This window comes from Pipra filicauda, unplaced genomic scaffold, assembly GCF_003945595.2.
Source record: "Pipra filicauda isolate LSUMZ 115617 unplaced genomic scaffold, ASM394559v2 scaffold250_size1122263_pilon, whole genome shotgun sequence".
Taxonomy (NCBI): Eukaryota; Metazoa; Chordata; class Aves; order Passeriformes; family Pipridae; genus Pipra; species Pipra filicauda.
The window spans coordinates 1,054,263-1,122,190 of record NW_024104366.1 but is presented as its reverse complement, the minus strand read 5'-3'; the positions used below and the strand labels follow the sequence as shown (position 1 = coordinate 1,122,190).

At 48.9% G+C, this 67,928-nt stretch overlaps 1 protein-coding gene across 1 annotated transcript; it reads left to right on the top strand.

The window, feature by feature from the left end:
* The first annotated feature begins 30,972 nt into the window (after positions 1 to 30,972).
* On the top strand, positions 30,973 to 54,708 carry TOX2 (TOX high mobility group box family member 2). Its single transcript, XM_027729045.2, has 6 exons — positions 30,973 to 31,218; positions 35,543 to 35,770; positions 45,256 to 45,336; positions 47,080 to 47,487; positions 48,655 to 48,785; positions 54,488 to 54,708. The coding sequence occupies exons 1-6, from the start codon at positions 30,988 to 30,990 to the stop codon at positions 54,522 to 54,524; spliced, it is 1,116 nt and encodes a 371-aa protein (XP_027584846.1). The 5' UTR covers positions 30,973 to 30,987; the 3' UTR covers positions 54,525 to 54,708.
* The last annotated feature ends 13,220 nt before the right edge of the window (positions 54,709 to 67,928 follow it).

The window sequence follows — 67,928 nt, the reverse complement described above, 5'->3', positions numbered from 1 at the left end:
GCCACGTGGCAATCCTCGCATTCCCCCTCTTAACTGCTCCATAGAAATTCATCCTCTTAATCTTTCCTTTCCTCTCCTTGAGTTGGTCACTATCTCCCTGATAAGCCGCTGCCTCCGGGGCAGCCCCACTGGTTCAAGAGCCGCCTTATCAGCCGTAAAATACCCGGGGAGGGAGCGCAGGAGTTGTCCCCGGAGCAGATGTCAGATGAGACCGTGCCTCTTGTTTGCTCTGCGCCTCACCTGCCATTAAGCGCCGGGGGCAGGGTTTGGTTTGCCTTTCCCGGCAATTCCAAACATCGCCCGTTGCGTTTCAGTTTGGGTTTGTGCAAACTCGTCCGGGGCAATGACGGGCGCTGGGAAGGCGCGGTTTGCGTGAGGCCGAGGAGGAGCAGCGCGCGCGGTATCAGCGCTGTAATTAAAATATCAATTACGCCGTGTTGACAGTTTGCCAAATAACCGGGCGCTTTCGTGTGCAGCAGATTTAATCACTCCAAAGTCTACTCACAAGACCCGATGCAATCTCGGGGCCGAGCTAGTACAACGCAAACCCGGCGTTTGCGAAAACACGGCCTCGATATTGCTCTGCGCGGTGGTGGTGCCGCGCTCCGTAGCTGGTACCATGTTCTGAAAATTATCTTTTAATGTACAATTTGTACTGCTGAGAAATGTCACTTTACTTCGCAGAACGTCTCGCCGGCGTAAAACCCAAGATTTATTCCTGTCATTTTTTTGTCTCCTCTTGCCACGTTGATAATAAGAAGTCTACTTTATGTGCGTAACGCTCGTGTCAGTTTTGAAATTTGGGGTTTCACGAAAGACAGTGGTATAAATAAAACATGATATAAATTAAAAATATAGTGGAAAATAAAATCTGTGAATTACAGTAGCAGATGAGATGAATGCGGCATGAAGGAGGTTTTCAGAACAATATCAAATAACTGGAGTAAATATGTTCAAGGAATGGGATGGATCTTTTTTAAGACCTGATTCTGATCTTCAGATGTGTTTGTCTCTAGTGTACAGACTTGCAGAGGGATACCTCTTACTTAACCCTGTTTCAACCCTTCAGATTTTGGTTCTGTCCTGCAGGGTGGCATTTTTTCCCCTTCTTAGCAAACAGTTCCACTTCAACAGTTTTCCTGGGCGAGGTTAAAAACACATTATGCCCACATAGAAAAAATTCTGCAAATGAGAACGTGCTTTGAAAAATGAACTAGAGATTTGGAAGACAGTTTCTTTGGAATCTGGCTTTGGGGAAAGAGTGCCCCAGCACGGATGATTCCTCATCTGTTCATGGAGTATTTGTTGCCTTGGCCCCAGGAGCCAGGGTTGGTACCTCAATGGGTTTTCCTCAGCTCCTTGGGCTCTGATGTCCTGTGGTACCATCTCTACCATCTTCTTCCTTCCTGTCACAATTTGTAAAAATGTAGGCAATTATGTCAAAAGTTAGCATTAGGAAAAATAAAAAGATGGAACAGACAGATAATGGTCAGAAAGGGCTGAGATTACCCTCGTCCATGCTGACTAATTTGGGGCATTGTGAAATGTGTTGCCTTTAATTGCAGTATGAGATAAATGATGCCAGACCATCTCTGCTTAAAGGCTGGTTGGTTTTGGCACAGTGGTTTTAGGTCTGTTTGGACCTCAGAGATCCCAACTCCTTTGGAAACAGTAGGTAAAGTTAACAGGAATATGGTTTGTGCAAAAGCTGCAGTATCTTCCTCCTTCCTGGAAATGTCCAAGGCCAGGTTGGACAGGGCTTGGAGCAACCTGGGCTGGTGGAAGGTGTCCTGCCCACGGCAGGGGGTGGGAATGACCTGAGCTTTAAGGTTCCTTCCAACTCAAACCATTCTATGATTCCTTTGCCTCTTGCTGAATATACTCAGCCCTCTTGCAGCTGATTAGCCAGAAACTGCTTCCACCCTCCCCAGAATGCTGTCTTTGTGCCTTACTTTGTGCATGTGACTCAATGGGGCAGGTTATCCGAGGACTTGTTTTTGTTTGGGTCACACACAGGAGAGCAGAGTCATTTCCAGGCAGGAATAATCCCCAAGGCACGTGTCTCTGCACCTTCTCCTGCATCCCATTCCTGCTCCCTGCCTGTTGTAGTGGGAGTGCAAAGAAAGCTGAGCTTTCATTGCCACCTCTAGACTGACAGGAAGGGTCTAATGTAGGGAAGGTGGTTTTTCCAAAGAGATGGAGCTCCCTCCATCCCGCTGGTCCATCCCTTACACCATATATCCACCTTATTTGCTGTCCCTTCTGCCCTGTGCTTCTTCCCTCTTTGCTCATTTCTGTGGGAATAACGAGGAGATGTGGTGGCTGCAGGTCTGTGCCATGCAAAGAACCTCCAAAAGGCGAGTGAAGGGTTTTAATTTGCAACATAACCTCTGCCACACCGTCGTGCTCCCGTGCATGTTCACACCCCATGTCATAGTGCAGCATAAAGTCTCCTTTGAAGTGCATCAAGTAGCTGTAAATAGAATATTTTTTGCCAGTTTTTAACCAGCAGCACCTCTGATACAGGAAAAACCCATATGGCACATCTGGCAACTCTTTGCCATCCATCTTGCATGTTTTGGTCGATGTTGCAGCCCATCTTTAATTGCCCTTATCCCTCAGATCAATCACGTTTATCTCGTAGCTGTCACTTCCCTCCTCCTCTCACGTTCCCAGGTTGCATTAACCTGCTCCAGCAACCCCTCATCCCCCCGGATTTTCCTTAAGGACAGGGAGGGTCACTGTAACTTCGAGGATCGTTTCCAATCACACACGTGCCGTGTCACACCTTTCGCCTTCAGTTGCCTTTCCAGAAGTTCCAGCCCCGGAAGGGCCTTGTGGTTTCTGTCCTCATTGCAGTTCCCAAATCCCGCCCCGGGGCAGGAGAGCACAAAAAGCATGGAAATTTCCACGGCTTTTGTTTCTGCTGTAGAAGTTATGATGACTGTTCACCGCTGTAGGTGTGTGTGTGCGCGTCGAGCGAGTCTTTTTGTGTTATTTAAATGGGAGCCATTTTTAGAGGCAAATAACAGAAAGTGCTGACAATAAAAATAATGGGGCTGTAACAGGCTTTGTTGTGCAATGAGGGGATCAAAGGGTGGCATCAGCCACTCAGCTGAGTGACAGGAGGAATGGTTCCTAATTGGTGGGTAAGATTTCCTCAGCTGGTAAACAGAAATTGGAATCCCAGCCCTTTCAGAGGAGTTTTCTCCTGCCGGTGGGCTCAGCGGGGTTTGCTCTCTCCCTGAGAGCAAGGGAGAACACCAACGGGAATCCTGAGTCAGATTTCCTTTCTGCAGTGAACACCTCCATCCTCTACCTGCATTTTGAGGGCGAATATTGGAATATCCAGATGTCAGATTCAGACACACACACCCCCTCCCTGGAAGGTTTCACCTGGGAAGCACAGCCTGCAAACACAGCTCCAGCAGCCCTCCCTTCCACCCGAGTGGTACAGGCTGAACCACTTCACATCCCCGTAGCCCCGAGAAATCAAAGTTACCATTTAAATGAAGAGTGCTACTTGAGTCCTGCCTCTGTGAAGAGGTGTGGGATGCAATGTCAAGAGAAATTATAGTGATTGCTACAGATGCAGCTTGTCACAGAAAGAGAAAAACGTTTCTGCATCTGATGCTTGGGCAGCGAGCCAGTTGATAACGTTATATGTCCGAGTGTTTCACTCGGGCTCTGCTGGATGGAAAGCATTCCTTAATGCTCTGCCTGGCTGTTACATTTGTCTCCCAGCTCTGCAGAATCCCATTAGGAACCGTCCGTTTCCACCATGGAAATGGTGTGGTCTCTGCGGAGGAGGGAGCAGGGTATTGCTGCAATCCTTCAACATCCCTGGGAACTGCCAGTGTTGTACTTCTCACTTACCTCTCCTGCCACGGGCATTCCTCACCGTGGATCGAGGTGTCCTGGAACCTGCAGCAGGCTGCTGTTGGACACCACGGTGCTGTTAGAGGGAGCAGGATCTGCTCCCTTCCTCCAGCCACCCAGGGCAGGCACCCAGTGGAGAGGCACCGATGTCCGTCTGTCTGAAGCCTGGCTGTCAGTTTGGAGTTAAAAGAGTCCAAAGTGCAATGACCAACACGGGCAGCCCATGATGGGCATCGTGCCTGTGCCCCCAGGGCTGTGTTAGACAAGGTGCCCCCAAAAGATTCCCATCTGGTCCCTTTGGAAATGGGCAGCAGAGCGAGTGGAGGTGATGGGCTGACCAACAAACTGGGAGGAACATGCCTTCTCCTTGTGCTGACAGAGGCAGAGGTGGATGAAATGGGGGCAAATTGGAGGTGCTGCCACAAGAAAGGGACTAACAAAGAACAAAGTCAGTCAGGGAGTGTCTGTCCTGACCCAGGACAAGCACTTTTTGCCAGTCTCTCGCATCCTTTATTATGTTATTTGGCTAACACTAGAAAAAGCAATGATTAAAAACTCACGCACCGTATGATTTGGGGAGGTATCTCAAGGTTGTGTTGTTGCCCTGGCTGCTCTGTTGTTTATGCTTGTTTGTTAACAATGCTGAGGGTAGGCAGAGAGGAATAAAATTTGAGGGTGACACAAAGAAATTGGACATATTTGGGGCAGGAGAAAGGAAATTTGGAGAGATGTAAACATAGGAGGGAAATGGACTGCAAGATTGCAAAGGCAGTTTGTTCAGTGTTGATAAATGTGAAATTAATGCATGTTGAGGAGAAAAATATTCACTAGTCATAAAGCTTGCAGTGCTCTGAATTGACTGCCAGAAAGCACCTCAAAAAACCTAGTGCAGGGATATGAGGTTAGAGAACAGGAGAAACTCATGGATGGAGGTGGTTTGGAGAGTTATATACTCTGTACAGTGCTGGTCATCCCGTCTCAGGCAAGGGGAAGATAAAAAAGAGGCTCAAAGACTACAAACAGAAATTATCATGGGTCTGAAAAGATCCTCTGCAATGGCAGGTGCTAAGTTTAAGAAGGAGGCAAATAAAATAATTGGAATTATAACAGTGCACGCGACACACAAGTGAGAACAGCTACATCAGGAATGTCCCTTAGCTGGGGAACTCCATGGGAATTGAGATTTGGGATCTCAGAGCAATAAAAGGGAATAATTTTATCCATACAGGCCAAGATCAACACTGGGACTTGCTGAGAGGAAAATGAAAACACCAAAAAGATATTTTTTAAAATGTTTCTGGATCTACCAAAAACACGGGGAGCTGCTGTAGTAGATGTTAAAATGCGTGTTGGTGGAGAGGAGGAGGTGGTTGTTACATGTAATAATTCCAAAGCTGATTTCTGACTGGAATTAATCTGAAGCTGGGGAGCATCAGGTCCAGTCTCTCTTGTATTGTGTCTCATCCTGGGGAAGGTGTGGTGGAATCGGATCATCTCTGCTTTGGGCTCCTGGCAGCACTTCACACCTACTGATTTTGCAGTAAACCATTGTTAAAAACCAATGACTGAATCAATCCTGGCTCTGCTGTCCTTGCTCAGTGTGAGCCAGATCTGTGTCGTTTCCCTCTGCACTCAGAGCCTGGATCCTCTTTTCTTCGTCAGAGACATGGAGATTTGGGCACATTCCCAAATTAAACCTCACAGCATTAATAACCTCTTACTTGAAACATTTTTAGTGTCCCTCATCAACGTCACCTTCTCTAACGCAAAGAGAAGGTCTGTCCCAGTGCTCTTTTCCAGCTCCTGCTGATGCCAGCCCGTTGGGACAGACCAGCCTTTGCAAACCATCTCCTTGGAGGTGCATTTTTCACGTGTTTCTGGGTCTGCATGTGCAGAACTGGGCTCTGGAAGACCCAGTCTCCAGTTGTTAGCACAGCACAGCACAGGTTTCATGTTCTTGGTGCAAAACATCCAACAGCCATTGCCAACCCACCTGCTCCATCCCAGGAGGTTTGTGCAGACAATCCCACACACAGTTCCAAGTTTCATGCTGGTTGGGCTTTTTCATGGCTCGTTTCCAGTTCTGTATCAGTTCTCTGTGTCTGTCCTAGAGACTCTCTGATTATTTCAGCCTGTCTTTTTAGCAGCAGTCCACAGGCAGTTGGCCATCTGGTTAACATTAATCTAGAGGAGGAGGTGGCACTTTTACCTGCAGGAAAATCACTTCCCTTTCCAAATGAGTCCTGTCAACTTTCATGTTCATGTTCAGCTGAACTGAGAACACCCAGTTCTGGCAAGAGAAGAAACTGGGATGGCTAGGACACATCCCCTGCCCAGCTGTCCACTGCAAAGCCCAAAGTTGGTATCAGCAACTGAAGCTGAGTTTTTGCTTTGATTTCTGTGTCTTGGCAGGCATGATGAGGTGGAAGGTACCTGCCTTCTCACACAGCATGATGAGGCAGGTCACTGCTCAGCCTCCACAGCCAGCTGGTTTTGGTTTGCTTGGCATTGTGCTGGATAAGTTCTCTCTTTGGGAAATCCCATTCCTTCTTAAGCTTACATTTCATGATGGCACATCACCTTGGGGTTGTCCTGTGCGGGGCCAGGAGTTGGACTTTGGTGATCCTTGCGGGTCCCTTCCAGGTAAGGATATTCTGTGATAGGATTTGTGGTTACCACAGCCTTGCTCCCCTGCAACTGCCTGGGAAGAAAATACATTTGGGTTTGTTTTTCCTATAACAGAGCTGAGGGTGCAATCAGAGCTCTCTGTGGGATGTGGGAGGTCTGGAGAAAGGTCCAGAAATGAACCACACTGTGGAGCTCGGAGCTTCTGTGGACATTGAGCAGATATTTGCTGGCCACAGAATTGTCTTCATGTCCCTAGAAGTCACTACAGGGCTCTCTCTGGGGTGTCTTAGGTGTCAGGCAGCTGTAACTAAAGGAGCAGTTTAATTTTAATGCCTCCACACAGGAGATTAAAGGACAGAAATATTTGTACTTATGAGTTCTCCTGTTACCTCCGTCCCATCAGCTTGCTGAGAAAACTCAGCACTTCTTGCTCAGCTTTATCCTCCTGGTGGGGGTCATTCCTTCTTCATCATCTGCCTGTTCCAGCAGAATTTCATCCCTGCCATGGTGCCCAGTAGATGCTCTGTGGCATCTGCAGAGCATCTAAGAAAGAGTTGTCCTAAGAATTAAAAAAAAAAAAGAAAAAAAAAATGAATTGCCCTGAGAATTGAATCCAAACAGTGGAGTCAAAGACAGAAGGAAAAGGGGGTTTTTATCCTTCCACAAAAGCAAAGACTGAACTGGTGGAGCCCTGGCTGTGGTAGGAACCCCTACAAACTGTGTCAGGGAATTTGCAGGGCGGATTAGCCATTCCTGTCCCACCTGGGGGACGGCTGATTTTGAAAGTCCTCCTTTTGTAATCGAGCATATGTAGCTCTGCCATGGCCATGCTGTTTCACAAGGCAGAAATCCAATTGCTGAAGGGCTGGAAGCCAAAGTTCAGCACGGAGTATTATGCCCTGATGAGGGGACCATACTGATGCCAAGTGGAAGAGTAATTCCACTGCTGATTTACGGGATGTGTGTGTTTGTAGCTGAGCAGCGTGAGGTTGTGAATATTTCCCCTGCTAGCCCAGTGGCTGCTGGTTTTGCAGGGAATATCCGTAACATTAAGCTGGTTGTGGAAAGGCTCCTATGTGGAATTCTGCAAATCCAGCATGTGAGACTTCTTTTAGAAGTGGTTTTTCTCTGGCTTCTCCCGGTCGCAGAGTATTGGTGAAATGTGACCCAACAGAGCCTCCCTGGTGTGAATTTCCAAAGAATTTGATGGGATAGAGCCTGAATCCTCTAGGATCACCCAGAGCTGCATTCCAAGGCCTGTTTTGTGTGTGTGTGTACACGTGGCCATTGTGCACTGACTTCGGGTCTGCACAGGAGAACTCTTGTCTGTGGCAATTCTGCCTTTGGATTTTATGCTTTGGGTCTTAACGCCTCAAAAATCCAGGACTAAATTGAGGCCCCTTTGACAATTTGGGTTTCCTGATCCATGATGGTTGATTGGAGCTGGAATTCTCCTGAGTGACAGTTTGCTTCATTCCCTTTTGCTTTGCTTTCTCACTGAAGTAGAAAAGTCATATACAGTACAATGACTTTAGTGCAGTCAGCAACAATTCAGCCATGCTGATTTATTGGAGCCATTCACTGAGAAGTTCTGGACTGCTCTGCAAGTGCTGGTGCACATGAATTTCGTGTTGATTTTTACTGTTGCCCGTGAACGGTCAAAGGTTTTAGTTATTACAACCGGATTTTTTGCTCCTGTGTCCTCTGGGTGCTGCTGAGCTCCGTTATCCAGCTGTCCTTGGAGGATGCATGGGTGCAGGTGGAGCTGGCTGGAAGTTGCTGCGAGGAGCTGGGAACAGGCTTCTTCCAATAATTTTAAATCATGTGCCATTGTATTTACATTTTTGCAGTCTCTGTGTTGTTGTTGCCATATGATCACTATAAATAAGTGTGAGGAAGTGACCAGTAGCGTTTTTAACACCCAGTCGATCACTGGACACACTTGGATGCCATGTGCACCAGGAATAATAATAACTAGACCTCAGTTAGAGCTCACATTGAAGATTCACTAGGGAAAAATTAGAGGGATAACTACAATTATGGCTGTAGCAAGGTGGCTCCTCTGTAGTCCATTATCTACAGTAATTTAAAAACATGGATCATTAAAATCAATACATATTGCAACCAGACCTTATGAGCTTGATTTCCCCTTACACAGACGTGTCAGTCTTGTCAAGAGCTGAAAGCCAAAGTTATGGGAAACAGCATTAGCTAAAGGAAGGTTGGGCTTCCTATTTCCTCTAAGAAACATTCCCCTAGTTCACTTCTTTCCTGTGTTTATCACTGAATAGAAATGCAAGAATTTCATAGAATCATAGAATCATTTAGGTTGGAAAAGACTCCTCAGATCATCGAGCCCAACCATTAACCTGACACTGCCAGGCCCACCACTAACCCCTGTCCCTAAGCACCACAGCTACATGGTTTTTGGACACTTCCAGGCATGGGGATTCCATCATTTCCTTGAACAGCCTGTTCCAATGCTTGCTTCACCACCCTTTCAGTGAAGAAACTTTTCCTAGTATCCAGCCTGAACCTCCCCTGATGCAACTTGAGGACATTTCCTCTTGCCCTAAACATGAGCAGAGTGGATTTCTCAGCCACTTTGAATTCAGCATGAAATTAGTGCAGCCAACATTGCTGACAAAGTAGACAAGGCTTGAGCTTGCCTCTGATTTTCTGAGGTTTGTGAGGGGGATTTTTAAGTTTGGCCATGGGATTGTAAGACCTGGATCCATGAGCCCTTTCCTTTGGGATGAGTGCTGTGGGGTTACCTGTTTGGGAGGAATGGGAAGCTGGTCCTGCTGGATGGTGCTTTGATCAGCAATCAAACATGATGTGACATCAAGACAGCTATCATGGGGCACCATGGAGCAAGCAAGTCTTTTTGAGTTGGACAGAGTTGGTTTTATTGAGAAAGGACACTGAGCTGGGTGCTCAGAGCCTGCAGACTGCAACATCTGACTGCCCACCATGGGCAAACTGAGGGCACCTGGTCATAGCACAAACAGACATTTAGGTGATTCTTCAATGTCAGAAAGGCTAAGAACATGGAGATATAAGAAAGAAGGAGAAACTCCCTGCCCTGATGGAGATTGGGCCAGAGACAGAGTACAGACAGAGCTCTTCTTGAGTTAGGGGAGGTCTTTAAGAGACAACAGCTTGCAGAGCCCTTGGAAAAAAAAATCTCTTCATGAAAAAACAAGTTTTCCAGCCAAAATCAAGAGCAGGATTCCCAAGTACAGTGCACTGTTGAGTAAAGAGTGTTAAAAAACTAAGCCTTGAGCCTGGCTTTGTTAGAAATGTTGCAGTGGTGGAAAATGCCACCTCAATACGCCAACTTAGTGGAGTGATACCCAGGGTGGGCCTTAATGAGTCACCCAGCTGTCTTTCACAGTAAGAAGCTCTTCTGGAGTGTGATTCATTGGGTCTGTCTGAAATACCTTCCCTGGGATGAAGGGAATGTCTCTGCAGGGATTCTAGGAGGAGTAGACCCCCAACTCAGACGTGTTAGCCCACACTTTAGGTGCCTGTGTTTGCACAGATGTTAATTTTCCCAGCTGTTCAGCAGAAAAGAACAGTTTCATGTTGGAAGTGAAGGTGTTCTGTCTTTTACTGAAGAGACATGAGCAGACTGGAACATGGGATGGAGCAGCTGAAGCTGGGAGTGAAATGCTGCTGTGGGCAACCAGTGTTGGTCCTCAGTGGACAGGCAGTCAGGGTGTGGGATAAGCAGTGGCTGAGATGCAGGAGGGAAGGGGTTGGAGGGATAGAGGTTGACTGATGTGTGCAACCTCTTCACCTGATACACAAGAAAGGTACTTCATAGAAACATAGAAAATTGGGACAACATTTGTCAGCTCCCAGCCAGCCAGGACCTCTCTGGATTCCCAAGACCACTCAGAAATCATCGAGAGAGGTTTTGAGATGGCATCCATAGCTCTTTGAGGATTCTTGGATGCATCTCATCAGACCCCATAGATTTGTAGGGATCCAGCTGGAGCAGCAGATCCCACACAAGTTCAGGGTCCACTGGGAGTTGATCGCTCTCGCAGTCACGGTGCTCCAGCTCAGGGGTGTGAGACCCCCTTGGTCCATCATCTGTGTTGAAGACAGAGGCAGAGAAAGCATTAAATACCTCTACCTTGTCTCTCTCCCTGTTTGGGAGGTGACCATCCTCATCCTGGAACATCCAGTGTTATTTCTACACTGCCTTTTTGCCATTAATACCCTTGAAAAAACTTGGCAGCATTCCTGCTGGCGCCGTAGGAAGGGACATTCCTTGGTCCATCAGCCCCCTGCAACATTGGCTGCGGAGGCAAAGCAGCAGGACGTGACCCTGCAGTTGTGCTTCTAGGGAGGTTTCCTGTCTTCACCTTGTGTTTCTGAAGGGTTGAGGCAGCCAAGAGCCTCGTCTGTACCAGGGGGCTGCAGCTCAGCCCTGCATGGGTGTCGTGGTTTAGCAGTGGGGGAGCCACATGGAACTGTGTGTTCAGGAGTGAGGTGACCTCTGGTGACATACAAACCAGAGCTGTGAATATACACAGAGTGTATCTTGCTCTCTGGGACAGTCAGTGCAGGCACAGAGCTTAGAGGAGCAGCAGAACATCCTGGGAGATGTTATCACCCATGGGAGCAGGTCCAGTCATGTGCAACCCTGGAAGCACTAAGGGGTGCCTTGAACTTTGCATCAATCCCATCCAGTTGAGGGAGAATTTTAAAAGGTAACATTGGCAGTGGCCCACAAAACCTGGTCTCTGCTAAAATGGCAAGAACTAAATTCTTCCATAGATCAGGAGTTTGCTTTCCACTTTCTCCTACGTTTAAAACCTACCAAATTTTACTTTCAATGGGCTGTCTGTCCTGCCTCTGCAGATTCTGATTCTGGGGTGGAGGCAGCCATGGGAGCCATGAGTCTCACTTGGTCCATGAGATGAGGAGGTCCAAAGGGGACCCATCCCATTTAGGTTGCTGGATACAAGGATCTACCCAAAACCCATTCCTCAGGGCTTCAGGGAGAAGGTGCTTCCAGCCAAACCCAGTGAAGTGGCATTTTCCAGTGTATGTGAGTGCAGATTGCAGTGCTGGGTGAATTATGGCAGAGTCTGTAGGAGCTGAACCAGCTCCCCCCTTCTCAGGGAAGCAGAACGAGCCCTGGATCTGGGAGCATAAAGCAAAGCATGTCTGAATCATGCATTGACATCATCGGGAGCGCTGCAGCTCTCCGGCTCACGTCAGAGCTGAATTGATATGGTTACAGGAGACTGTGTGGTTTTTAGTATTCTGGGAGAGCTGCTACAGTGGCAAAGAAAATTATTCATGGATCAAAAAAAAGAAAGGCATTAGCAGTACAAAGTGTCGTGATTGTCTGTGTTCTGCTGCAAGGTTGAAACGAGGTGCCAGCTGTGGTACATGAGAAAGAGCTTGAAGAAACACCAACGAAAATGCACAGATTAGTCCTGAAAGACCCTTGCAATTCAAGCCAAGGTATCAGTTACTAATTTATGGGGAAGTACAAGGGGTGCACAACCCTCTGCTGACTCACAGGCGGGTGATCTGGAACAAGAGGTGTCGCAACAGAGGAGCGGAACAGTCGGATGCTTTATGTCCCTGGAAATAAAGGTTGAGGTGAACAGATGAACTGCCAGCAACAAAGCCATAATTAAGAGGTGCCAAACCAGCTTTTTGTCCTACAGGGGGGAAAAATAGGAATGCAAAGATCACAGAGGAGACGGTGGTTCATGCCGTGCACACGGGGGAGTAGAGGAGGGAATAATCTTCCCCACAAGGAATCAAATTCATATTCCCACAAGCAAATGCTACACTGAACGTTGAGTGCTGTGGTGGAAGCATATCATGGCAAAAAGTGCATGGCTGCAAAATTACCTTAATGTGTAAAATCTTTTACAAGGATCAATGGCTGAGTGTTAAGTTTGGCAGGGTGAGTATTGCCAGTGCAGCTGCGGGTGGTGAGCAATAGTCCACTGTCTTCACTGGTGGAAGTAAAACTGTGTCTAAAGTACTTGTAGGTGTCTGCTGGAGGTATAATGAATTTCAGGCTTATGAATATCTGAATACAAGAAGAGCACATGTGGATGTTACTTTCCTTGAAACTGGGTCTAAAATCCTTCGAATGCTCCCAAACCAACAAAAATGTGTCAACACGGTAATAACTTTATAAAAATATTTTTGGTAAACTTCTGCATATTTGAAGTTGTTCACTCAGCTGATCCATCTGGAATTAGCTTTTGAACCCTTTGTAAATATCCATTAGCTTTGCCACCCCTCTCGCAGAGGAAAATTGGTCTTGGTACCCAGGAGGGGTTGGTGGGGATGTCTGAGCTGATGAGAACCCTCCACCAGCTCTCCCTGCAGTGCTGGGCTCACCTTGGGACACAGAGCAGCTCCTGGTCACATCAGCAATCAGCAAAATCTCCTGCTGGGATAAACTGCTTGGCCTTTTTACTCATCCACTGGTTAACAAGATTACCCCACGTGGCAGAGGGACAGCACTATTATCCCCTGAGCAAGCCGGTGGGGTTTGTTGTGTCCCTGAGAAAGTCCTGGCTGGGTGTTTGCTCCAAAAAAAAAAAAAAAAAATCCTGATTTTTCTGGGAATAAAGCAGGGGTTGCAGAAGCTGTTATTTCCTACCTGGCAGCTCCAATCAGTACAGGTGAAAGTCAGCACACAAGAGGGTACGTTTGAGTCCGAGGGGTTTTCCTGCACCTCTCCACCCTCCACAGCCCCAGGGGGGAAGCTGAACCTCCACCACTGAGTCTGATACCTGCAGTATCATATCACCAGCTCTGTTTGCAAAGGATGGCAGTTGGCAAGGGAGAAATATTTTAATTTCTGAACTAACCCATGTTATGCAGTGCTGCTGAAAAGCCGCAAACATTGAGTCCCAGGGTGTCGTTTTTACAGTCTCTGGTCAGAGGGGGACCTCGCTTTTAAATGAAGGAATTCAGGCTAAAAATAGAAACCCACACCAAATTATACAGCCACTTGAGAATTATTTTTTAGGGCTGCTACTAAAAATGCCCCATTAAAAGACTATAAGGTGTTGCAGAGTGTCATCAGGCTGCCACACACAGGGATTTTATTGCCAGCTGCATTTTATTTCCTAATTTTGGCAGGCCAGAGAGCAAATACTCACAGTATCTCTAGTTATCTCTGTATTTCTATGTTCTGTGCAGTGGGAGCAGGGCAAGCAGGGGGGCTGGGATGCCAACTCAGCCAGAGTCCCCAGGGGCTGTGGGGTACCAGGTGGAGCATCACTCGGGGCCAGCCCGAGGGGTCACCCTGGAATTCAGCCGGGGCAGTTGGAAAGGCTGTGGTGCCAAAGCCGTGACGTGGTTGGATGTGCCAGGCTTTGAAAGCGTGCCAGTCCACGTGCTCAAGGCAAACAGGAGGGAAAGGAGATCCACCCAATATTAATTATGACTTTTGAAGCTTTGCCTAATTACATCGTCTCTCTTAAGACGACGACACAAATATTTATGAGTGGGACTTTTTATTCTCATTGTAATCAGTGACATAAATAGGTAACACCTTTATAAAGAGTTAATAAAAATGTGTCAACACAAGCTCGAGCACAAACTATCGAGCAGTGTGCAGTAAAACATTCCAGTGTTTATTGTAGTAATTGAATATTCATGAGATGCCAATTTAAATTACAGTTCACAACTGTTGCTGTGTCTAATGAATAATTTAAACGAGTGTGGCCAAAGAGATTTCAACGCTGCATTAGCAAACTGCAAGGGATTAAGCAACAGAGAATTTATAATTAGCTTTGTATATCCTATAATAAATTCATTGGAAAGATGGTTTTAATTATCCCACATGTTAATTCAGAATTCAGTGCATTAATTTTCAATTGAAAAGTAACCCTTTCTTCCCAGATAGTATATTTAGCTCTTCTTCATCTTCTGCATCTCAAGAACAGGGAATTGCAAGTGTGGACGGGGCTGATTCTTGCAAATCTCATCCATCGTGACTCAGCATTTGTACCTGCCCATCTCAGGTCTGGAGTAATTCCTTTTTTACCATTTCCAACTGGGGAAGCTGAGACCAATGAGGTCAAATCCTTTCCTGCAAGTCAGGATTCCAGAATCCTGCTGGAGCTTCTCCCAAGTCAATCTGCTGTGGCATATCCTCTTTGATGCACTTGTGGCTACTTGGGAAATATTGTCTGTTCCTCGAAAACAAGCCTGTGAAGGTGATAAAAGTTTTTGGCAGTCATGTCCTATAAGCAGCTTTAAGGTTTTGTTTAACAAGCGAGGATGTGTGTAGATAAAAGCCTAGAGCCAGGGTTCAAGCTGAGGTTGCTGCTTTCTTTGGAGCAGAACAGGGAGAGTTTTGTCTCTATTTGGTAAGTTTATCAAGGGCTTTTTCTGTGGGAGAAGGACCCTTTTGCCCATGGCAAGAGGGGCTGCAGAGTCCTGACCACTTGCCCCTCTGTGGGGCAGAGAGGGCACCAGCCCTGTGCCTGTGAGGGTTGGGATCTGTGGTGTCAGCATTGCTTTGACCTCAGGTAGCAAGGGGACAGCAATGTCTCCAACAGCTGAGGTCCTCATCAGTTGTGAGCCCCCATGTTGATGCTCAACCCTTAGAAATGGTGAGTATTCTCTGTACTTTCCCCTCCACCCATCACCCATTCTCCCCCTAACCCATCCCTTCACCATGCTGGCCATCTCCAAAGCCTGTTCATATGTGCAGAGGCAGATGAAGCTCTTGCAGAACCTGAGCACTTGTGGTGAAACTCACTGGACAGAAAAAAAAACCTGGGAAGCATTCCAAGGCACGTAAATCCTTACACCTCCACGAAGCCGCCCATGCTCAAAGCTTGTCTGGGAAACTCAGAAGGTGTCGGGGAGGAAAGCTGCTTCCTTTCCAGGTGGTTCTGTGTAATTCCAGGGCAGCAGGTTAATGAGATCTCTGGGATATGTGATTTGATCTGGAATGTAAACACACGCTTGGCATGTGTCCTTGATGTCTGATCAGATGGAAATGCAAATGCGGCGCCGAGCGTGGCACGCCATCCAAAATGTTTTGGTGGCACAATGTGCAAGACAAAATAGTGATCACTTTTTTAAGAGCCTAATTGAAATGTTTTCTGCTGCGTTTGAGCCCTGCCATATCTATCAAATCAACAGCCTGGCACCGAGGGGGATGTGCCTGCTCCTGAGGTGGTTGTGTTGGGAGCACCGAACACCCAGGGCTGTCCTGGGTCTTCCCCTAAGACCTTAATTGCTGTTTTAGTGCCTCTTGTCTTTTGGGTGACTGGAGTTATTTAAGTTGATGAATGGAGAGCATCGCTGGAATGCAGGATGTTGTCGTTGGCACTTATTGATTGAACCTCAAGACTCAATTGATCACACTCCCCAGTGCCGGCATGTAATCCCAGGGGAAAAAATCAAGCCTTTAATGGGGTTATTCATTACTCTTGGTTTACCACTTGGGGTTATATGTTTTTGGAGGGAAGGAAGTGTTTTTGATGGCCTGGATCCCCGTCGTTACCTGGATTAAACGAAGACTGGCAGTAGAAACACTTGTTATTGTGGCAATCCAGTCCTGGGCAGACCCAAGCCTCATTTAATAGGGCATATTTCACCTTCAGGAGCTGAGTGCCTTGCTGCTGAAAGGAAATAAATGAATCTCTGAGGTGTTTGTTATCCATCATGAAGATGCCCAGGAGGACAGAGATGCTGCTGGACTGAATATTCTTCCCCTGCCCCCCCCCTGAATACACCACAGCTAATCTAATAAACTGTATTGCACAGTGCAGGCAGCACAGCACCTCAGGTTAACGCTGCTGCTGGAACCTCAGTGAGCACTTCCTTCATCTGCATGGCTTCAGCTCTGCATTTAGGTGGGGTTTTGCCTGTCTGTAACTCGTGCTGGAATAAGAGCTGCAGTTACATTGGCTGGTTAAGGGGTGAGAAGGGTTTGCCATCGTCGGGAGTCAGAACAGAAGTTACGGCATCTGGCTCTCGTGTAGGGAGTCGGCGCTCGAGTTTCTCTTCTCTGTTCCCTCCTGCAATTAATTTTGAACACACAGAGTCATTTGGGCTTTTCACACCTATTTTAAAAGTGTTCAGCATTTGCTATAATTAGAGACAGGCAGATAACAGACTGTGCCTTCTGTTAACAGTTTATGTGACACAGCAGGGTCGTGGCATATCCCGCAGCTCTCGGAGGTTCCCCTCTGCAGAGCAGGGAAGTGCCATGATCACTATTAAGCTGGTGGGGAACTGGTGTGCTGAAGATCTGGTTCCATCTCAGACTGCTCTGGCAGAGCTGGGGGTTGAAAAACCTATGGTTTCCCAAAGTATATTCAGCCACAAAACCATCCTCCTTCCCTGGATGCTTGTATTCCTGGTAATAGGAGACTCATGAAACACTTACTCCAGACTAACACAATAATCCCAACAATATCTGGCCACGGAGGGAAACAGAGTGGGGGCAAAAAGGGGGCAGCTCATTTCAGATGTGTAGGAGAAGTGCTGTGGTTTGTGTGCAGATGTGGGATCAGCACTGGGACCTAAATCTTTCTAACACCACAGCTTGAAAAGTGGGCTGTTAGACTTTGCAATAAAAAAAAGAAAAAACTATTAAAATTCATTCAGAGAGTTTAATCCCACTGGGGTGAGTTTTCTATCTAGTCTTCCCAGTTTCCTGTTGTGTTCTAAAATTACTTCTTTTTTCGTTCTTCTCCTTCTTCTCCTTTAATGCTCCATGCAATAAAACGTGGAGGTCTGTCATTACCTGCGAGTCTATTGCTTTATGTGAATGCAATATCTAAAATGTGTGAGAAGAGCCAGGAGAGACATAAAGCAAAGGGAAATTGGCTGGGCAGAAAGGCTTCAATAAGCTGCACGAGCACAGGGAGGGGGCAAGAACTGCTGTGGGAGATGAGGGGGCCAAGGTGGCTGCAGGTGGGGTGGGGGAGTGTGGAGTACAGCCATGGGGGAGCTGGTTGTGGGAAGTCCCCTGGGAGCTGGAGAGGCTCTTGCCAGCGATAATTTTTATCCCCCTGAGAAGCAAACACCATGTTGCTGTCCCATTGGGCAGGCAGGGTAACAAAAACTAAATCATTGGCCTCCAGTCCACCTGGAACAGGACTTTTGTCCATCCCAGCAATTCAAAGTCTTGCCAAAAGGAAGGCTGAGCTGTAACACAGGATGTTAAACATCTAATGATGTCAAGGACCTGCTAACCCACCCCCTGCCCCCCTAAAAAAAACCAAATTCCTCTGTAAAGCTGGACATGTGAAGTGAAAAACTTTCTGTCTCTAGTATTTTCCTGCTTTCCCTTTTTTTTTATGCCTAAGGTTATTTGCATTAAAGCAGGTCTCTGCTCCCCAGGAATCTATTTGTGTCTCAAATCCTGTCTTTGACCTGTGGGATGGCTTTGCTGGGCAGGTGATGGTCTCATGGAGTGACCAGCTTAGGAACTGCAGTCAGCAGGATCCTGACTTTCCATTCATGACAAAAGGGGACCTTGGACGTGTGGCCAGGGACCACCTGTAGCCCCACACAACATGTGGTGTCTCAGCCCAGGCCTGGAAAGCAGCAAGTCCCATTTATAGAGCTATTTATCATAGAATGTTTAAACACTGGCTTCTGAATTCATATCCCTGCCAGTATCTTCAGGATTAGAAAGAGAAAGCCAGAAATGAAAGAAAATCTGATGTATAAACAGCTCTGGTACTGAAAGAGATTTTCCCCTTGCTTGGGATGGCTTTGTCTCACCGTTGCATCCACATAAAGCAACAAAAATACTCCATGAGATAATTTGTCTGCTCCTCCATCACCTCGAGTATGGAGACAGAAATCTGAACTAGGGAATGGTTCTGAACGGGCTCCAGGGCTGGTGCAAACCCTTCCCTGCTCCCAGCACCATCCCAGCCCCCTCAGTCCCTCACCTGCACCCCTGAATTTTTTATCATCTGACCCCTTTGCTTCTTTTCCCCTCTGTAGCTGCTTCTCCTTGTCTTTCCTCCTTTTGCCAACACAGGAAGGGGATGTAACAACTTGAATAAATTTTATATCCCCAGTGGGTGGGAGAAGGGCTGAGGGTCTGGTGCTGTTTAATTACCTCCCACTGCCCGTCCCAGGGGAATTCTGGCCCCAGCTTTTGGGCTGTGGTGATGTTGTGCCTGGATGAGCAGCAATTCCCTTCCTCTGCAAATGGTTTTTACAAAACCTCTAAATAATGTATTCAGAAAACATGCTGGAAATTAATGGGATAGATTATTTGCAAACATGTTCACTGAATTATCAGGCTTGTTCTTTATCCGTAAAATAATGTACTTTAAAAAAAAAAAAGGAAGTTGATTGAAGACTTTATTTACAGACAGTTCTCCAGCTGAGAGCTGTGAGAACACCAGTGGAGCTTTCCAGTGCCACAGCATTCTGCTCCTCCAGACAGACCACAGAATCCTGGAATGGTTGGGGGTCCCTCAGAGACCAGTTCCACCCCCCTGCCATGGGCAGGAACTTCTTTAACTAAACCAGGAACTTTTTCACGAGAACCAGAACTTCGTTCACATTTTACTGGACTGTTTTGCTCATCCTTGACCTCGGAAGAGTGAGTTTGGCAAGGGACACATGCTGTCCCTCCCTCACTCCCCGTGGGAATAGTCACAATGGTTCCTTTCCTTCCCCTAAGACTCAATGGTGAAGAGGCAAAACACCTGGAAAAAAAGTCAGTGGAAGGGTCGGAGCAACCTGCTCTAGTGGGAGGTGCTCTAGTGCAAGGGATGGTCTTTCAGGTCCTTCCAGCCCAAACCATTCTGTGATTCTGAGATTAGGCTATTTTGTGTGGCGTTATCATGTTGTGGTGCCCAGCTCTGGGAAGCAGTGAAGGATCATTTGGGAATGGGTGGTTTAGATCCCAGGGATGGTGTGCCCCCAGGGCAGCGCACTGCCCTGACTGAAAGGGATTGGGATGGGTGGGAACCCTCGACCTCAGAACCACATCTTAGGGTAGGGCAGAAGTCTGAGCTCCTCATGCCCAGGAGCAGTCCTGCCACCAGCCTTGGTTGCTCGTGCAGTTCTCCTGCAGAATCCATCCCATCGAGTTGTTCCCAAGCACCTCCAATGCAAGCAGCAGGGTTTAACCCTCCCTCTTGTCAAAGGTGATTTGACACTGGTGTACAGGGACAGTGTCACCTCTGTGCTGGTGATGGGGCAGCTCAGGAGCATGAAGGAAGCCCCAGGTCAGCTCTGGGGTCTCCATGGTGCGGGTGAGGTGGGGTTCCAGGGCTACAGGAGCTCAGCTATGGGAAACATCCCATGTGCTCAGCTATGTGAAATGGCCTCAAGTTGCACCAGGGAAGGTTCAGGTTGGATATTTCAAAAAATTTCTTCACTGGAAGGGTGGTCAAGCCCTGGAACAGGCTGCCCAGGGCAGTGGTGGAGTCACCATCCCTGGAAGTCTTCAAAAAAACATGCAGATGTGACACTTAGGGACACAGTTTAGTGGTGGACCTGGCAGTGCTGGGTTAATGGTTGGGCTCGATGATCTTGGAGGTCTTTTCCAGCCTTAATAATTCTGTGGTTCTGTGCAGTTCAGGTTCCCACTTCACCTGTGTGGTTTATCCATCCTCACATGATGGTGGGATCTGTGTCTCAGGATGGGCCAAGATCTTACAGTGCTTTGGTCACCTGCTCCAGAAGCAGCATCCCAGCTGGGGCTGCAGGGCTGCAGCAGGGCTGAGGTGGAGGGCAGGGCTGGAGCTCCAGCTTGCCCAGGGTTGTCATTGCCATCTTGACTTCCTTTAAAACCACGACCTCTTGCAATCTGTGTAATAACTCCACTGGCTGAGAGAGAGGGAGGCACACACTGGAGCAGGACTCCAACATCCCTGGCACTCCCTGGGGGTGGGGATAGTTGGATTTGGGACCCTTGTGGGCATCTCTGGTTTGCAAATCTCCAATAATGTTCTTGTTGGCAGAGGGGGTTGTATCACAGGAGAATAACAAAATTCAGCTCCTGCTGTACCCATTGGTCTGTTCCTTCTGGCCGTGCCCTTCCAGCACCGGGAGCGATGACAATATGAATGAGAAATCTTCCCCCTTTGCCAGGCGGTCTCTATCCTGTTTAACACCCCTGTTCTCCCTCAGAAGTTACGGTGCTTTATCTCCTGATGAAGTGTTAATTGTGTTTGGAGGGTTCTTTCCCCCATAACAGCAGGATGTGGTAGCACAGGATCACAGCCTGCCAAGGCACCGAGCTCAGCCTGTCAGGCTGGTGCTTCCCAACACCAGCCCTGGGTCCTGCCCACCCCTGCCAGCACCCAAGGGCTGCTGCTGCAGGGAACTTCTCTCTGGGGGAAGAAAACTCCCAGCATGCAGAGATTGGTCGAGGCTGGAAAAGACGTGGAGCAATTTCTGCAGTAACAGAAGCAGATCCCAAAAAATCCCCACAGAGAGGAGACAGAATTATATATAACCATAGAATGGTTTGGGTTGGAAGGGAACTTAAAGACCATCTTGTTCCACCCTCCCTGTCTTTGGCAGGGACACCTTCCACTAGCCCAGGTTGCTCCAAGCCCTGTCCAACCTGGCCTTGGACACTTCCAGGGATGGGGCAGCCACAGCTTCTCTGGGCAACCTGTGCCAGGGCCTCCCCACCCTCCCAGGGAACAATTTCTTCCCAATATCCCATCTAACCCTGCCCTCTGGCAGTCAGAAGCCATTCCCCCCGTCCTGTCCTCTCCAGCTCTCCTGGAGCCCCTTTAGGCACTGGAAGGGGCTCTCAGGTCTCCCTGGAGCCTTCTCTCCTCCAGGTGAACACCCCCAGCTCTCCCAGCCTGGCTCCAGAGCAGAGGGGCTCCAGCCCTTGGAGCATCTTCACGACCTCCTCTGGAGTCGCTCCAGCAGCTCCACGTCCTTCTCACTTTGGGGGTCCCAGAGCTGGAGGCAGCTCTGCAGGTGGGGTCTCACTAGAGCAGAGTAGAGGACAGAATTCCCCCCTCACAGTGCTGGGGATGCAGCCCAGGGTACAGTTGGATTTCTGGGCTTCCAGTGCACATGGCTGGGTCATGTTCAGCTTTTCATCCACCCAAGTGCTTCTCCTCAGTCCATTCACACATAAACACAACTGGGAGAAGCCCTGGGAGCCTTGTCTGGGGACACTGTGTGGCTTCAGGGTGAAGCTTCACGTTTGAAAGCATTGCATTTGGAACTGCCAACATTAATTAGAAAGGTCAGGGTTTCATTTAAAGCATTTAAAGCCAACCATAAAAGTTTCTTCCCTCATATATGTCTGCTCAGGTTCCCTCTAAGCCATCAGGCTGAGCCAGCTTGTCTGCACATGACTTCAGATAACTGACTGAGGAGCTCTTGGTGCTGCTAATGCTGGTATTTAGTAATTCTTGGAACATTGGGGAAGCTCTGGAGGACTAGAAAAGAACTAATGTGCAAATATTTAAAAAGGGAAACAGAACAGCCTGGGTAATTACAGACCTGTCAGTGTGTCATCAATCCTCAGCAAAATAATGGAGTGGCAGATCCAGGCCTCAATTAATAAAGAATTAAAGGAAGGTAATATAATTAATGCCAATCAACATGGGCTGATGGAAAACAAATCTTGTCAAACTAACTTGATATCTTTTTTGATGAGATTACAGGTTTGGGTGATAGAGGTAACAGTGTTAACATAACACACTTAGACATCTGCAAGACATTTGACTTGGAAGCACAAAGTCTGCTGAGAAAGTTGAACAATACAAACCCAATGATACACAGTTTTGGTGGGCTGGATTGTCACTCTGTCTTCCTGGAGTTTGTCATATTTCTGCCAGAGGAAGAAATTAAACAATTGCCAGTGGAGTTGGTAGATGATGCAGTGAGCAGGGAAGCAGCAGAACACAGAAATGCAGAGCTGTTGGCATGACCTGAAAACCTGATCCCCAGTAATGAATTTGTGTTGGAAAACCAGTATTGTCCCACCTGCAGGAGCAAAAAAAGGTCTTTCAAGATGAGGACACCTCTCTTTAGAGATGGTGGCTCTGGAAAAGAGATGTGAGATTCTTCATGGTGGGTGCTGCAGATGAAGGAGTCCAAAAAGCATCCATAGCAAGGAGCAGGGTGGGGAACATGGAGAGGGTGCAGAGGATCACTCCTGCACCTTTGGCCAAAGTGGGAGGGGGTTGATGGTGATCTTCAAGTGCTTTGGTGCAGGACAGACTGGTGAGAGCCTGGCAAGCACTGGACTGTGAGCTCTGGGTGGTGGTGGCTCAGGGTGAGCACGCAGGCTGCACTCAGGGCTTGCTCCAGGGATCACCCACGAGGTGATTTGACAAGTGAATCCGCCCTCCTGGGCAGCTTCTGAACCCCCTCTGTCAGGGAGGGTCTGGGCAGTGGGCAGCACCTCCTTGCAGCCACCCCCTCTCCATCCCCTCCACCTGCAGTGCCCGAGTCGTGCCCCGCGGGCTCACAGAGGTGCTTTAGATCCTCTGTGTCACAGCCACCCAGGGCTGGGGAAAGCTGTGCCTTCAAATCTGCCCCAGGGCATTTCTGTGCCTCAGAAACACTTTTTTTAAATGATGAATGTGGATTCTTTCTCTTTGCTGCCTGGCTCTGAGTTCAGAGATGCTCCTTCGGGTCATGTTTGCAAACCTGAGTCTGTGAAACCTTTATTTTTTTTTCCCACCGTGTTCAATGAAGAGAAACAGCAATTTCAATATGGTTCCAAAAAATTTCCATGTGCCTGAACTCTCACCAGTTCCCATGGGCTCCTGTGCTTTGCTGCCAGCAAAGCCACCCCACAGCAGCCCAGAGGGGGTACAGATCCCTGGGAGAGGCAGGGGGGTGCCTGGTCCCCTGGGATCTGGGAGGGAGGCTCATCCCAGGAAATGACAAACACAGCTGGGAACCCCACTGCATACAGAAAACCCCTGCCATATGATAAATGCCCCCCCCCCCCATCTCTACAAAAATAAATTACTTCCTTTTTTTAAATCCTTTCCAACTGTTCCCCTCGTACTCGTAATAGGATGATCGGTGGAACCAAAGATGTGGCTGTTACTTTAAAGGATAAATTAGTTTGACTCTTAACTCAATAATTAAAACTGTTATGGCTATGAGCCTGCAGGGATAATGTACTATTATTATAGTCATTTGTTTCAATTAAATGCTTACTGATTTTACAACAGCAGCTGGGCACCTGTGTGAGATAGCTATTACTCTGAACAAGACATCTCAAATTCCAGCAGAAATTTGTCACTGCACTAAAGCATTTTACATAGACCATGAAAGTTTATTAGGAGCAGTTACAAATCGGGAAGAGGAGGGGTGGTAATTGGGGATATATTTTCTTATCAGCTTCTCTCTCTCCTGCTCTCTCTCTTTTTTAAGTAAATCATCTTTAAGCATTTCAGCCATGGTGATGCGTTTACATTTAAACTTCAATGCGAGAAAAAGCCTGCTGGGAAAACTTTGCTTCAAAGCTGTTCAGCAGATAATTTCTCTCCCTGGTTGATTGTGATTGTAATGACTTGTTCTTGGGAACAAACCCAAGGAGAGGTGAGCTGTGCTGCCAGTGAGCCTGCTGGCTGCCCCTGGAGCAGCTACTTGCCTTGTCTGGGGAGGAAGACCCCGGTCAGGGAAGGCTCTGGCAGTTCTGCTCAGCCCACCTGTGTTAACTCACCCTGGGAAGGGTGAGAGTCATAGAATCACAGAATGGTTTGGGTGGGAAGGGGCTGTTAAAGACCATCTCGTTCCACCCCCTGCCATGGGCAGGGACACCTTCCACTGTCCCAGGTTGCTCCAAGCCCCGTCCAACCTGGCCTTGGACACTTCCAGGGATGGGGCAGCCACAGCTTCTCTGGGCAACCTGTACCAGGGCCTCACCACCCTCATCCTAAAAAAGTTCTTCCTTGTATCTAGTCTAAATCATCTCTCTTTTAGTTTAAAACCATTACCCTTTGTCCTGCTGAAAAGTCTGTCCTCATCTTTCCTATAAGCCCCTTCAGGCACTGGAAGGGGCTCTCAGGTCTCCCTGGAGCCTTCTCTTCTCCAGGTGAACCCCCCCCAGCTCTCCCAGCCTGGCTCCAGAGCAGAGGGGCTCCAGCCCTTGGAGCATCTCTGTGACCTCCTCTGGGCTCGCTGCATCAGGTTCACATCCTTCTGATGCTGGGGACCCCAGGGCTGGAGGCAGCACAGCAGGTGGAGTCTCACCTGAGCAGAGCAGAGGGGCAGAATCCCCCCCTGACCTGTGGGATGAGCCCAGGACACAGCTGGTTTCTGTGCTGTCAGCACAATCCCCAGGGCATGTCCAGCCTTTCATCCACCAGCACCCCCAAGTCCTTCTCTGCATGGAAGCCTGGTGGTCCCCATGCGCTGGTCTCCCTGGAACATGGAGCAATGCCCCTCAGTGGGGTTGCACCACCTGCCCACTCCTGCTCATCTTGGCCATTGTCTTTTGCACATCCCAATTTGCACAGCTTTGCCTCAGCTCGGGGGGATGCAGTGCAGTGGGGTCAGACAGTGTTATGTGGCAAACTCCAGCCAAGTTTCTTCTTTTCCTGCTGGGTAACCATCTGCAAGTGGTTTGGCTTGGATCCCACCCAGGATTGCAGCCCAGCCAAGCAGCTGGTGGGGTTGGAGCAGCTTGGAGCATCCCTGCTCCACCTGTGCAGCAAGGGCAGAGCACACCATGGGGGAATAACACAGAAACTCTGAATTTGTACTTCTGCCACCAAAACATGCCTTCAAGATGTGTCTGAGACCAAGGGAGATGAGAGGAGGAGCAGAAAAATTCCGTGGAAAGCAAAGGCAGAATGTGGTTATAGGGGTGGGACCTGCCTCAAGGCTTCAGTTGGGAATTAGGATTTTGCAGGAGAGGACATTCCATGAGAGCAACCATTCCTGGAGCCTGGGACCTGAGCCCCAGGTCTGCTGGCTGGTGCTGCATCCTGTATTGCTGGAAAGAGCTGCTTTTTGCATAGGAATTTGGGGGGGCAGTTAAGTTGAAGTTTGGTTTGAGACGTTTCAAACATAATCTGCGTCAGAAGAGCTCCCTGTTCCTGGCCAGGCTCTTCCTTATGGCATTTATCACTCACTCTGGGTTCCCCTTTTCCCCATAAACAAGGAGTGCAGAACATGTGCCGTTTGTCAACCTGTTTTTCTCTCCTTCTTAGGATTAACTGGAGCATTTATGGGCTTGATATGCATATTCATTAAAAGAATTGAAATATTGTGGAAAAAAAGAAGCTGTCTTTGAGTTAGCACAGCCTTTGGGAATCTGCTAAGTAAGATGCACTTAATTACTTTAGCTATGACTACATCACATTTCACTCGTGTTTCCTCTGAGATGCAAAACATCTTTCCAGCAGAGGCTGGCAAAGCCATCCCAAACCTTTTGCAGCACCTCGTGGTGAGCCTGCTGTGCTGAATGCCTGGGATGGAGACGGGATCTGACCTGGCTGTCGCAGCCTCTCCTGCTGGTGACGGAGCTGATCACTTTTGGAGGGCAGTTATTTAATTACGCACGTGCTTCTCTTGGGCTCTTTGGGGATCCTGAGTGCTTTGGGGAGGGGAAAGGCGTGAGGCAGCCTCAGTGAGCCCAGGGCTGGAGCTGCATCCCACAGGACTGGGGGGTTGTTTGCTCTCACAGGGGGAACGTTGCATTTTTTTACCTTCTTTCACTTCAATTTGCCATCATCCCAGTTTCATTCATCATTTACTTGCCTAATTAGCCCCTTTGCTGCAGGGGAGCATCTCAGAATCCTGCTCCTGGGTCTGTCTTCCCTTGGGTCTTTTCTGAAGGGATATCACCTACTTTTGGGTGTCTCAGGGTCCTGCAGCAGGAAGCAGGACTGACCCCTACCCCTTGAGCCAAGGCCATTGTCACCCCCAAGCCTGTGAAAGAAGCTCCAGAGCTTCACACAAACCACTCACCTTCATTTTCACCCCAAACATTTTACATCTGGAAAACACAAATGCCTTTTCCATCACTTGCCCTGTCCAGTCCTGAGGACTCCAGGGAGGGGGATGCAGAGGTGGCAGCCTGGCCTGTTGCTTCCAAAACTGCATTTTTTATTTAACTTAAAAAAAAGAAAAAAGGGAAGTGGAGAGAAATCTAGTGAGTGGCAAATGTTAGGGGCAGTTCCTGCCCCTTCAAACAGTGGCCAGCAGGGTGCCTGTGAGGAGCACAGCTGTGAGTGTCCTTCTGCAGAACCTCCTGGTTTGGGGGAGAAGAAATGGAGACTTGGAAGAGGGAGAGAGGGTGGCAGAACCAGCAACATTCAACTAAAATCGTTTTTTTAATCATAGAATTGTAGAATGATTTGGGTTGGAAAGGACTGTTAAAGCTCATCTCATCCCACCCCCCTGCCATGGACAGAGACACCTTCCACTAGCCCAGGTTGCTCCAAGCCCTGTCCAACCTGGCCTTCAATGCTTCCAGGGATGGGGCAGCCACAGCTTCTCTGGGCAACCTGTGCGAGTGTTTTACCCACCTTCATTGTAAAAAAACTTCCTTATATGTAACCTAAATCAACCTTCTTTTAGTTTTAACCACCCCCCCTTGTCCTCTCACCGCAGGCCCTGATTAAAAGTCTGTCCCCCTCTTTGTTACAGCTCCCCATTCATGATGTAAAGAAATAGGCAGCTGCTGGGGGGGAGGCCTCTGGGCCAAGATACCCTTGGAGGGGGGGGATGTCCCAGGAAAAACAGAGTGTCCACGCTTTTTAAGAGGGGGCTGTGGTGGGGTTGTGTCAGCAGGAGGCTTCTGCCTGAGTCCTCTGAGCCAGGGCTCAGGTTTCTGGTTTTTTCCTGCTAATTTTCAGAAGCATTTGCAGCACGTGGCCCATATCCATAATTGCACTCCTGGACTTGTTCTGCTCTGATGCATAAATAACATGCACTGTAAAGAAAAAGTGTATGATTACATATTTAATGGATAAACGGAGCCGTTGTGGTCTATTGGCCACATAATAAAAGTTTCCAAAAAAAAATTGTCTTAATACAGTGTTTCCCCAGGAGACTGCCGTGGCTGAAACGTGAGGGAGCTATTTTAAATTTTAAACATTTTTTTGAGCCACGTTTCATAGCCTTCCCCATTTCCACAACACCCGTCTTCTAAACTTTTCCTTCATTTAAATTTAAAATAAGGACAATAAATTATTCTTTTCCTTAGCAGCTGGCAGATCCTCTCCAGCGTGAAAGGTCTGGATTAAGGTGACAAAACCCCAGACAGACGTACCTTTTCCACTGGAATTTGGGAAGCAGCTTGCTGCTCATGCAGCAGAATGGTGCTGAGCTGTCTCCCCACCTTTCATGCCCCTCATCACTGCCTGTCCCACCTTGGCCATTCCCACAACTTTGGCAAATTCAATTGCAAGTGCAGGAATTGCCTCTCTGGTGCCTCCTGTGCTGCCCAAGCCTGGTGTCCATCCCCGTGGCTGCATCACCCTCGATGTCTTTGTGACCAGGATTTCCCACACCATGGCCAGGAGAGGCCAGAGCTCTGCAATAAGGCACATAATGAGGTTTTAAGGGCACATAAATCTTTGCCAGAGCAAAGCCAGCCCTGCTGCCTCCTGGACACCACCAAAGCCAAGGGGAGCAATTCAGAGTGGCCTCTAAGTCAGCCTCAACCAGGCTCCTCCTGCTGTTGAAATGCAAGACAGCATTTAATTCTTGTGAGTTAAATCCCTTCACTTTGTAATTAATACAGAAAAAGGGCAGATCTGGGAAAACTTGTCCCCCTGACACCACTCCTCTACTGATGGAGAATCCAAAAGAGAGCAGAACATGCTGTGGGGTGTTGTGTAAAGCTCTTGATTCCTGACCTGCAGCAGCAAATCTAGTTTTGCATTCGGATTTGTTTCCTCTGAAGCCTGCCGAGCCCTCACTGGTCTTCCCTGGGTTTCCTTCTGTGTGTGCTGCTAATGGAGTTGGCAAACCTCCCCTGGTAATGAGAGATCACACCTCAACAGGCTTATCAGGAATGAAGATTGTTAATAAATAAAGCTCGGGTCTTTAAACTCGTGTTAACGTTAATCAGATTAACATGAAAGAGAAAAAGCCTGGAAAACAGTTCAGGCAGGGTTTGCCTCCCTGCCACTCCATGGCTGGAGGAGGCTGTGTGGGAGCTGGGCTCTGCCTGTGGCTGTGAGTTCTGCTGCTGGGGGTGACCAGGCAGGGATGGATCTTGGGGGGGAAATTGGGTTTTCATGGAAAATACTACAAACTGGAAATGGAGTCTTGGAGCAACAAACAGCAGGTTTGTCCCCATCTCATACTTGCTTCTTGGTAGACAGGGGGTGGACACGCTGGAAGGAGTCCAGGAGAGGCCACAGAGATGCTCCCAGGACTGGAGCCCCTCTGCTCTGGAGCCAGGCTGGGAGAGCTGGGAGGAGAGAAGACTCCAGGGGAGACCTGAGAGCCCCTTCCAGTGCTTAAAGTCCCTCCAGGAGAGATGGAGAGGGACTGGGGACAAGAGATGGAGTGACAGGACAAGGGGAATGGCTCTAAGCTTAAAGAGGGCAGGGTTAGATGAGATTTAAGTTCTTCCCTGTGAGGGTGGGGAGGCCCTGGCACAGGTTGCCCAGAGAAGCTGTGGCTGCCCCATCCCTGCAAGTGTCCAAGGCCGGGCTGGACAGGGCTTGGAGAAATGTGGTCCAGTGAAAAGTGTCCCTGCCCATGGCAGAGTTTGAAATGAGATGACCTTTAAGTTCCCTTCCCACCCAAACCAATCCAGGACTCTGTGATTGCTGCTGCTCCCTCCTGACCCAACCACTTGAACTTTGGTTTATGCCGTGGCACGGGGAATATACACTTCACAAGGTATTTTTATTACGTCTAATGCAGCATTCAGCATTCCTTATTAGACACATATATATATATGTTTCATTTCTCCTTCCAATCTTTCAAGGGCAGTGGGCTCAGCAGCCTCAGGAGGCAGCGCTTGTGCCTGCGGCCTGTGCGTGTCCGTGTGTCCCTGCAGCTGTGTGTCATTAGTCACCTTTCAGTCCCATCAGATGTTCCCTCTCTCTCCCATTATGAGAACAGATTAATGGGTATTAGGAAACTCCACATTTTTTGGGGACAGCTCTGTCACGTGGCCTCTTCCCCTCGTCTCTTACCTCCACACGTGCACACACATACGTCGTTTCTGGCTCCTTCCTTCACTGGGAGATCTTAACAAGCAGCCCATAATGGTTTTTTTCCCTTGTCTGGACTCTTTTTTCCTTTATTTTGTTTTCTGCATTCATTTTGAGTGGGATTGGAACAGATTGTAATATTTAAAAATGGAAGAGTCATCTGGAGATGGAGGTGGTGGCCACCAGCAGATCTTGCTTCCCCACCTTGGGGTCCAGTCCAGGGAGAGCTTGGACCCCCTTCCAGTCCCTAAGTGCCCCAAGAGAGCTGCCCAAGGGCCAGGAGTGACAGGACAAAGGGGAATGGCTTTAACCTGAAAGAGGGCAGGGTTGGATGGGATATTGGGAAGAAATTCTTCCCTGTGAGGGTGGCGAGGCCCTGGCACAGGTTGCCCAGAGAAGCTGTGGCTGCCCCATCCCTGGAAGTGTCCAAGGCCAGGTTGGACAGGGTTTTAAGCAACCTAGTGTAGTGGGAAGTGTCCCTCCCCATGGTGGGGGGTGGAATGGGATGATCTTTAACTTTCCTTCCAACCCAAACGATTTGATGATTCTGTGGTTCTGTGTTGTGATAGAAGCTTGGGGCTTCTGGAGCTTGGGGATGTACAGACCTCTGCTTTGAGGGTGGTGTCACAGCTCTGGGCAGATTGATGTGGTGGGAGCAGGGACCTGGGGCTCCCACTGATGGATTTTGTGCTTTCTTGTTCCTAGGTTTAACCCCAGTAGCACAAGTGACCCCACAGCCCTGCAGAGGGTGCAGGGGGGGTTGGTTGTGGTACCTTCAGATACTCAGACGAGCAGATATTTTTTTCATCTCTGCAGTTACTAAATGTCAGCACCAAGTATTGCTCAGAAAGACCATGTTTGGGATACACAACTTCTGATGCTGCATTCCTGATGTACCAAATACCCTGGCACAACATGTGCCTGTGCTCAGCCATGGCCTCACATCGCAGCAGCAAAGCTTGGCCTCAGAAATGCCCAGTAAACTGCAGTGCCATCCCTTCTCCTGGTGATGTGGCAAAAAAATTGCTCATTTATGAACATTTTGGTTTTATATCCCTGGTAGATGCCAGGCACCAGTGGTCCCAAAGGCAGGCAGGGGCACCTCTTGGGCACACAGACCTATGTACAGAGGTGATTTAGTACCTCTCTGCAATGCTCACGGGCAGGGGGATGGCAGGAGCTCTTGCTCTTGGTTTTTTTTGGGGTAGGGGAGCACGAGGAAGAATCTCTCCCAGCCACGGGGGGACAATTTAAACAATAAATCCATCAGAGCTCGTCTTGAAGTGATTCGACGGCGTAATAAATCCACGGGTACCTTTTGTAATGACGAGGTGATCTTCTCCCCACTCAGATCCAGGAGATGGTCCACTCGGACGCCGCATCCTACGATTCCAACCGCCAAGTGCCCCTGCTCAACCGCCCCGGGATGCTGGCCGGCCCCATGAGCGCCCTCAGCCAGTCCCAGCTCATCTCTCAGATGGGGATGAGGAGTGGTGTCGCCCACGGCTCCCCCTCGCCCCCGGGAAGCAAGTCTGCTACACCATCTCCCTCCAGCTCTACTCAGGAAGAGGAGACGGAGTCACATTACAAGGTACGTGCCCTGTTTTATGGAGGGACGTTCTTCAGCGAGGGGTAAATCGTGCTAAATAGGCTTTTATTTTGAATATATGGAGTGGGAGACTTCCCCAAGGATGAAGTGACTTGTTCCCAGCCTAGGGTGAGATGGGAGCTGGGCTTCTGCCTCCACGTTTTACCAGGTCCATCCAGCTGCAGAGTTTCTTCTTCCGAGGATTTTGGGGAGCAAAGCAGGTTCAGGGCTGAGGGTCCTGCAAATGCTTGAGGCAAAATTAGATTTCTAGTGGTGGATAGAGGAGACTAAAACAGGGAAGAAAAATATCCCGTGGTAGGATTTAACTGAGCTCACCGGACGTGGCTTGCTAAGGTAAAAAACCCCAGAAATTAAAAGAGGAAGAGTCTTTTAGTTCACCCAGGTGGTGTTTTAAGTAGTCAGCAATGTCTCAGTGGTCTCTACAGCCAACACAACTGCTGCTGAGCATGGTGTGAACAAGCCCAAGGAATTCCTAGGGTTTGGGGCACATCTTGGTTGTTGCTCATCTCTCTCAAAATGCACCAGGAGAGCAAACAACACGTGCTGTGCTCCAGGAGTCTGCAGCTGTTGTTTATTGAGGGCAAACTCCAACAATTGCTATGTTGCTGCCTCAATACCTGGTGTGTGCCTTTGATTAAAGCCTGTCATGGAAAACCCTCTCCTGGAAGGTGCTGACCCAAGGCACTGGGGTTGTAACCTTGTCCCACCAAAACAGACTGTTGTGACAGGATTTGAATGTATAACCAGAGCAGCAAACAGTGCAGACACTGGAAAACTAGGAGAATGCTAGGACTGAGCAAAAACATTTCCCTGTCTGTGGAAATCCAGGAAAATGGATTCCCATCAATCCTGTAGTTCTTTATCCATTGGCAGGTTTCACTTTGGACTGGGGCATTTCAAAGTAGAGTGCAAACGTGGATGCAAAAGCAGCTTCAGTGGAATACAGCTGTAAAAAGAAGAGATACACATGGTTAAAAATAGATGGAGTTTTTCAAACTCTCTGATTCCATGTCTGGGGTGCACTACAGGCTGGGTTATGCTGCTGGACCCCACAGTCTGCCATCTCCCAAAGCCTGTGTCACACAGCTCCAGGCAGTGACCTGGGAGCTGAAATATTTCATATCAGCAGAAAATTAGTTTCAGCTTAGTGACACACCAGGTTCTCTCTCTGCCTCCATCAGCATCACCAAGCATTTCCTCCCAGCCAGCCAGGAGTCCCTGGAGCTTTGGGGTTGCACCTTCTGTTCTCTTGAGCCAGTGGTGCCCGTGGGAGTAGGAAGAATTTGGAGACGTCCAAATTTGCAGAGATCAGGATTTTTCCTAATCCTGAAGGCAAGCCCCCTCGTTTTTTCTGCCCTGTAAACTCCCCATCAAGACAGGTGGGACAGGAGTGATGTGTTTGATGGAGGAGGAGCCCCTAAATGTCAGGAAAGCAGCAGAGCTGTGTTATGGCCTGCAGGTTTCTGTTTGCTTTCTCTGTCTGCACAGCTGCTGCATTCACCCACCAGTCATTTTTCATGTGGCCATTAAGGGCTTTTCTGCAACAGGTCATCAAAGGAACATCTAACAAGCAGAAATTCATCTTGTGAGGAAGAAGGTCACACATTAAAGAAATGAGTCTGATGCCAGCAATTACTTCAGGTCCAGCAGGTCCTCTGAGCCAGGGACTTTATGATTTTAGGAGGTCTCCCAGCCCCACTGGTGCATTTACTTGCTTCACTGCTTTGGGGTACCCATGCACGGGAAGGAGAGGTTGTTACAGCTCAAATTCCAGCTGGATTTGTGGTTGCCCTCCATAGTTATTAAAATCACAGTGTCCATGGGGTTCCAGTTCTTCATGGGTTCAACATCTAAGAAGGTACCAAGGTTATGGGATCATATCTGTCACCAAGGAATTGCCCCACATCTGTCCACATCTGGTGTCAAACAGACCTGCTGCTGCCTCTCCAGGGCAAGTCCATACACTTCATCCTGCTGCCCAAGCCTCCAAGGGTCATCCCCAAGGGGATGCTCTGGGACCACAAGGCTCTGCCTCATTGGGGTTTGGTTTAGCCATGAATATGGCTTAGGTTGTTCAAGCATCTTTTAAGGTCCAGGGCCAGGCTGCTGTCTCATCCCAGCTGCATCACAGCTGGAAAACCCTATGAAAACCAGTCAAAGTCCTGATCTGCTCTGCTCCCTCCTGGGCACTGGCAGCTCCTGGCAGCCTCACAGCGTCTGTTTTCCATAAATCCCACGTGCTCTTTGGTGCTGCCTGAGCAGGACTGGCTATAAACCTGCCTGGGGTTGTGTTGGTCCTGTTCCAGCTCCTTGGCTTGGTCGGTGGCTGTGAGGGAGGAGGTTCCCCTGTAGCATTTCAGTGAATCAAACGGGATCACAGTTATTTAAAATACCATCTCACTTCCTAATGGGCTGAAGCCCTGTCATGCTTTTTTTTTTCATCCTAATAAGCTGGCCTTTCACCTCCAGGCCTCCCATTCAAGCCCAATTGGGCAATTTTAAATTAAATGCAATTTTTTTGAGCTCACTGCTCATTCACTAATGGTCACTGTCTGTTTGACAAATGTCACTGCGCTGATACTGAAATTAATGGCCAGTCAAGAGCTGCTGAGCAGGGAACAGGAGCACTGCTGCCCTTTCCTCCCCGTGCCTGCCCTGTGCCAGCTGAAGGGAAGCCTCTTAAATCCTGGCACTGCCCAGTACGTGGTTAAATCAACAAATCCATCAGGAGAAGAGGCTGTTTACTCCCAGCTCAGCGGGAGGAAGTGTGTTAACAACATCTTGATGTTTAGACCTGTGTCTTTTTAAGAGATACAACAACCTGTGCAGCTGGTGGAGCAGGGACTGACACAGTTGGGTACTGGCTGAGCACTCAGTGCTTGTGCTCAGGGTCTGCAGGTGGAGGGGCTGGTGCCCCATTTGCCCTCCTGGGTGCAGAGATCCAGCCTGCAGCAGGCAGTGGTTTTATTCTCTGCCGTGTTTAACCTCCAGTATTTAGTTTTTCCTTCACTGTAAAATAAGGATAATGGTGCTTTCCTGTAGCGTGAGCTTTCACTGACCACATGTAATGTCTTAAGAGCTTTGATGGATGTCCAAGTGCTTTCTAGGGGTGTTTTCCTTCTCACACCCTCACATGGAGACTTTTGCACTCCCTTATATTCATAGAATCGTGGAATATCCTGAGCTGGAAGAGACCCACAGGAATCATCCAGTGCAGCTCCTGGCCCTGCTCAGGGCACCCCAACAATCCCACTTTGTCCCTCAGAGCATTGTCCAAACCCTCCTGGAGCTCTGGCAGCCTTGGGGCTGTGCCCACTGCCCTGGGGAGCCTGTTCAGTGTCCAACCACCCTCTGGGGGAAGAACCTTTTCCTAGCACATTGCACAGGTATCCTGATTGAGGCCGATGTAGGATCTTCTTTCTGAGCTACCTTCACTGGCAGCATCCCTGTTTCCTGACCTGCTATTCCACTGCCCAGCCCAGTGGCAGCATCTTGTGCTGAGTAGCCACAAAGTCCAGCTCCTGTTGCCTTTGTCCTGCTCCCCTTGGTTCCAACACTCTCAGGGCACTGAGCGTGGGTACAGCCAGACCTGGTCATCCAACTGCACCCAGATGGGTTGTAAAGAGTGAACAGCACATGCAAAGCATTTAATTCATAAGATTAAAACAGTTCCATTCCTGGATATTTTTCCTGTTAGCAGAGTGAAGCAAATTTTGGATGGCCCCAGTGTGATGGTTAATGTGATGCTGGTGCTGCTTGGTCAGTGCTCACAGTCCTCCTGGGAATGGGGACACTGAGCCACTGGCACACACGTGGATAAGGGAAATCAGGAGCAGCTTGCAAAGGGGGCTTATTGGGGTGGAAACCAGAAACCATTTGGAAGCCAACTTCGGAAAAATTCATAACCTGGTAAAGGGATATGGCTGGGAAGCAAAGCATGTGGAGAGGTCCCAGAAAAGTATCAAGGAGTGAGTGAGCTTGTGGTGCCAGGGAGGAGGAGGGGGAAGGAGGGTGACCAAGGGTGAGTGCCTGGAAAGCCCTACTCTTGGAGCAGGTGCAAAGGGATGAACCCAGGCTGTGAGCTGGTCTGAGTGGAGTCACCAAGCCAGGCTCAGGCACCCACCAGCAGTTTGTGTAATGATCCAAGAGGCTCCTGGGGCCAAAGAGACCCCGAGGGCTGCTGCCCCCCTCTCTCCATGCTGGGATCCCTCCCCTGCCATTCCCCCTCTCATCTCCTTGGCTGTAGCAGGGACTTGTATCTGACCACTCCCAGCTGACTGCTATGGTTCATCTCATGGTTTTGCAGGCTACTGGAGAGAAAAGACCATCAACAGACCTGGGCAAGAAGCCCAAAAGCCAAAAGAAGAAGAAAAAGAAGGACCCCAATGAGCCCCAGAAGCCCGTGTCAGCCTACGCCCTGTTTTTCAGAGACACACAGGCAGCCATCAAAGGGCAAAACCCCAATGCCACCTTTGGAGACGTGTCCAAAATCGTGGCATCCATGTGGGACAGTTTGGGAGAAGAACAAAAACAGGTGAGTGACTGATTTATTTACTTTTATTTTTTTCTTTCAGTTGTTGAAATGTGTTTTTCCATGGCACAGAGCATCTCCCCAGGCACGGTCAGAGCATGGCCAGGCTGGAGTGTGTGGTCAGGAACAGAGGCTGTGTTCAGGAGCACTGCTGAAGTGCCAATTGTGAAAAATTGCTGTTGTTGCATTGGGAAGAGCAAATTTTTATGACAACTAATTATTCTTGATAAGTTCATACTCTGCAAAACCATCAATGGCCTTTCCCTGACCTGAAGTTTTACAGCCTTAGATGGGAGATGGGTTTGTGTTTGCTTATTTACTTACCAGGAGTGACAGTACACTGGCTAAACACTGTTAACTCCCTATATTGCTGCCTTCAAATCCAACGGTCAGGCTTTAAAACCTTGGGAAGGAGATGTCTGGAGTGGCCTCACAGAGGAAACCTTCCTGCCCCAAAGCTGTCAGCCACTCTCCGTTTGCTTCACACGGAGAATTCTGTGTCCTGCTTTCACTGTTTTGTTGCTGCTGAGTCTGTTACAAAAGCCTGTAATTGCTTGTTGCCTATTGAGAGAACCCCAGGGAACACTTCCTGTAGCAAGGATGGCTTTTTATCAAGCAGAGTGAGATCTGACACTGTGAGATGTGTCCTGGATCCAAACAGGCTTTGTCTGGGAGCCCTTCTCCTAGAGCCTGGCTGCCAGCTCCTGTTGGGTGTCCATGGCCAGCATTGGAAGCACCTATGTCTGGAGAAGGAGCAGCAGGGAGGAAAAAAGCCATTAAGCTGGAATTCATGCTAGGAAATAGCCTTGCTTTCCACCCCACACCATGTTGGGAATATGAGCAAGGCATCTTCTGGGATGGTAGCCTTTCTGCTGCTCCTTTTGGAGCCTCCATTCTGTGCAAAGTGGTGCTCTGATGTTCTCGTGATCCTCCCTTTTCTCCTCTTTGGCTGGATCCCTGGTGGGTCGTGCAGGCAGGAGTTCCTCACGCTGAAGAGGGGAGGAAGGTCCCTGCTTGTGCAGCAGGGTGACCCCAGCCCCAGGCAGCTGCTGGGCAGGGTCTGGGTTTGGGCTGTTGGGGCAGGGTGTGGAGGTTCAGGAGCGTGGACAAGTTTTCTGTCACCTCTTTCTCCTGCTTTCATCCCTCCCAAACTCTCGTTCTGCCTCTGCCTTGCTCTGCCTGGTTACCAATGTCTCCGTAGTTTGGGCACTGAGCTCGGCTGCAACTGTGGCTCAGAGAATGGAAGCACTGGTGCGACCCTGACTCAGCTCAGTGCAAATGCTCAGCTCTTAATTAACAGCAGGGATTAAACCAGCCCGTTTATCTTCCCTGCTAACTCTCCCTCCTTCTCTTTTATGAGCTTGCAGCAGCCTTGCCGTCTCTTTACACATGCTTTCTAAGTGGCTCCATTTCTCCCTCTGTAATTGATTTAATTAAGTCATTTGTTCCTTGTCTGAATGCTTAAATATTAACTTCCTGGCTTTGTCTCCAGCTGGATACTTCTCTCCCACAACAGTTACCTCCCTGCCCGGGACTCTGGCTGGAGGGACTCTATTTATCTTTGGCTCTGGGACTGTGTGGCTGATTTGTGCAGTGTGGCACGTTCACTCTTGAAGTGTCTGGCTGCAGGAGAGTTTATTTAGTCCCTGTTTGCTTTCCTCCACCAGCATCCCCAGACAAGTTGGTTTTTGTTTTTTTTTTTTTTAGATTCACAAGGCAATGCAATGGAAAGGGAAAAAGGAAGAGAAAATTTAAAAAGCGTTAACAAAATGTCTTTAATACATGAACAGAAATGCCTGGGCTGTGCTGTAGATCTTTCCTGCCCAGGGCTCCAGGACAGGGTGCACACATTCCCAAGGAAGGCAGGCAGCCCGTGCTGAGAGCTCTCCTGGCACATCTGGAGAGGGGACAGGGATGGAGCAAGACAGCCACATGCCACTGGCCAAAATCCTGCAGGGACCTGGGAGTCCAGATTCCCATATGGCTGTGCCAAATCATGGCTCAGCTCATTGCCAGGCAGGAGCATCATGCTCTGGGAAGGAGCAGGAATCAGGAAAAGGGAAGGGTTTCATCTGGGACTCTGCTCTTAGCTTTGTTGACAGCAGTGGCTTCATGTGCTCACTGCAGAGAGCAGTGCAGAGGACAGGCTGGGGAACAGCCAGCACAGGGATGGCACAGCAGGCAAGCAAGAGCCAAATCTGGGCGTTCTGCCTCAATTATGACCAAGGCTTTAGTTCAAGAACACTTCCCCTCTTCCTCACATGAGAAAAGAGGGTGGATTTGAGGCTGTAGGATCCATCTGGAGCTTGTCCCACACTTGGATCTCTCGCAGCCCCCAAGATGCTCATGGTGGGGCTGGGGCATCCCATCTCCAGAGGGGCAGCATGCAGACCCCAGCCCCACCAGGGATTATTACTAGTTGTTTCCATCTCTGTAATTTCTGCTTCAGATGACTTTTACAAACCTTGTTCTTCACTTTCCAATGGGACCAGTTTCCTCAATCCTGGATGTGTTTTAGTTCCTGCCTTGTGGGAGAGCAGCAGGCAGGGAGCAACAAGGGAGGGGCTTCAAGGGAAGCTGGTCCATAAACCCACCTGCAGCCAAGGTGTTTTGGGTTTGTGATTCCCCTGGCACGTGTCCTGCTGTCCCTGCACTGTGTCCATCAATCATCCCATCACAGGGGTTGCACAGAGGTGGAGTTGCCACCATGCCAGTGCCAAAGGGATGAGGAAAGCCCAGTGCTGATGGCTTGTAGCCACGCTAGCCAGTGCCCTGGACTGGGGTGGATTGCTCTGTGCCCCCTCCAGAACCTCAACCCCTCTCCAAGGATGCTACATGGAGCATTTCTGCCATCAGCAGTGAGATGCCACCCCTTTGCCAGGTAGCCCTGCCCAGCACACGGAGGGTTAATCCTCTGCCATTTGTGCTGCTAATGATTATATGCACTGTAATATCAAAGCTGTAGCTATTTATTTGCCATTGAGCAGGTGCTGCTGCTCCCACAAAGCAAATTTGCTTTCTCCTCCTGATGAAACAAGCAAAATAAAGGTTGCTCACGTCCCATTTCAGATATGTTTTTTTTTCCCTGTGCACCAGCTGAAAGACAAACACAGAGAGGGAACCAGAATGCATATTATGCAAGAAACCATATAATCTAGGAGCATCTTTGATTTGGCTGCTGCTGTCACAGACATGCATTTCACAGAGAGGCTTCCCCCCCCCCTTTCCTTTTGTTCTTACTGGTTTATCATTTGTGCCTTTGTCATTTTGTTCCTTCTTCTCAGCCTCTTCACAATGAATCTTCATTTTCCCTCTGACACACTTGTATCTAAATTTCCTTATTTCCTGCCTTTTTTTATTTATATCTGTTGCCTGGTGATTTGATCATGCTGTGGAATACAGGATTAGCAATCTCCGTGTCCTTGGGTACTGCTCAAGGACACCTGTTCTGCAAAGCTCCGTTTTCTTCCCCATTTTAACCCCTTCCAGCGTGTGGAACAGTAATAAATAACAATACCTTGAAATATCTCCAGCTCTGCGTTGGCAGGACATTGTAATCTTCATTCTTCAACAGCTGGCGTGGCCCTTTCTAAGAAGCTTACACGGGAATCTGAAGAATGTGACTCGGGGAAAAAAAAATATTAATACATCCTCTTTGAACTTTGCAAATAGTTTAGCAGCTGTTCCTGCAGAGATAGCTTAGACTCTGCTGGAGAGGGAAATGCTAATTCAGCCATTAGCATCAAATGGGGTACCTGTCCTAGGAATCTGCCTGCAGCTCCGGGTCCCAGCTCCAGGCTCCCAGAATCCCGTGCCTCCTGTGCTGGGAGTTTTTTTCATGAGCAGATCTCAACCCGGCAAGGTTTAAAAGGGCTGCCTGATTTGACAGAAATTAGAGGAATTTGAGGACTAGATTGGAGCAAACTCTGCTAATTCACTAGGAAGGATTTTTCCCTGGCACGGGTGGAATGCTGGCAGGCTGGTCCCAGTCCTTGCCACCCTCAGCCCCCTCATCTCCTTCCACAGGGCCACCAGCAGTGCCATCTCTGCTCAAGAGCTGGTGACACCAGCCCTGGTGGCTGTCCTCCCTCAGGGGGATTTCCTGTGGGTGATAAGCCTGGAAACTCTCTGGAGTGTATTGAGGAGTCACTGGTGGGATTCGCTCTTCTCTGCCGTGTTCTTATTCCCTTTCTGGGCATCTTCCCATTGTAGGAGAAAGGACTTTGGGTTGGAAACTGGTGATTTTGGAGCGTGGGATATGCTGCCAAGGTGGCATTTGCAGGTGTCTCTGGAACCTGCTTCTTTTGATCAGGAAATCCAGCCATAAAGTCAAAGCATTGGTCAGTGTTTCCCTTAAACCCTGGAAACCATGGGCAGAGAAATCAAGGAACTCCTGAGCAACCTGCTGAGTGAACCCCAGGCTAACCCAGGACTTCCCATCCAAAATGAGCAGAAGTTGGACAAAACCAACATTTCCAGTTGAGTTCATGAGTCTGGAGACTCGCTGGGGACACAAAGGTACTGGGGATGGCAATAGCCCTGCTTCACCAGGACCAGTTCAGTAAGGCCAGGTCACTCAGTAGCCAAATGCATATGGGATTTTCCCAAACAAATGCACAGCCTAGAGAACTACACAGCTCCAGGGGAAAAGTCACACTCCAGGGGTAAATTACCCAGCAGAAAAATTGCTCACTCAGCAGAAAATAATAGATCACCCATTTAATCAGATCCATCTGCTCACTGAACCTGATACCTCACCTGGTGACAGGGCACTGCAGGTATCTGTGGTGGGACAGAGGCATCTCAGGCCAACTGTAAAGGTGTTTTTATGGAAGAGCCATCACAGGGGAGAGATCCCATGGGAATGGCATGCAGCAGGTGCTGCACACTGGCCAATTCCAGCAGTGGAATCAGTGCTGGAGCCACCATGGGTTGCAGTTTCTTCCTGCAGCCCCAGAGCCCTGGCAGTGAGGGGCTGAAGGGTCCAAGCAGTCACTCTGGCCTGAAAGGAGGTTTCAGCATCTTCTGAGCATCAAGGAAAGCTGGAGAAGCATCAAAGCACCAATCCCAAACAAGGTTTCAAGAGAGGTGTGGTGGAGGGCGGGATAGTGATAGGGAGGATGTGAAGGGTCAGATCTTCTCGTAACAGCAGCTCCAAGAGTGTGACTGCTCTTCTTGGAGAGCGGGATCAGAAGTGTGGAAAGATGAGTGTTGTGTGCTTTTCATTGGAGGTTAGGGGTTGGATCTGCGAGCCTCCTCCTCTGTTTCCTTTGGAGTCTTCCATGGGCTGCCCTGGGAACACTCTTGGTGCCCTCACATGGAGTGATAGGTGACTTACACCCTGGTGGCACCATGAAGTCAAGGCAGAGGAAGGCAGGAACCTTTCAGGATGCTTTAATCATTGGTATTGCTGCTTGATTACAGGTCCATCCATTCATTGTCCAAAGGACTGCTTCACGGCACCATGTCTCTGCCAGGATAATGGGAAAGCTCTCCTGAAACCATGCACATAGTTCCCATAGCCAGGGCCTTTTCAGGGGGTGTGACTGACCCCAGTAGTGACTTTCGAGTCATCCTGTGAATAAGCCATAAGTTATGGTGATCCCAAGACATATATTGCAGGAAAGTGTATAATAGTGACAAGAAAAAACCTCCAGATTTACAAGCAGAATAAAACCCAAATTTATACATTTGGGAGAAAAAAAAAACCTCAGTCATGGAATCATAGAAAGGAGAGCAAGGAGGGACTTAAGAGGTCAACCAGACCATACTGCTGCCTGAAGTCAGGATCATTTCTACTTAAGCCATTCCTGATGGATGTGTGCCTAATCTGTTCTTAAACCCTCAGTGGTAGAGATTACACATCTCCCCAGGCAATCTCTTCCCGTGCTTAATTATCCTTACTTTCCAGTGCTTAGCCAACATTTCCCTTGTTACAATTTAAGCCTATTGCCCCTTTTCCTAGATGGACAGGATCACTTGGTGCCTCCTTTGCTGCGTTGTGTTTGGACACGTGGCTACTCTTGGCCCTCTCTCCCAGCTTTCCTCCCAGAGACCTTTCCTGCACTCTCCATCTCCTCTCTCCTGACAACCTGCCTCTCTTTTGGAGCAAACTCCACCTGGGATTGGAGCAGAGAGACCTTTCCGCTGGACATCAGTGCACCTCTTGATGCTTTGGGGGAGAGTTTGGAGTTCTTTCCATCCTTCCCCAGGCTTGGGAAGCAGCATTCCTGCTGGAACAGGCGGGCTGGGACGCAGGGGTTGCCGATAACAGCTCCGGCTGTCACTCAGTGCCTGCGTGACACGGAGCCGTTCGTGGGCGTCAGCAGGGTTTGGAATAATTGTCTTCTCTAATTAACTGGTTATCAAACAAGAACATTTCATTACGGTACAATTACTGGCTGCTTTGCTGAGACACAGGGGTGTCAGGATTACGATCCCAACATATGCTTCTTACAGCTCTGATTTTTTGTTTTCATAATCACTAACCGTTTTTGCTTCCTCCCCCACCCCCCCCTTTTCCCCAACCCACCCACTCACTTAATGACTAATGAATCCTCCTGCTAATGAATAAGGAAAATAAATCAGTGGGCATGGCAGGTTAGAAAGAAAAACATGCAAAATGTTTTGAGGATCCTTAAATCTGATAAATTACTTTGAAATTAAAATCCCTGGGAGAAAATGGGATTTAATTAGAAAGTAACATGGTTTTGTCAATGTTTAAATTAAAATTTTAAAGGTTATAAATGAGGCACAAGAGCTGCCTTTACACAGAGGATTCGTGGGAAGTTTTGTTCGGAGCTGCTCTTCCCACGTCAGCGTGGCAATTCCCCAGGGACGGGCAGCTGGGTGTCCTGGGTGGAGCACTGTGTGGGTGCAGAAAGCCCCCATGGCAGGGGCAGGACTGCAGAATTCTCATCAGGAGACCTTTAGGGGTGGTTCTTTACAGTGAGGGTGGGGAGGCCCTGGCACAGGTTGCCCAGAGAAGCTGTGGCTGCCCCATCCCTGGAAGTGTCCAAGGCCAGGTTGGACGGCGCTTGGAGCAACCTGGTCCAGTGGAAGGTGTCCCTGCACATGGCAGGAGAATGAAACTAGATGGTCTTTAAGGTCCCAAAACCATTCCATTCCAAACACAAACCATTCTGTGATTTTATGATTAAAAATCAGATAATCCACTGGGAACCTTCCAGAGCTGGAGGGAGCTCAAGGGATCATTGGGAGAAAGCACTGCCTGGGCTCTCCCTGTCACCCTTCTCAGCAACCCTGCCCTTCCCAGGGAAGGGAAGGGAAGGGAAAAGAAAAAAGAAGGGAAAAGAAAAAAAGAAAAGAAGCAAAATAAAATAAACTTTAAAATAGAATAAGACAAAGAAAGAAAAAGAAAGAAAAGAAAAGAAAAGACAAGAAGAAAGACAACAAGAAAGGAAAGGAAAGGAAAGGAAAGGAAAGGAAAGGAAAGGAAAGGAAAGGAAAGGAAAGGAAAGGAAAGGTCGTTGTATTTTGATATTACAGAGTTAAAAAAAAATTAAATATGCTTTCAATACATCAGCACCCAGCTGAGGCCGCTGTTCATATTTCATTTCTGTACTGGGTACCAAATTTAGGAGCTGGGTACCACATTTAAGAACATCTAACAGCAGAGCTGGTGGATACAGTACATGCTGTGGTGGTGGCACTGGTGCTGCTGCTACAGGCACAAACCTGATCTAGTGGAAGGTGTTCTGTCCGTGGCAGGGGGGTGGAACTGGATGAGCTTTAAGGTCCCTTCCAACTCAAGTCATTCTGAGATTCTATAATAAAAGATGTGAAGATTGTAGAGGAAGGTAATAGCTCTTATTAAGGGAACTGATACAGTTTGAAGAAATAGTTGCTTTTCACAGGCAAACTCTTCTTCAGGCTGACATTTTGAAATGTAGTTTTGTTCTGAATGGAGCAAATATAATATTTCCTGAATACCATAAAGCCAGAGACAAACTTAGGGAAACGCTTCCATTTCAGAAAATTACCGTCTGAGACCTCCAGTGTGTCGAGTCAAAAAGTTTCATTACAGGAGTTGCTGTGATTTAGCAATGAAAATAAAGCTTTCCAATCCTTTTTTGATAGAATTTATCTGTACTGATTTTAAATTCAGGTAACTGCATAGTTTGACTGCTGGAGGTTATTTTCCCTTCCGAGGTCAATGTTGGGAGGGAGTCGGGGGTGCTGCCAAGGAGCTAAATCATAGAACCTTAGAACTGTTTTGGTTGGAAAAGACCCTTAGGATCATCCAGACCCTTCCCCCAGCACTGCCAAGGCCACCACTAAACCATGTCCCCAGGTGTCACATCCATGTGGTTTTTAAACACTTCCAAGGGTGGCGACTCCACCACTGCCCTGGGCAGCCTGTGCCAGGGCTGGACAATGCTTTCCATGAAGAAATTTTCCCTAATATCCAGTGTAAATCATCCTGGACAGAGATGTGCCTGTGAAGCTTCAGCACCTCAATTGTTGAAAGCTCTCATTGGTTTTAAAGCCAAATTAAATGTATGCAAATCTATTGTAATAGGAATCAACATTCAGTGCACTGTTTGAGGAGGGGTTTGAGTTTCCAGTGGGGAAGAGGGCTGGTGGGTACTTTTCTTGGGAGTTTCTGCCTTTATCCTGAAATTTTTATTCCATTTTAAAATATTCCTCCCACTCAGTTTAATCTGTGTAACCCCATGATTACGCAGGATCCCCTCATTATTTTATTGGAGGTCCTCCATCTCCATGTGTGGAGAGAAAGGGGACCAGCACACCATCATGAGGTATCTCTCATTACGGGGAGAGATGGAAGAGTAACCAATAATTCACTCTTTAAAAGCTTTATTATGTTTTTTTCTTAGGGAAGTAAACTCTCCTGGTACTTGCTGTTTCCCATGAGCCCCAGCTCAACAAGTCTTAAGATTAGCCAAAAATCTCAGCTTTTATATGGTGAGAAAGCAGCTCCCTGTTGTCCAGACTGCAGAGAAGAGCTGGAGCTTTGAGCTCTAAATAATGGGAGAGCCAAGAAAACAAATGGATAGTTTAGGATTTCTGGATGTCTCACCTGTTTTTAAGCTAGTCATCATCATAGGGTCGTAGAATGGTTTGAGTTGAGTTGGCCTTAAAGATAGTCTTGTCATCTGAGGATTTGGGCTTCTGTCTTGCTTTTCCAAGAGCCTGGATCATTCTTTGCCCTGGTTCCTCTTGGGAAGTGGTTTCATTGAGTTCACCTTGTAAAATCAGGCTGTGTCTCTTACAGCAGACATGTATAAATTCCTGTCTAGGCACATAGACTACTCTGACCTGTCATGTCTCCCAAAATCCCAGCGTGGTTTATGTTCTTGGTTTGGGGTAAATTCCTCTCCAACAGAGTTTTTCGTACACGTGGCCCCAGTGGAGGGGATCTCACTGAGCAAGCAGGGTGCAGCCAAGCCCAGCATCACCCTGTTTTACTTTTCTAATTATTATCCATTCCCTGGTCCTTTCAGGCATACAAGAGGAAAACAGAAGCTGCGAAGAAGGAGTACCTGAAAGCTCTGGCTGCATACCGGGCCAGCCTCGTCTCCAAGGTACCTTGCTGCTGTGGGACAGGGCAGTGCTGTGAGTTGCAACTCATGGGAACCTCCTGGAAGGAGCAAGTTTATAGGAAATACCATGTAATTGTGATATCAGAACCGATATCAGCATTGGCACCTTCCCCAGGCTTTAGCACCCTGTAACGAAACCCCACTTTTGGGTTGGTTTCATCAGCAGGGGAGGGGTGTCCCTGCATGGGGTGTTGTCCCTATTACCTGTCCCCACCACCAGCAGCCGTTCCTCACCCAGCTCTTGGGGTGTGAGTGCAGCAAACAGGGGCAGGAGGACGAGGCTCAGTGTGGGTGACACTGGGAGCCCAGGGGAGGATGACACCCCAGTACTGGGCTCACCAGCCAGCACTGGTACCAGCATCCTGCTGCACCCTGCTCCAGGCACTTGGGCTGTCCTGGCTGCTCAGGACCCCAGGTCCTGCACACACAGCCTAGAGCAGATTTTTGGGGAGTAGGACCCGTACCTGTGTGTTGATGACCATGTGAGCGCGTACGTGCTTAACCCTCCACTGTCAGGCCAAACCCAGAGAGCCCATTTCAGTGCCTAAGGGTGAACTTGGAGAGCATTTCAGGCTCATACAAGAATGATGGGCCAAATGCTTGCCCATCCCAGGGGACCTCACAGCTTGCCCTCCTCCATGCCTCCAGGGAGGGGCCATGGGCATTTGCTGCCTGTGGATTTGGGGTGGCTCCTGTGGAGTTGGTAGCTTTGCTGGCTCAGGGGTAATGCTGCCCTTGGGTTGTGAGTAAATGTATCAGGTTGGTTTCTCTTCAAAGTTTCTCCTTTGTACTACACCACATCCTCAGCACTTAATCATCACATCCAGCTGCCATGGGAAATAATGTGATGTCCCAAATCAACCATCATCTGCAGGATCCGTGTGATGGTGGTGAGCTGGAAAGCCTCAAAGTCCCTGTGCAGACTGTTGGCTGTCAATTCGCAGACAGAAGAGCAGCCAGGACAGAAAAAGGGAATGGGAAAGACTTTTGGGAGTTTAAAAGCTCTTCTTGGACCTTCTGGAAACCTGTGGGGGTCCTGCCTTGACCATGCCTCGCAGCAGTGTGGGGCAGGAGGCACGGAAGGCGTGTGCTCTGTGGCTTCATTTTTTTCCAATTTCTCCATTGACCAGTTCTCTGCAGAAGAGCAACTTTGTTTTTGAGTACAGCAGCACAGCGTGACCCTGGCTGATGGGTGAGAAAGGATCTGGAGTATCATTACAGAGCCCATCACAGGACAAAAGCCTCATTGTCCAACCCAGAAAATTTCCCCTTGTTCTTCTCTTTTTCCTGCCGAAATGAGGGCACCATTGTCCAGTGCATTATAGACACGCCAGGGCTGCAAGAGGGCACAGGATCAGGAAAGCAGAGGTTTTACAGACCTATTTGTTCTCCATTGGAAGCAGAATGTGGTCACCCACCTCTGTGGACTGAAGCAGTGAGCTGCTGGTGGGCCCTTTGCCTATTCACTGGTTAATTCCCTCAGGTGCTCCAGGCTCTGCCAAAGGGGTGGTTGAGTTACTGGACTTGAGTTTTCCAGATATGGATGCTGCACCCAGCCTGTGGACACCCAACTGCTGGAGGGGTGGGAGTTCATGTGCTGGCTGATGGGAGAGGAGCAGGAGCCGTGGGGTCTGGGCAGCTCAGTTGGACAGACGGACATCTCGGGACATGTAACCATGTTTCCACTTTTCCTTCCTCATCACCTCCCGTTCTGTTTTCCCGCAGAGCTCTGCCGACCAGGGGGAGACGAAAAGCGCCCAGAGCAACCCACCTTCCAAAATGATCCCCCCCAAGCAGCCCATGTACCCGATGCCTCCACAGGCTTCCTCGCCCTACCCCGGCCTGGGCTCCTTCCTGTCCCCGTCGGACCTGCAGAACTACCGCGGCCACCCCCACGCCGGGCTGTCCCGGACCCTCAGCTCCAAGCCCATGCTGCCCAGCATCAGTGCCTCCCCCCCGCCCTCCTTCCAGATCAGCCCCCCGCTCCACCAGCAGCTGTCCTTGCACCACCCGCAGAGCTCCCTCCTCAGCCAGCCCCTCAGCATGCAGCAGGTCCCCCAGCAGCCCCTCCTGTCCCCCCCCATGGCACTACAGGTACAGCCCCCCATGAACGCCTCGCCTCCCGGGCAGCAGGTGGGTCCGGTGGGTTCTGGGGGGGTTAGGGGGTCTCGGTGTTGATGTTGTCCCCAAGGGAGTCATGGAGCGTGTCCAGGGAAGGGAACGGAGCTGGGGAAAGGGGCTGAGGGAGCTGGGGGGGCTCAACCTGGAGAAAAGGAGGCTCAGGGGAGACCTTCTGGCTCTGCGACTCCCTGACAGGAGGGGGGAGCCAGGGGGTTGGGTCAGGCTCTGCTCCCAAGTAACCAGCAGTAGGACAAGTGGAAACAGCCTCAAGTTGCACCAGGGGAGGTTTAGGCTGGATATTAGGGAAGATTTCTTCATTGAAAGGGTGATCCCTGGAACAGCTGCCCAGAGAAGTGGTGGAATCGCCGTCCCTAGAAGTGCTCAGGAAATGTGTAAATGTGGCACTTGGGGGCACAGTTTAATGGTGGCCTTGGCAGTGCTGGGTTAATGGATGGACTCAGTGATCTTGGAGGTCTTTTCCAACCTCAGTAATTCCATGATTCTGTGACTCCTCCAGCGCAGGGGTTGAGCTTTAGCTCTGCACAACCAAAAGTGGCTTCTGGTGATAGCTTGTGCCCAGAAAAGAGCGTAAAAGGGGATCCTCACAGTCACTTTAATTGGGGTAGTTGTTGTCACTGAGGGCAGCATTTTGTGAAACTTCATTCCACATAAATTTGTGAATAAAAATTTTAAGTTAAAAAAAAGAAAACCCACATTGCCCTAATTGGGCTATTTTGGAGAAAATCATGTTCTTGGTCAGGTGCCTACCATGACTCTGGTTTATATACATTGCCTAATTTTAACTAATTAAAGCCACCCCCAAAAAATGGGGAAAGCTGATCAACTTTCAGGTGAAGCAGCCCCACAGTGTCCTTGTTGAAGTGCCAGCAGTGGCAGCCATTCCCACCTTCCACAGCCATTCCCTCCCACCCAGAAGGGAGGTCCTGACAAACACGAGCAGGGAAGAGGGATGTAAAACGTGTTGCTGCATTGACAATTGTTTGCAAGAACTCACAGGTCCCACCGTGGTGGTTTGGGGTCACGGGCCTGAACTGCTCCCTCTGTCCCTGGGGCTCCCCCTGCACATTTTAGGGACAATGCATGTAGATGTGTTTATGCACTGCTATTAGATCTGCTCTGGATGCTCCTGTAACCCTCCCTTTCCTCTCCACTCTGCAGGACTTCTCCCATATTTCGTCTGAGTTTCAGAACAGTGTTGGACCCCGTTCGCCCGGCGCATCAAACCCTCCAGGAAGCACTGAGTGGGACAACGACTACCCCAGCAGAGAGTGTGGGGTCAACCACTGCAGGCCAGTAGACAAAACAGCCCATTGCTAATGCAGTTCCTGTGATCTGAGCTGTGACAGTGGACAAGAGCTGGGAATCTGCCCTAAAATGTACAGCAAGAGGGTAGGCTGGTTATGGTCAGGGAAGTTCAAGGCTTCCTTGCCTCTGCAGGCTCACCTGGAAGCAGGCAGCTTAAAAATCATGGATAAATTCTTCACTGGACATGAAGAGATTTCTCTTTTTTTAGATTTCCATCCAATTAGTAACAGAGGGGTTGGACACATTTCCTTCTGGAGCAGACCAGGGAAGCTCAGTCTCCCAAACAGGGTCCCTGGAGGTTTGAAGGTGGCCCTGTCCATAAGGCCAGGGAGACCTCATTGAAGCCTTCCAGTATTTTAAGGGAGCTTATAAAAAAGAGGGAGAACTACTTTTTACATGGTTAGAAAGTGATAGGATATGGGGGAACAGTTTTAAACTAAAAAAGGAGAGATTTAGATTGGATATAGGGAAGAAATCCTTCCCTGTGAGGGTGGGGAGGCCCTGGCACAGGTTGCCCAGAGAAGCTGTGGCTGCCCCATCCCTGGAAATGTCCAAGACCAGGTTGGACAGAGCTTGGAGCAACCTGGTCCAGTGGAACATGTCCCTGCCCATGGCAGGGGGTGGAATGAGATGAGATTTAAAGGTCCCTTCCAGCCCCAACCATTCTGTGGTTCCATGTTAAGCAACATCTGTCTGTTCCTAAAGCGATTGCTCTTATCCCTGAGGCCACAACTTCCCATAATTGTCTCTACCAGCAGGTCCACAGACATCTGCACAGATCCTCTCCCTTATGCCCTACAAGCTCTGGCATGAATGTGCCAACATGAAGGTCCCTTCAGAGCTGCATGAATTCCTCAGTAAATAAAAACCTCGGGATGGTGTTAAGGCTGGGGAACGGGGAGGGTGTGGAGGCCATTTCCAACCACTGCCTAATCCACTGCTCTTGGCTCAGCTTTAATAGTTTGGAGATTCTATTGTGCTCTGTGAAACAGGCCTGAGGTTTGCAGGGGGAGCAGGTTGGGAAGGAGGCTGGGTACCTTTGGAGCATTGTTTGATTCGCTAGAAGTACTGGAACACGGTGCTTTCAGAGGAGATAATAGCCAGCTCCCAGGCTTTTCAGAGCACAGCTCCTGTCTGTGCCAGCAGAGCACTTACAATTGCTGGGCTGTACAGACTGTACAGACATTTATTTCTTTCAGGGAGATAAATAACTGGCTGATCCATTAGAATATCTCTGCTGTCTGCCTGCCCGAGGGGGCTCAGCGTCATGGGCTCTGACAGTGACCTTTGCATGGTCCCTCCCGAAGCCTCTGCAGACAACCTGAAAGAAGGAACATGTTCAGGACTTGATTATAAAAGTCACTTTAAATGTTGTTGGCAAAATGCTAAAGGTGCTTGGTGGGTTGTGGAGCTCAGTTTCCAGAGGTGCTGAGCAACTCCCACAGAAATGAACCCCCCTAGAAATAAATGTCATTTCTTAGGGGATCAGCTGGGAAAACACTTGATTCCCTCTGCAAATCCCACTGCCTGGGCCCCGTGCAGAAAGCCCAGGGTGCTCTAGAAATGGGTGTAATGTTCCCATAACAGTCAGGACTGAGTTTTATGTTGCTAAAACAAGCTCTGTGACATCTGGCTGGAGTGCTGCATTGTAAGCAGAGGGCCCATGCAATTCATGATCAAAGCTCATGCATTTCATGCCTTTGTCACAGCAGAAATATCAAATTTCATGGGTTTATCGCAGCTTCCTGGAAAAGAAAAATCATTCTAAACCCAAACAGATTATGCAGAGACTTCCAGATAATTATTAGAGTAGATTATACCAAGGAACTCAGATGGATATAGATCAGTACTGCAGAGAGTGCTTAGTGCACTGAAAAATATCATACTGGCTGTTAAGGATGCCCCATCCCTGGAAGTGTCCAAGGCCAGGTTGGACAGGGCTTGGAGCAACCTGGTCTGGTGGAAGGTGTCCCTGCCCTTGGCAGGGGGGTGAAACAAGATGAGCTTTGAGGTCCCTTCCAACCCAAACCGTTCTATGGTTCAAAGACTTTCCTTCTGTGCTGCTTTCTCTGATGTAATTCGTACCAGTTTCCACCCAGTGTTCAAAGCTGCCCTTGGGCTCCTCAGTGGCACCTTGCCATGAGCTGGGTGGGTCCAGCCATCAGCAGGACCTGGGCACAGCAGTGATGAAGGGAAGGCAGGCCTCGCTGGGTTTGGTCTGTCAGTGCTGGTTTGGGTATAACCGGGAAGCCTCTGGATCACGTAATTGCCCATTTCAACCTCGAAAGTGCCTTGAGCCTAATTGCAATTAAAGCAGCACTCTGAGGAGCAAAATCAACTGCTGGCTGGAAAGAAAGGGGATTATTCACTGATGGGATGTGAGTGAGCTGTAGAGTCCCAGATTCCTGAGAGAGAGGATGGTTCCACCCTCCCCAGCACAGAGACAGCCCTGTCCTGCTCTCTGGGTTATGATTTTTATTTCATGTCTAACCTTGATATTTCTTTAGCTTCCAACATGTGTTGGCACTGGGTTAGCTGGGGTAAAAACCTCCCAGTCCTCATTTTCTTTTGTGTTTGTCACCCAGACAACTTCTGGAAAACTGACAAGGTTGTCTTTCTCTCCGTCCTTCTCCATTAATAAGGGAACTGCTGTAGGGATTTTTGTTTCCCAGCCTATCTGTGCTATTTAAAATGCCATTAAATGACACTTCTTCCCACATGCCCCTCAGATTCTGGGATCCTGTGAGCAGACACTCCTTAATTCATAACTCAGCCATGTTAGGGGGAGAGAGAGAGAGAGAGAGAGAGAGAGTTTTAAATGTTTCTTAGCTCCTGCTTTCCCCATTCTTAATGACTTTTTCCTTACTGACTTCCATCCAATTTTCCTGGCTCTTTCTGGGCTGAAGCCCAAGCTGTCCTAGATTGTGAGCAAAGACACGGGTAGCATTTCTCAGCTCCTGCTTGGTGTGTGACTGTCACTTCCCACAAGTAACTGCAGCATACAATTTTATTGCTTTTTTGCCATCATATCACAAACTCCTTTCATAGTCCCCTGTCTCCCTCACCCGACAGCCTGATTCTGGCACTTGCTCTTTCCCAGGCACTGAATCCCTCTGTTTTGCAGTGACTTTCTCTGGGGGAACTGGCTCACCTCTGTCGGAAGTGCAGCTTGGTTTACAATCGTGTGCAGATCTTTCTTAATTCCTTAATTAAATCTTATTTCCTTGAAGCACCTCGCTTATTTTTTCTGCCTTGTTTTCTGATTACAACTCTTTTCACACCATCGGTGGCTGGGTCCTTTCCATCCTAGGACATTCTGTGATTCTATGATTTACCTTTTTCTCCTCACATTTAGGTATTTTTGGAAAAACACTGAACTGGATTCATCTCTTCTTGTCCTTCCTCTCATTTGCAAGGCACGGATTAGGTTCTTTTTGTGTATCATCCTTCGACTTTTCTCCCCTCTTCCCACTCTACTTTGGACTAAAAGACAGGACACTCTCCATTATGCCTTGTCCAGACACAGGAAAAAACATGTACAGCCACTCCATCCAGACATTTATAACCTCCCTAATTCCTGCTAATGACAAAGTGATCCTCTCCAAATGGGGGAATTTTCCAAACCAGAAGCTAAATGAGCAAACACTATAAAAAGGCAAGGATAACCCATCACAACTGCACTTAGTTTGGATTCAATTATTTATGTTAATACTTTGTAATGAACTGGGAAATGTACTGTAGCATGTTTTGTAAAATTAATGAAGTTTTAGTACTGGAATACCTTGCTGCTGCTCGATGGCATTAAATCTTGGCTGAGTGCAGTAGGGAAGACTCTGCATTTTAAATGCAGATTATAAAATGTGGAGATTAGCAAAGGGCGGGCTCCTCACTGTCACGAGGCAGCTCTGTCAACAACAGCACTGCCTTGCTGACTGCCCCTTCCCTGTTATTCCACTCACCAGCACACCCACACCAGAATCTCCCAAGGCTTTGCAATGTTCTTCATCACTTTTTAAGGCCAAGATGTCCTTATGGAGCCAGTGATGTTTCCCTCATGAATGTGTAGGCAATAAACCCCAGTAAAATGCCTGGATTTCAGAGCCAAACCCACACAGGACATCAGCCAGGGGAGAGGGGTTTCAGTCACTCCTCTCCCTGCTATTCCATGAAAAAAAAGAGCATCTGGTCTCCCTTGTAGGACACTGCTGATGGCAAGTTAGAGTGGCCAGGGGGTTGAAATGCCAGTGGTGCCTCTCTGCACACCCTGCTGTCCCCATGCGGGCTGTCTCAGTGCTGTGAGCTGATTTCCCCCCTCCAGAACGCACCTGGATCTCTTGACATCAAAATCATGGTTTCAATAACGTGATAATTCATGATCTGTTGTGCCAGGGATGTGCAGAGCACACAGCCTGGCTGCTGTCCCAGCAGCCCTCCTCCGCAGCCTCCTTGGATTCCTTGTTCCTCCTACGGTCTTCTTCAGACCAGCTAATCCTGCTCTCTCCGAGATTTATTCCCCTCGCTTCTCGATTATTAATTTTTCGCATTTCACATATTTGGGGGAGAAAAGCATCGAGCAGATGGGTGTCTGCTGCTCCCATGCTCTTAAGCCATGAAACAGATGTAAATCCTCCTCACAAGCATCTTCAGGCATAAGCCCCTCAGTCACATTTTTGGGACCCTCTACTCCTTACATAGAGTCAGAATGATATATTTTATCCAAATTCAGGTGTACACTTCCCAAAGCTCCATGGCTCAGCCTAAGGACAGCGTGTGATGAAGCAGGGGATGGTGGCCCAGGGGCTGATCCCTGGCACAGCATTCCAGTATCCTACTGGTGTGACCTGCGGGGACATCCTGCCCTGCAGCCCCAGCAAGAGGAAAAGTTGAGCCACAGGAAGGAATTTATTGTCGTAGCCCTCATTGTTGAAATTCAGGAATAAATAAAATTGCACCAGGCTCTTACTCTTACTCTTAGTGGGGACCTTTTTGCTCTCTACAACTACCTGAGAGGAGGGTGTAGTCAAGGGGATGTTGTTCTCTTCTCCCAAGTGATGGTACAAGAGGAGACAGCCTCAAGTTGCACCAGGGGAGGTTTAAATTGGATATGAGGGAAAATTTCTTCACTGAAAGGAGGGTCAAGCATTGGAAGGGGCTGCCCAGGGCAGTGGTGGAGTCCCCATCCCTGGAGGAATTTAAAAGACGTGTAGATGTGGCACTTGGGGACATGGTGCAGTGGTGGCCTTGGCAGTGCTGGGGGATGGTTGGACTCGATGATCTCACAGGGCTTTCCCAACCTCAGTAATTCTGTGACTTTTACGTGCCTCTGCCTTGCCCCCCTCTGTGCAAACCACGTGTACAATTTCAGCCTTGCCATATGGACCATAGAGAAATGAAGCCTAGACTGACTTTATTTCAATTAGAGTAAGGCAGTAACTTAAATATCAATTTGAAAGTAAGAAGGAAAGCATTTTTGATAATGCATTTTTGTCCTTCTGATTTTGATTCAAATTGCTGGGGAAAGTGTTTCACTCAGATAACAGAGGTACTTCAGTTACCCACGCAGAAATGTACGGACGTGTTCTCACTGCAGAGCAGCAACAATAACAAATAAACACCAATTATAAAACCCCCCTCCTGGTGTATTCCAGGATCCTGCCTCACCCTGCGCCTCTCGTTTCTCTTACAGCATGCTGCCAAGGGACAAGGCACTCTACCTCACCTAAGGCTCACCACCCCTTTTGGAGGAGGCTCAGAGGAAGGACACTTGAGAGGGTCTATCCCACGGACCACCCCGGGCAGGCACGAGCAAGTCGTACGGGCGGGAGAGCTGCCACTTGCACCTCGTCGCTGGCTTCGTTCCCAGGCTCTGAGAGCAGTTTTGGTTTTTTGGTTTTGTTTTTTTTTTTTTCTTTCCTTAGTTTTTTTTTTTTTGAACGCTAAAAAAAAAAAAAGTTCTACTAGTTTTGTTTTTTTTGTTTTTTTTTATTTCCTCCGCGGAAGCCCCAAAAATAAAATAAAAATAAAAAAAAACCACCACACCTCGTGAATCGTAAGAACCAAAAAAAAAAAAAAAAAAAAGGAAAAAGAAAGAAATAAAAGCTAAAAATAATAAAAAAAATTAAAATAAACGCAAAACCAACAAAAAAAATAATAAAAATTAACTGAGGACACCGTTTTTCTGCTTGCCATCAGCTTAGCTACAGACTATTTTCCTAGTGAACTGCTTTTAGACGCAGCATAAGCCCAGGTCTGGTGTCCTACAGCATTAGGCCAGCTCAGTAGGAGGATGCACTCTTTTGACTTGCTAACAGCACTAAACTTTGTGCAAGAAAATGTGAAGTTTGTGTGAATATTGTACATGCAAAGGCCTTGGATGGTCTGGCAAAAAAAAAAAAATTACAAAAAAATAAATAAAAACTATTCCTAGGTAGGTGGGGGGAGAGAGCAGAAGGCAAAATACGAGCAGAAAAATGTGAAAAAGATCATGAAAATATAATTTGTTGGATAGTTGTAAGTAGTTTACTAAGTGTTTTAGAGCTGTGCTAAAGACATCTTTAAGATTTTTTTGTGAAAGAAATTAGTAGTTTACTTTATAGTAAAAGCATTTTATATTAATTGTAGCACATTTTTTAGTTATACATAGAAGGGAGATGTGTATAAAAAAAACCAACAAAAAAAGCCTGCCAAACTTGTTTCTATTATTTGTACAGCAAGAAATGGACAATTTATATCCATGTTGTATGGCATTATTATTTTTTTTCGGCCATATGTCCATCTATTTAAAAATTGCTGACAATGATTTTTGTCTATTTATGAAAAATTAGAGAGCATAATTACAGTTTCTCATAAGGTGCATTTTTGGGGTTCTTTTTTTTTATTTTATTTTCTATTTTGTTTGACGGCGCTGCTTTCGCAGCACCTGGCACATTCGGTTCACAATGCTTATCTTAACTTTCTTTATAATAAAACATATGAAAAGTAGAGCTGAAGCAGTCTCTCCTTATTCTGGGGGACACCCTGCAAGTGTCCTGGCCAGCGAGATCCCTGCCTTGTCCTCCTCAGTTTTTCCATCCCTCCCTCCTCTCTCATCACATTCTCACCTGCCCCAGCTCTGTTGACCCGATTCCAGTGTTTCCTTGGATGAGAAGGACACGAAAAGGATGGAAAATTCCCATGGTGTAAGGATGGAACTGGCATTTACAACCTTCTGTAGCAGGGATGGAAAATTCAAGTGGTGTGAAAAATAGCATGATGTGAAAGTTCACCCCCTGGGCCACCTGCCTGGAGGAAAACTTTTAATTAATGTACCATTTTAAGCCCATTTGTAGACACAGCTTGGCTGTAGGAGTCTCATCATATTGTGTCACAGAAGGGTTTGGGTTGGAAGGGACCTTAAAGCTCATCCAGTTCCACCCCCTGCCATGGGCAGGGACACCTTCCACTAGACCAGGTTGCTCCAAGCCTCATCCAACCTGACCTGCAACACTGCTCCAAGAATTTGAACAAAGCATGGTCGTTTTGATCACCTCATGGTCTCACATGTGCTGTAAAACCTTCCTGCCAAGGAATGCCCATTGAAGTCCATCAAAATACCAAGCCCCAGCTCTTGCTGCCCCACAGGCCACTGGGCAGGGCAAGGAACATGTTGTGGGAGTTGTCCTGCTGCACCCTCTGGTTGACACCTCATCCTACACACCCTGCTGGCACGTCAGACACCCCAAATTCCACCCAGAATTGCCCACCCTGCATTGGGGCAGGGAGGAAAACCTTCTGAGATAGAGGGAGGGTTTGGGGCATGGTGGGTTTGGACCAAGCAGCCCCCAGCAGACCACCCTGGACGCCAGGAGAGGTGGAGATAACAGCACCATGGCAAATCCCTGGAGCTTCAGGACCCCACAGAGGCTTGAAGGTATCCAGGTAGGTCACAAGCTGCTCCTGCAACCATACTGTGGAGCTGGGCAGGGTTCTGGATGAAGCTTTAGATGTGGGACTCTGCCTCGTCGCTGGCCAGCATGAAGCTCCCCTTTTATCTCTGCAATCTTGAGGCATTTGAAAATAAAAATAAAATGCATAAAAAACCTTCCGAGGGAGCAGCATGAGCAATGGCACTGGCAGCCCAGCTTAGTGAGCTTGTGGTGAGGAGATAATTACCCTGCAATATCAGAGCCAGGAGGTTTCTTCCAAATATGCAATTATTAAAATAAGGGGGAGAAAATAGAACATTGAGATGAAAACCTTCCTTGAGTTATCACAGCAAGGAGATAGGACTTACTCCAGGGAGAGTTTCTGGAATGTTAATATTTTGTGTGTGGCAGGTAAGTGGCCTTGAGGCTCTGAAATCACAGGGAAGAGGTTTCTAGCCCTGGGAGAAGGTCTGGAAGGAACCATCACTGGAAGTGTTGCTTTGCTCCAGGTCCCTGTGGTTTGTCCTTTCTGGAGGAAGGTACCATCCACGATGCCCAGCAGCTCCCTGGCCCTGTGCCCCAGCTGTGTCACCTTTGGGTCGCTGTGACAGTGGATTTGGAGCACTTTGGAAGCCTCCACGGAGAAAGTCTCCTCTATTTGTGGGACCACAGTGCAGGGAGCCATTGAAAGGTGACCTTGCCAGTTTAGGATTAACTGTGCAGAGTAATAGCCACATTTTTAACAACTTTCTGGCCATCCACCCACATTTCTGCAAGGCTGCTCTGCTCCCTCTGCTTCTCTGCAAAGGGCTGGTGGCCAGCAAGGAGCAAGGACCCACTTCCATCCTTGGTGATGTGGGAGCCACCTGAGGAATGAAGGCCAGTTGGCTCTTAGAGAGCCTGAAGCTTTAATAAGAAATTGTGAGGCATTCCAGACCACTTCAATCACTCCTAATCTCTAAATTTGCATGATGGCAGTTGTGCTTGAATGGCATTCCAGCTGTTAGCTAATTGTCATGGACCTGGAGTTGCTCCAGGGAAGCAACTGGGAGCTGAGCCTCCCATCCACCATCACAGCTGGCTCACAAAATCATAGAATTCCAGAATGGTTTAGGTTGGTTTTGGGACCTTAAAGGCCATCCACCCCCCTGCCATGGGCAGGGACACCTTCCACTGTCCCAGGCTGCTCCAAGCCCCGTCCAACCTGGCCTTGGACTCTTGCAGGGATGGGGCAGCCACAGCTTCTCTGGGCAACCTGTGCCAGGGCCTCCCCACCCTCACAGGGAAGGATTTCTTCCTAACATATAGTCTAAATTTCTGCTCTTTCAGTTTGAAGCCAGTCCCCCTTGTCCTGTCACTATCTGGCGTTGTAATTAGTTGTTCTTCATCGTTTTTACAGGCCCCCTTCAAGTAATGAAGGAGTTCATCCAGTCTCCACCAATGGGTTCAGCCCCCCGAGGGTCAGCACCAGAGCCCTGGGCTGGGCACCAGTGACATGACTGGGGGAGCCTCCCCTTGCCCTGAACCTTGGTCTATAATTAACATTAATAGAAATGCAGTAGCCGGGTCTCAAGGAGCCTCAGGGCAGGGTCAGCTCTTCCTGAACCCTGCCTGTGTGCCTAAAGTCCCTTTAAAAACCTTTAAATTCCAGGCAGATAACCTAAATCTCTCTCCCTACAAAGCAAATCCCTCGCTTTTGAACATAGGGAAGAATTTATTGCTTTCCTTGTTGTGGTAATTTTTTCCATGTTTGAAGAAGGATGTTGGCTCCCCCCCACCTCCTCTCCACCTGCCCCAGCTGTTGCAATGGCAGAGGTCGTGTTCTGGAGCAGGATGAGCTGTGCAGCTTCCAATTTTAGTCAAAGAGCACCAGTTAGATCCTCAAAAGCCCCTGGAACAACTTTGGGGCCGGGGACTCACAGGGCAGGGGAAGGGGCAGGACCAAGGCAGGCATTCCCAGGGATCAGGCTAATGATGGAGAGGGATGTTAAGAGGCAGGAGCAGGGAGAGACCTGGCTAATTGACTTTGGTTTATGAAGACATAATTAGCAGCGCTGCAGGATGTAATGGGGAGTTTAACAAACCTCATCAGCGGGATCCCGGTGGTGTTTAACCCTTGGAGCGCAGCCCCAGGCAGGTGGGATGGGTGACTCCAGACAGCCATGCCTGGCTCCCACAGAAACAGGGATACCACCAGCATCCCACCAGCCCACCAGGACACAGCCTCCTGCATAGCCAGGGTGTGCAAAGGGCCCACTCCTGACTTGTGGTTTCTCCTCAGGCACCACCCTGAGCTGTGCCCACGGCCACGAACGCCCCGGCAGCGCTGGGAGGAAGCTTTGTCTTTGTTACATCTGTGTTATTATTATCAAGATGATGGAATGGAAGGGAAAACAGCCCTGACAAGCAATATTGAGGGGTTTACGCAAGAGGGATCAAAGGAAAGGACTTCATTTGATAAATCCTGGGTCCCTGACAACTGCAGCACGTGCGAGGAACAGCAGCCTTGTGCCAGCCCCGGCAAAGTCCTGGTCCCTACCGAGGGCAATTTGCACCTTGGCAAGTGTCCATGTTCCCAAAGGTCCTGTAGGGGTTGGGAATGCTGTGGTGAGAGCAGCAGTCCTCACTGTGCTCCTGCTGGGAGCAGAGTGGTCAGACATGGAGCGACTCCATGGTGGTGGAAATGTGCTGCAGCACTGGGACCAAGCTCTTGGCACAGCCCCCACACACAGGGGACAGCAGGACCCCCAGTGCTGTGCAACCAGGCAAAGAGGTTGGATGTTGGACCCAGCACTGGCTGTGCAGCACCTACAGCTCATCACCCAGATGTGCCTGTGCTCCACCAGAGTTGTGGCCACCATCACACACTCCCACCTGTGCCATGACCCAGCCCATGGATGCAGGCATGGGATCACAGAACCATAGAATGGTTTGGCTTGGAAGGGACCTTAAATTTCACCTAATTCCAGCCTCCTGACATAGGCAGGGACACCTTCCACTAGCCCAGGTTGCTCCAAGCCCCATCCAACCTGGCCTTGGACACTTCCAGGGATCCAGGAGCAGCCACAGCTTCTCTGGGCAACCTGTGCCAGGGCCTCCCCACCCTCACAGGGAAGAATTTCTTCCTAGTATCTGATCTGAATGTACCCTCTTTCAGTTTGAACCCATTCCCCTTTGTCCTATCACTATAGTTCCTGAGGAAGGGTCCCTCTCCGGTTTCCTTGTAGGTCTCTTGAGATACCAAAAAGTGCTGTGAGGTCTCCACACAACCTTCTCTTCTCCAGGCTGAACAGCCCCAACTTTCCCAGCCTGTCTCCAGAGGGGAGGTGCTCTAGTCCCCTGAGCCCCTTGGTGGCCTGGTCTGGCCTTGCTCCAACACTTCCATGACCTTCTTATGTTGGAGGCCCCAGAGCTGTACACATCACTCCAGGTGGGCTCCTCCCTGCGTGGTGCAAGGGGTCGAGGTGCTTGGGGTGTGAGTCTCACTGGCAGGGCCCCCTGTGCTCCCCCTGCCTCTGCCCACTGCTGCCCTCAGGGGATGGAAGGGTTCTGCCCACCAAGCAAACATGGCATGATGCACCTTTGCCATCTTTCTGAGGGCAGAAGAGCCCAGAAGAAGGCCCATGTCTTGCACGGATGAACCACAGTCAATTTACTTCCATTCCACCCTGTAGTGGGAGATTTGTGAGTCCAGGTCCAAAATACAAAACCATCCCCCTGGCTGGGAATCACACAGCACAGGCAAAGTACTGATTCCAACACACAAGGAGTGCAAAATTATCAGTTTGAACCATGATTTTTGAAGAAGATGAGAGGAATAACAATTGCTCTGGATGAAATACTGTGCTGGCCAGAAGGGTAATTTAGAGTCGGGGCTGAGATCAGATGTTTTATCACTGTATCCTCAACTCTTCTTGACTTTCAACTGCAATTTGATAAATCAGCATAATACCTTGCACAGTAATTGCTGTAGATTTTATTCCTAGTGGGGTTACTTTATTACACTGCAAGCACATTAGAGAGCTTTCTGTTGCTCTACCATTATTATTGTGGGGACAGAGGTCGAATAATGCAGAACTGAGTGGGTGGGTGTTTCTGCAGATGATACTGGTGAGCTCGTTTGCAGGTATTTGTGCAGCTCAGTGACTCCAGCAGGGCTCAGCCTCTCCACCTCAGCACCTCTGTGGCTCCTGCCAACGCCCTGCTTTGCTTTCCTCCCCGTGTTTATGCTCCCATCATGGCTGCAAGGCAGCAAAAAGGCTGAGTATCCATCAGGAAGCCTCACCCAGAGACAGGAGAAAGGACCAGGAGATGCTGCTGGGCTGTCCCTCTTTTAAGGTCAGCCAGGTTGGGCACCTGCAGCTGCCTGAAGTCACTGCCAGCACTCAGTCACGGAGGCAAAATGCAATTCCTCAGCCTGTAATCCCATTAAAATTTTATGATGAATGAAGCCACTTGCACTGCAAGTCTGTGGGAAAGTGTAACACTTTTACTGCTCTTCAATATGTAATTAATGTACATTTCATTGCTTTCCAGATGAATTTTCGGTCACAGGAGATAGTTATGGCTATAAAATGACAGTTACTTTAGATGGGATACAGACCAAAGGTCAGAGTCTTCTGCAAAGCCAGGAGAGCTGTGTGTGCCCTGGGCCATCCGTCTCCCATGGAGCTGGCGAAGGGAAGGCAGAGGGACAGTGAGGATCCATCTGTCCTAGGGATTCTTCTGGAGTTTGATGTGTCCTCATCCTCCTCTTACACCCCCCTGTCCCATGGTTGAGCATCCCTGCCCACAGTGCCTGTGCCACTGGGATACCCCTCAGCCAGGCAGCTGCTCCACGATGGGGTTTGTCAGATCCTCAGCCCCTCCTGTGGCTCCTGACAAAGGGGGGCTTTAAAAATGACCCCTATTAGCGACAAGCAGCAGAAAATCTATCAGACCTGTTGGTCTGTGAGAAATACCCAGGCAGAAATGGCATTTAGGGAATCATAGAATGACAGAATTGTTTGCATTGGAACGGAGCTTAAAGTTCATCTCATTCCACCCCCTGCCATGGGCAGGGACACCTTCCACTAGCCCAGGTTGCTCCAAGCCCCGTCCAGCCTGGCCTTGGACACTTCCAGGGATGGAGCAGCCACAGCTTCTCTGGGCAACCTGTGCCAGGGCCTCCCCACCCTGACAGGGAAGGATTTTGTCATAACATCTAATCTAAACCTACTCTCTCTCAGTTTGAAGCCATCATCCCTTGTCCTGTCACTACAGTTCCCCTCTGGATTCCCTCCTGATCACCCACAGGCTGCTTGTGCCTCATTGTAGCCAAATCTGGGAAATATGGCTCCCTCAATCCCGGATTCAAACCTGCACTTTGGTTCCCAGGGGATTACCAGGAGCCTTGGATGTGCCCTACACCTGATGGTGAGAGAGCAAGGAGAGCTGGCTGGATAGAGCCATCTCCACCCTCAGCCAGCTCCATGCAATATCCCTCTGCACTCCGTGCAGTGCTGGCAGCAGGAATCTGGTAGCTGGATGTCAAAAGTCAGGCTGCCTCTCTCCATCCCACCGGGGCACTCAGAACATGCAATCATTTCTGTGTCCTGATTAGGAGCTTGTAACTCCCACAATCAAAACGAAGGCTGGAAGAAGTCCCAGGGATTTGGGATTTCTCCAGGAGACAGAATGGCTTGAGGGAAGTTAGGAGAGAAACAGGATAAAGGCATTTCAGAACATATTGAACTTTTTTTTTCTTTTTCTGGAGAGCACAGACTGTCAGAACACCAGAAACCGTCTCCGGAAGCACTACACTGCAAGGAGATTTATTGGCTTGCAGCACAGTTTATACTAAATTTTTTCTCTAGCAATTTACACAAAATATTTCTGTAGTTATGCAGGGGAGTTTTTATAATTAGAGCTTTATTTGACTGCTTTAATTGTGGCTGGTCTTTTGAGCAGTCCTACCCCTCAGAAAGCTCGTCCCTTCTCCCACTCACCCGAATGAAAACGTGGGATACAGAGGAAAAAAGGCCACAGGTACTCCTCCAGTTTCCCTGTCAATACTCTGGAAGTGGCACCTGGAGAGGCTCTTTCAGCTTCTAAAATTATCAAAGGGAAAAGGTGGGACAGGACGGACTTGAAGGCCTTTTCCACCCTCAAAATGCATCTCCCGGGAGTTCCTCGTATCATCTCGGTCGGAGTGAGCCTTGGGAAGGACCACGGCTTTGCTGCCCTCTCTAGGGGAGAAGCAGCCTGCAAAGTGAGAATGGATTAATAAAGCCCAGAGCAAGTCACACTAATTGCCTGACAATGGGCAAAATGAGCTTCAGCCCATGGAAAGTGCCCCCTGCCACCATCACCAAGGTTGGCAAGTCCCAGCTTCCCCACTGGAGCTTCAGCAGCACTCAGAGGGCACCTGGCTCTGTCCCAGGACTGTCCCCTTCCCTGGCTCAAGTAAAAAACAGCCACAAAAACTCCCCAAATTGTGAGGATGTTTCTGCCAAAACACCACAGACACCCAGGGCTTTTCTGGGAAGTCAGTAATTCCACTGGAAACATTCACAGCTCCAAAGATCAAGAGAAAATATAGTTAAATGTCTTATTTTGAATATTTGAAAAGCAGTCTAAACTCACGTTGCAAAACAAATGCACTGTTCCCATTCTAGAGGTTAGAAAAATTTGATTTCTTGACTTCCCTCAGCAATTCAAACTCTCAATCAAGAGCTTCGTGTTTCTTTGTTGTGTTTTTTCCTTTGACCCCTTCATAACACTGAATGCATTAAAGCAAGAAATGCCCAAGAATTGATTTCTTTTCTCTCTCTGCACCGAAGTGTCTCAACACTTCACTTTTTCCCTTTCAAGTTGCCATTTTTTACACAGTTTCTGGCATTATTTAGAGCTATAGAGTTGAAAAGACTCAAAAACCTGGAGAGAATAAGTCTCCTCTTCCCTATAAACATTTGCCATCCATCGCTTTATATTCTCATCTTTGACACAGAGGAAGAGAAACAGAGAAAAGAGAGAGAGAGAGAGAGAAGGGAGGAACTGGAGACATGAATAATTTCTTCTTTCTCAAAACTCAAAATGAAAAGAATACAGAATGAGACATAAACTTTATTTTTTTTTTCTTTCATCTAGGAATTTGCCATGAAAAGATAATAATGTGCCTCCACTGCATCCTTCTCTTCAGTTCCTCTGACACACAAATCCCTCACAGCCCCAGCAGGAAGGCAGGGGAGTGCTGAGCTTCCCAGGGGAACAACCAAAACCCTTTGGGGTGTCTCTTGATCTGGATTTGCACAGACATCAGCACCCTGGAGACCTGGTCTCTGCAGGATGCTCCAGGTAGGGCAGCCATGCAAATAATCAGTCTGGCTCTTTGAGGGTGGAGTGAGCACAAAATGGGTCATTTCTTCCATGCTTGGATATTCTCCTTGGGGACACTTGCTTCACCAGAGTGAACTGTGTAATATTTCCTTTGGGAGGTGGAAATGGCCAGATTCTGCTTGATGTCAGAGCAGAAAGGTGTGTTCCTGCAGGGTTCAGCACAGGATCACAGAATGGTTTGGGTTGGAAGGGACCTTAAAGACCATCTTGTTCCACCTCCCACTATCCCAGGTTGCTCCAAGCCCCGTCCAACCTGGCCTGGGACACTTCCAGGGATGGGGCATCCATCCTGTGCCAGTGTCAGAACACTCTCTGAGTGAAGTATCTCCTCCTACCACCTAATCTCAATCTCCCCTCCTTTATTTAAAAAACATTCTCCCTTGTCCCATCACTGTCTGCTTGTGTAAAAAGTCCCTCTCCCTCTTTTGTATGAGCTCCCTTTAAGTACTGGAAGGCTCTATAAGGTCTCCCCAGAGCCTTCCCTGCTCTATGATGAACAACTCCAGCTCTCTCTGCCTGTCTTTGTAACATCATTGATAAGAGCAGGTGAGGTTTTAGCTTCAGCACACCCTGTGATGAGCACCTGGAACCATTCCCTGCTGTCCACACCTCATGAGCCTGTCCATCCCTGGGTCATGCTCACACTTACTCCATAGTTAATCCCACTGATTGCCTGGGCTGCTCCCCAAACCCCAAAATTCCATGCCTAGGGGTGTAGCAACCCAGCCTGAGCACCACAGGCCTGATTCAAAGCCCACCACAAGGAACAGCTGATCCTTCAGCGCTTCTGAGGGGTTTAGATCAAGTCAGCTCTATGTTGTAGCATGTTAACATGTGAGCACTATGCTTTTTAAACCACCAGACAGGTTTATTCACCTGGTCATGAAGTAGGTTAACCCATGGCCAACCCACCACAGCACAGCAGTGGCTGGGCTTGGTTTCTGCACAACATTTTAAGAAAGCCAGTTCTTTTGGGGAACAGAAAGAGTTTGTCTTGGTAAACTGGCAGCTGGGCTGGCAGCTGCACTCAATTTGTCTCCCCAGGACGTGCCATGGAAGGGGTTGGTGTGGCCGTGGTACAATTAGGTTGGATATTACAAAATATTTTACAGAGAGAGTGATCAGCCATTGGAATGGGCTGCCCAGGGAGGGGGTGGATTCACCATCCCTGGAGGTTTTTAAGGTGAGACTGGATGTGGCATCAGTGCCATGGTCTGGGAACCACAGCAGGGTTGGATCAAGGGTTGGACTGGATGATCTCAGAAGTCTTTTCCAACCTGGTTGGTTCTGTGATTCTATGAATTAGGTGCCATCAGGGTTACAGACATAATTCCCCATCCTGGAGACTGAGTGGAATGGAGGCATTCCCATGTCCATGCTCAGTGCTGCAGGTGCAGGTGCCAGTGGAGAGCACAGGGAAGGGACTGCAGGAATACAGCCAGGCCCATGGGCTCTCCCAAAATAGCATCAGCCTGCACTGCTTCTGCAGACACAGACCATCCCTCTGACCCTGTCCAGCACAGGATATCAGCTGCAGAGAACTACAGTGGCACTCCAAGCTCCCTTGGAGCCCTGCCTTTTCTTATCAGGATCTGAATATTTGCCCCAGGATAACCTCCAAGAACAAAATCCCATTAAGTGTTGCCTGTCTGGGAACTGACTCGACCTCCCCAGGTGCCTCCATTTCAGAGGTGCAAGGGAACAGTTTGGCTGTTCCAAACCAACCTGAGCGAAGGTTTTCCTCGAAGCCGGATAATACAGCACTCAGCTGGTAGTTCCTGGAGAGTCACGGGAGCCTTCTGTTCCTGCAGCTTTTCACTGTTCTTCCTAATTAGGATGTTTTAGGAATGAAATATGCTCTGGGGTTTCAAGCAACAGTGAGTATCATCTTCTGCCAGCATGACTTTGAGTGCACAGCAGGCTCAGCAGGGCAGGGCTGGGGACAGGCAGGGCAGGGCTGTCACCCCACAGGGAGCTTTGGGGCACACAGCCCACGTGGTCATCATGTTTTATCCCCACATCTCTTTGTTGCTCGTGGTGGGGTAGAGGTGACATTTCAGAGTCCCCTTAGTGGATGTGTGGAGACCTCAGAGCACCTGGCATAACCACAGCAGGGTTTGTTCTGTATTTATGGAATCATATCACAGAATCACAGAATGGTTTGGGTTGAAAGGGACCTTAAAGTTCATCTCATTCCACCCCCTCTCACGGGCAGGGACACCTTCCACTAGACCAGGTTGTCCCAAGCCCCAGCCTGCACAGGACAGAGCATCCCTGCCTGGTGGCTGTCCAGGCCTCAGTGACTTGTGTTTGGGGGCTGGGAGAGCAGAGCACAGGCAGCACTGCTGACCCACATCTGTGCAAAACGTGGCTGCAGACAGTCACACGTGGGCAAAGCCTGGCAGGTGCATTTAGCTCTTTCTCTTGGCCTTGTCTTTGTGAAAACCCTGAGGAGGGGAAGTGCCCTTCCTTACACTCAGGGGGAAGAGAGCCAAGAGGAACACGGAGACAAAATGCTTTAGGCTGGGGGACACTTGTGAAAGTTGTGGCTGCCCCATCCCTGGAAGTGTCCAAGGCCAGGTTGGACAGGGCTTGGAGCAACCTGGGCTAGTGGAAGGTGTCCCTGCCCATGGCAGGGGGTGGAATGAGATGATCTTTGAGGTCCCTTCCCACCCAAACCAATCCATAATTCTATGATAAACACAGAGCTAGGGCAGACTTGGCCCAACACCAGCCGAGGGGGGAAAAGAAACATTCAGAAACTTGAATAAAAAAACCTCTCTGCTAAAACAACTGCCGAGAACCCGGCGAGGAGCTCCCAGAAACAGAGGAGCCCCATCAGCCACAAGTCCACAGCGAGGGACACGATGACCAAAAAGGGCTGGAGAAGGTCAGGAGCCCGAGCAAGCTGTGCCATTTCGGGGTGAACACAGTTATGCAAGCGGCAGGACGGAGGTTTCCGGTGATATTTGCAGGGGGAGGTGGAGTGCCCGAGGTGCAGGGTCCACCTCCCCCCACAGACCTTTCCACTCACAGCTTCTGCTGCTCAGTTTATTATCTTGCGGTTTGAAACAATACAGGAAGGACGTAGGTGTTTGCAAGAAGAAAGGGAAAGAGGAGGGGGAGGGGAGGAAGGCTCAGCAGCCACCGCCGGGCTCCTCGGTGAGCGTCGCGTGCCCAGAGCCGCTCACCCACGCGCTTCATCAGCGGCGGGGAACTTAATTTGGGGGAGAACGCAGCACAGAAGGGTAAAGTTCCCACCAGAGCCCAACTGGGAGGGACAAAGAGACTCCCATGAGCACCCTCAGCCGTGGTGATGGGTATCCTTCCTGGCAGCCCGGGCTGGTCCCTCCGCTGACGGGGAATGCAGCAGAGACGGGGGGGAAATTGAGGATGGTTCTAATTAAACTAGCCAGGAGCAGGATGAGGTGTAGGCAACCCAAGGGCTACAGGAGGCCCAGCAGTGGGCAGAGAGCCTGAGCAAGAGGCTGGCAGGAGCCCTGGTGGTGTGGGTCAGCCCCCATGGATTTGCCACGGATGGCCAAAGGGATGGATGTGGCTGGTGCAGCCCCACAGGTCCCAGTGAACTGTGTCTGCCCCGCACTGGGAACTCTGGAAGGGACTGAAAGCAGGGTGAGGTGAGCACTGCACCTCACCTGCTAGTGGGGAACATCACAGGGGCAGCAGCAAATGGGTCTGAACAGGAGCATTCTGGACAAACCCTCTATTTCCCCTACATGGTGGAGTTCTGACATATCTCCTAAAGCAGAATTGTCCTGGTTTTAGCTGGGATAGAGTTAATTTTCTTCTCAGTAGCTGGTCAGTGCTGTGTTTTGGATTCAATAT

What these genes read in the sequence shown, in the direction of transcription:
- TOX2 (XM_027729045.2), top strand. Translation starts at nt 30,988, where the DNA reads ATGGTCCACTCGGACGCCGCATCCTACGATTCCAACCGCCAAGTGCCC. An exon ending in GGGCCAGCCTCGTCTCCAAG is followed by an intron (nt 45,337 to 47,079) that starts GTACCTTGCTGC and finishes GTTTTCCCGCAG; the next exon opens with AGCTCTGCCGACCAGGGGGA. An exon ending in TGTGGGGTCAACCACTGCAG is followed by an intron (nt 48,786 to 54,487) that starts GCCAGTAGACAA and finishes TTTCTCTTACAG; the next exon opens with CATGCTGCCAAGGGACAAGG.